This window comes from Wolffia australiana, chromosome 8, assembly GCF_029677425.1.
Source record: "Wolffia australiana isolate 7733 chromosome 8, ASM2967742v1".
In the NCBI taxonomy this organism is placed as follows: domain Eukaryota; kingdom Viridiplantae; phylum Streptophyta; class Magnoliopsida; order Alismatales; family Araceae; genus Wolffia; species Wolffia australiana.
Genome location: NC_135842.1, coordinates 11565745 through 11636188, shown reverse-complemented (window position 1 = coordinate 11636188; position 70444 = coordinate 11565745). Strand labels below are relative to the sequence as shown.

The following is a 70444-nucleotide window of genomic DNA, read 5'->3' as shown; positions in this document are numbered from 1 at the left end:
AAAACACGAGAGAGAGAGAGAGAGAGATGAAAAAAAACAGAAATTATAACTCAAGCGTCTTCCCCGGTGTTCAACGTCGATGGCGTGCAGCGCAGGTGATGTTGTTGACAATCCTTGATGGTGTGCGCCATCGCTCTCTCTCTCCATCTCTCTCTCTCTCTCCCTCTCTCTCCATATCTCCCTCTCACTCTCTCTCCCTCTCTCTCAATATATATATCTCTCTCCCTCTCTATCTCTTTCAATAACTCTCTCTCTCCCTCTCTCTCAATCTCTCTGTATCTCACACTCTCTCCCTCTCTCTTTCTCTCTCACTCTATCCCTCTCTTTCTCTCCCTCCCTCCCTCTCTCTCTCTTTCAATAACCCTCCCTCTGACTCTCCTCTCTGACTTTCACTCTCTCCCTCTCTCTCCCTCTCTCTCTCCATCTCTCTTTCTCTCTCACTCTCTCTCCCTCCCTCTCTCTCTCTCTCATTCAATAACTCTCTCTCTCTCCCTCTCTCTCTCTCATTCAATAACTTTCTCTCTCTCCCTCTCTCTCTGCCTCTCTCCCTCCCTCCCTACCTCTCTCTCTCTCTCTATATATATATATATCTCTTAATCGTCTCGTCCAGAGTTTGTCCCACCCCTACTATTATCGCCCACATCCTATCCCACCTCCAGGACATAGCAGTGTGTATGTCGATCGTGCGTCAGTACAAGGCCACCTAATGTGGAGCTCTGAGGGGGATACTTGATTCCGGCTGGATGCAGAAACTGTTCTGTCCAAGGTCCCAGACAGGACGGTGATTTTGTCCATGGATGAAAAAATCATCATGTTCAAAGTCCCCCTGACAATTCTTCACCCTGTCATTTGTCCGAACTCTGAGACTGGACTATTTTTCCAATCCCATCCAAGATATTCTCATCCAATCCCACCTTCAGGACGTAGTAGTGTGTATGTCGATTGTGCGTCAGTACTGGGCCACCTAATATGGAGCTATCTGGGGGATACTTGACTCCGACAGGATGCAGAAACTGTTCTGTCCAATGCCCCAAACAGGACGGTTATTTTGTCCATGAATGAAAAAAATCATCATGTTCGAAGTCCCCCTCACAATTCTTCACCTTGTCATTTGTCCGAAATCTGAGAGTGGACTATTTTTCTCATCCACAAACAAAATTACTGTCCTGTCTACTGCATGCACGTAAACTCATCTGCTCACTATCGTAAACTCATGCCTTCAATAACTCATTTACTTCATAATTTGTTACATAGTGTAGTATGTCTATGCACCCTACATGATGTAGTATCACTGTATTAATGGGAGGAGAAAGAAGAAGAAAAAGGAAATAAAAAAGTGATCTTCCATGTGATTTGGCCATCACATTATTTTAATTCAATGAGAGAGCATTCTTCCATAATACCTCATCATACGAGCATATCATGGGGAAACATATCTATTCATCCGTATGAGCATCTCTAGCTGTTGAGTATCTCTCTTTTGTATTCAACTTGCATGAGCAGCTGGTAGGACATAATATCCCGTATGTGCTTGTGTCATCTAGCTCAGGCTTTATTTATAAATGTATTTTTTTTTATAGATATGAGTTCATGTGAATTTGTAATTTGAACTTCTTCAGATTCATGTAGTCTAAGACTCTCCACAGACGGGGCACTCAAAAACCTTGAAAAGTGCCTCAAATTCATCCTTCACTGCTAGAATTGTCAAATATATAAATGCCATGCTCGGACAGCATGGCAGAGTTGTAGGATGGGATTGTTAATGATTCAAGATTCCACACCATTGTGGAAACCCTCATATTGAATTGAGATGCCTCTTGGTAATCTTGTTTAAGTAAATGATGTTTTTCATATGATCATTGGTTGGTGTTTAAGAAATCCTTTTTTTACTCAAATAATTCCCTGACATGGGGTTCTTGACAGACTCTTTAAAACTTACTACGGTCACTCATACTAGTTCTTTTAGCCTGACTGATAAGCCCAAAATTGGTGTGTAAATACGTCGTTATTTGAGCTTTTAGACTTATGCAATAAAATTTATAATATCCCTTAATCATTAAATACTACATATAGAGTAAGCAAGAAGTTGAACCACTGGGAGGCACTAAACAAGAATTTTTATCCAAATTTCTACTTAATTCAAAATGAATTCATTTTGTATTTAATAGACTTTAATTATGTTTATAATTAATCAAAATTAAGTAGAAACTTAATTTTAATTTTAAATTTTTTGGTCAAGACACTTTGGATAGGATAATATTGATTAGTTTATCAGACCAGTTTGGATTTCCAATCTTCAAATCAAGGTGATTTATCAAAAAAAAATTTATGCATTAAAATTTAGAATTAATAAGCACAAAAGGAATTTCACAAATTGAACTTGAAGATGAACGATTATTTTATCAAATTTTAGATTTAGTTATTTTAGATGTTTAATTGAATTTCTAAACAATCATTTCTGAAATTTGGAGAGAGAAAATAGGAGATCTAACCTAGAGAGAGAAAGTGGAAGAATTTGGCAAAAAAGTGAAATTTGACTATAATCTAAAGATCTAAAGATGCAGAATGGATCCAAATCAATGAAGAATTAAAGATTTAAAATCAGATCTTGAATTAAATCAAAATGCAATGCTAATTTCATTTAAAATCAACTTCATGGGCATGTACATTTCGCGCATGCCATGGCGTCTTAGAATCTTTCAAGAGGTTCAAAATAAAAATTAGAATAATTTTTATTTTGAATCAGGATCTGTCATCTTCCAAAGCAACTCATGTGTACTTCCTGGCCACATCCTTGGGAAGAGCTTCAAAAAGTAAATTTTACGTTTGTTCTGACATCTATTTAAAAATCTAATGTATGGATTGTAGAGGGGGAAAAGATAAACATGCCCTCAAAATTTCAGCTCAAATGGGTGGCCAGATCTCACGATATCGCCATTTTACTGGTGTTTAATCTCAACCATCGGGTCATTTCATTATTTAAAAAAAAACAGAGTTTTCTTATTGGCTGATGCATTTTTCATTGTTTTTGCCATCCTCGGATCTCGTTCTGACACGTCGTTGTGCGCTTCCTCTGGCTGCAATCATTGGAGAATGATGCTTCATTTACGCAGTGGAGAATGCACCACGTCGCCCTCTTTTTTTTTCAAAAAATAAAAGACAAAAGCTACATTTCGTTAGAATTTATAACACGCAGAGTCAATTTCCGTGTGCATTTAATGCATGCAGCAAATTGACTTCAGTGTGTTATAAATACAGCAGAAAACCTTCTTTTTATGATTAATGCACGTGTGTCGGTAGCCGCATGCAATCAATGCATGCGGATAGTCGATTGTACGAGGTATATTCTCGTTTAATAAATGCACATAAAGATCAATTCTCTGCGTGCATTTATTTCACACAAAGTTTAACTCAAAAAAATAAAATAAAAACCAAATCATATCTTTTGCCTTGTCAACCATCACATTCCTTTTGTCATAATCATTTGCTTATTATGACATTGCGCATTGTGCCAATAACGCTCTTTTGATTTTTTCAAAAAGAATCCATCCACTCATTCGCCCGAATTTTGGGCGAATGATGTGGATACCACAAAAATTCATAGAAAAATTACTTAAAATACTAAATAAATTATTTAAAAAATATTATTACAATTTTAAAATTTATTTCCTGGCTAAATAATGGTCAGAAAGTTATAAACAAATATGGAAAATTCCAGAAATTAGTAAAATGCTTACCATTCTTTATCCAAGTATTTTAAGCCTTGTAAAAAATACTAAAATAAAATCATGTAAAAATAGTGAAATTAGAAACAATAATAAAATCAAAGTGTATGTCATTTATCTCCATTTATATATGATAACATGCAAATACGGCAATTAAAACACATAAATGTGATGTAATATACATCCATGTAACATTATAATTTATAAGTAATCACTGACATGAGTAAAGACATAAAATCACATGCCAATGTTTTTACTATACACCAATATTTAAGTCCACCTCTCACCCCTGTCTGACTGCTTGAGCCCTTGCGATTACTTGGGACACTGTACCGGTGATTTCCTACTCTCTACAAATAAAGTCACTTTGTCAAAGTGAGGAACCTCTTATCTGCCAACTAAGTACCCAAGTATTTCACAAAATCAAATCGATATCATGGGACACCCATTTCCATCATGTCATAATTTTGATGAGTCCTTTTGGACACACTACATTCTATACTGGATACCCCTCCACCACAACTTGGTATATCACCCTAGAAAGATGACCAAAACAAATCGATTAAATAAATTGTTTACATTAGCTATTTTTCACGCATCAAACCAAAAATTTGAGGGCCTACACCAAGCTGCATTCTCAGCAAGTTGCATTTGATGGAATATAACATTTTGTTAATTTATATCACCAAAAAGTAAGAAGTGGATTAGACGTGATCTGAGTGTGAAAATGATCAGGAGTTATTGGGTTACATGACCAACCAAAATTTATGCATGCATATAACTATATTATGGCCTTAAATATGTTTTTTAAAAACATCTGACATAGATTTCTAATAAAAAATCATCATTCATGCATGAAACGATTATAATTGTTTTTTTATTAATTGTGACAAAAATAGTTTACTTCTGGACATTGAGGATCTCTTATAAAAAAATCCAACATAAAAAGGAAGACAAAAATAGGAAAGGTTTGAGCCTCCTTCAAAATAGCTCTGGTTCATAAGGCTACAAATTTCATCCCATTTATCTTCAACTAGGGGGGAAGCACTAGGAACTGACCTATCCTTGATGAGGCCCACAAGTACACTCATAGGCATAGCAAAGAAACAACATCAGTGTACGAAAGTTCTTTTGTGCGACCAGTGTGAAAACAGTACGATGCGCAGTCTGGTTTGATTTTTTTACCGCAGATCGAACACCTCAGAAATTCACATCATAAGGCGTTGTGCAGAGAGAATGTGCAATTTTGGCCAAACACTTGGGAAACGGAAATTAAAAAACTGGTTTTGCATTCCATCAATGAACTATCTCTCTCATATATGAACTATCTCTCTTATATATGAACTATCTCTCTTATATATGAACTATCTCTTTCAAAACACACACAAACACATTATATCTTCCTCTCTCACACAAAAACACATAGTATCTCTCTTCTTTCAGGCACACACTTTCTCACTTTCTTACAAATACACATATTATATCTACCTATCTCTTTATATATAGCACACAATGTATCTGTCTGACTCTATCTCTCCCTCATTTAGTTTCGTACAGTTCAGACATCTCGTCAAAATCAGATGTCTGACCTGTAATAAGGTGGTTACATCCCATCAATGTGCCTTGATATCTAGCATTCTTATTAATGGTAATGTTGAACAGGTGATGGACCTATTATCTTTTCCTTTCCCTCTCACCCTTTCTCCCTCTATCTCTCTCTCACACATGTACTATCTCTCAAGCACACACACACACTCTTCCTCTCTCACACAAAAATACAATTAACATATATATGTATATATATATATCTTTATCTCTCTATATATTATATATATTTCACACAGAGTATTTATATTCAACTCTATCTCTCTCATTTATCATGTTGATTCTTCATACTGAAAACCCCAAATGGGATTGCCCAACCTGGAAGATTTGGATGTTAAAATCATGGACGGTAATGTGGATGATATTCATTCCCTCTCAGTCTTTCTCTCATACCATTAGATACAAAGGCTGATGTAAAACCATGTGCATTGAAATTAATTAAATTATATAACTAACTTGTATTTATTCAAATTTGTATTTTATCTATGTGAATTATCATCGTGGAAATGAAGAACTATTTGGATGGATTAAAAATGAGAGATATATAGAAACATTTTGGAATTGGGATATTGGATGAAACATTAAAGAGTTTAAGGTAATACTAAGAACCACATTGAAGTGGTTTGGAATAGCACTCGTGGATTATTTCCATCCATCTGCTAATATTTGAGCGGAGATCAAGACCAAAGAATTATCATGGATAAATGATTTAACCCTCCTCCATGGATAATGAAACCTTGGGAGAAGAGTTTTGGAAATGACATCTTTCCCGGTATTAAATTTTCTTTCTGAATTTATTCTTAAGGGAGAATGTATTTGTAGCCTAGACCATTGATATTTTGTAGCATTAATGATGATATGGAATACACACTTCTGGATTTGGGCTCAGCACAATAGGATTACTGACATGTATACATCCCTACCCATCTCCTAATGCTCTACTCCCATTTGTAAGCCCCTAAAATATGATGCCTCCCTGCACAAAGGCCTGCATGCTAACTGTGGGACATGCCCGTGTGTTGGACTCAAGATTTGGAGACTGAGTCCTTCAAGTGTGATGCCACCACATGAACTATGGACGGTGATGCTCAAACCTGATCTTTTATGGCACCACCCTTATGGTGTGCGTGCCCGTCGGCGCATACGCGTGGCAGACCAAGGGAGGCCTGCACGTGATGGCCGTGCAAACCGTCAAGAGCGTGCATGGGCACCAAGCACCGCGCACGTGCACAGGACGCGCAGGTTGTACGATTGTGCCGCAATACGATATGTAGAGTTGTGCAGGTGAGCCATGCGGGTTCACGAGCGCGCTGCATGCATTGCGTGTGCGGGGTGTAGAGTGGGAGACATTCCACCATGAGACTAAGGCATTGGTGCATAGAGAGCGCCGAGATGATGCCAGCGCGTAGCACCCCCGAGGTAGCAGTGGGCACGTTGCACCTAGGTTGAGGCGCCAAATGCGGCAGTTGTGCATAGCTTGCACGCGATAGGTGTCAGCGTCGTTGCTGGTGGCGTGTGTCATCATCAAGGCTGGGATGGTGTGTGATCGCCATGCCCACGGGTGCGTGGCGCATGACCTCGGGATACACATGTAGCGGCATGACTAGTAGGCACAAACACACGAAGTGACGGGCCTCAAGGCGCCAGAGGCGACACTACCAAGGCCCACGATGCCACAACTTGTTACTTGGTATCTTTGCTCGTTTTCTCCCATGTAATGTTCATGATCATGATGTAACCCCTTGATGATATCAATGCAATTATACTATTCCCCGATGGAGCTGCGTCCCCACCCTCTTCTCTAGTCCCTTTCGTCGCAAGAGATTAAGGATGCTCAGTGTTCTGCTCCAAGCACTGAGGTTGGTACATGCCGGAATCCAGCATTGTTCCAAGTTCAAGATTTGACCATGTGACACTATTCCATAGATGAAAATAGATATATACCACATGTCCGCTTAAAAGTTGTCCTTTTTCTTTTACTAGTACCGCATCCTATTCTTATTAATGGTGATAAATCTGATGGATTGGATTATGATAACAATCTGTTATTTTTTTGATCTTGGGTGAAATAGGGTTAGCCTGGTAACAAATTGGGTCAAATATTTGTGGACTAAAATAAAAACAGGGAAGGTGTACTTCTAAACTTATGGCACTCTTTGTGAATAGTAAGTGCCACTTTCTTTCTATATCATAATGATGTTCCACCGTGCATCTGCACTCATTTCATAATACTTCAAACGGATAGGATGAAACACATGAGTCTTCACGTGGCCAGATTTCTTATTCATGTCCACAAAAGATGAGTCTAATGATATAAGCACATATAAGAAACAGAAACGATCATGCCTTAACACATGTACTGTGTTAAGGTACTACACATCTCTTGTATGACAAAAGTTCAAGTGCAACTTATGTTGTAGTGGTGTCGTAAAGATTGTTGGGTTCTACAGACCAAGATCTGGATGAAGAAATTAAAACGACACATAATAGAAGACTTGTGAATCAAACTTCATCATAATAACTATTAAACAAAGTACCTTTCCACGAACTGCATCTATGATTTCCTGGATCCCATAGTGAGACAAGGCGGTGCTCACATGTGCAGCCTCTATATGTATCCACGTGATCATCGCCGCATCAAATCTCCTCCTTCTCTTTGACGAGCCCCGTTCTACCTCCACCATTGTTGTGACGTTGTTCCAATTGCATCGGGCATGGAGAGGGATTGAGGAGAGAGTGGAGAAGAAGGGGAAGGCCCCGAGAATCTCTGCATATGGCAAATTCTGAGATCAAGAGTTTGCAACTCATAGCTGATTTCCTCGAGAAGCGGAAAAGCAGAAGGATATGAAGATCAACACAGACAGATACAAATCCTGGGCCCCCAGCAATAGCGATGCCCATGTCGAAAGGGGAAGAGCCTTAGGGAACAATCAAATACTTATCAAGTTACTGGACAGAAGGCCATGATGCATCCAAATCCCCCGAGCCCTATTTCAGGCGAGACCCTGAAACAACATCTGTACAAAATAACCCAAATTCCCCCACACCTCCTCCGCCTAGTCTCTGAATCCAGAGCAAATCTACAATGAGATCATCATCTGCTCATGTAATGATGGTCTCTACCCGTCCTGCAGTCTTCTACTCTGCCTTCGTGGTGGTTCTGGCTTTAGGAGAATGCGCCAACAGGGTGAGGATGGCATGCATGCCAAGATCCCACAAAGGGGTAGCTACAGATGATGCTTCGACGCATGGTCTGATATGAGGGGGGAGCTAGGACGACACCCATTGGCCGAGAGCGACTTGAGACAACATTATTGGCCACATGATCATGAGAGCTACATAAGGACCGAGGGATCGCAGAGGCCAGGGTATCAGGTGGGAAGGCACCCAGGCCAGACAATAGTAAAGTTTAGGTGGCGTGGGAGTCACAAGGAGGCCCCAGGCTGGCATGAGTCTCAGGTTGCTCAACCCATGCCCAGTGGCCTGGTGAGGTGCAAAGACCATCAGGAGGCAAACTCCATAATGGTGGGTATAGCCACACGAAGAGAGAGAGAGAGAGAGAGAGAGATCAGTGGTACGAGAGAACAAGGAGGATGCTCTCGAAGACACAATGGAGGATAACGGAGCAACACACTATGCAGGATCTATTCACCACACTCTTGGCAACCTATAGAACAAGTCGAACAGACCTACAAGAGATGATCTACATGGGGGAGTGGGAGAAACAACGTGATGGAGTCGTAGTCTCCCTCGTCAAGAGAAGATGATGCTTAGATAATGCTTTGCGTTACAGGGGAAACTGCTAGAGGTACAAGAAGCGGACGGGTGTGTGAGAGTCGGCCTACGACGACAACGAGCTATCTGTCAGCCACACACGACTCGACTGATAGTGAAAGAGTCCCCTTGGGTGACTATACCCAAGTCGACAATAGCATCCGTAGTCGAATTGACTTGGCAGTGTCCCGAGACTCAAACCGAGTAGCCTTGATCAACCTGGATGCTGCCATCCATACCAGCCCTACACATGATACGGCACTACCTGGACAACCACCGCCGATGACCTGGGCCGCAAAAGTGATGGGCACTACACACACGGCTACCACTCAACCCCTCCCCAAACCCATGTGTCCACCACTTTATGATGACACGACCCCCAAACAGGGTTACATTGACTCGGAGGGGATGCGAGTAGTAGCCATTTCCAAAGAGGAGGTATCGAGGATGGCAATACCGTTTGCCTACACATTGACAGGGAGATTTGCTATGAAACACCCACTTATTGACGATATCATGAGGGTTTACTTAGCACTAGGGAATTTCCTCGGATCGGTGGTTATTGGTGCACGCAACCATCGGAGTGTCTTCATTCGCTTACAATTGGAAGCTGACTTTAGGAAGGATTGGAGTCAAAATACGTGGACGATCAGTGGCTCCACCATGCACACCTATCGCTGGACGGCCGAACAGACGAGTACCACCCGAGAGCACAGTCCTCACTCCGTGTCGGTATGGATAGGTTTCCTAGGGCTGCGGCCACATCTCGTCACACCCACTGCTCTCGAATCTTTAAATGGTGCATTTGGAACATTTATACGTCTTGATAAAGACATACATTTGTTCAATCACCCCGGATATGCACTGGTATGTGGCAAGATAGATCTCCTTGAACCCATTCACCGCATGATACTCATTCGAAATGAAGACGAGTTGATATGCCAGCCCGTCGTGTATGAGAACCTTCCACATTTCTGTACACATTGTACCCTCCTTGGCCATACCCTTCATACGTGCTGCCAAAAGGCGTCATCAACCATCTCAACCCCCATGGAGGAGTACCTTCCCCCTTTGCCGTACAACGATTATATACTAGCGGCAAAACCCACTACCCATGACCGTCACCATACCCTGGGGTCCCACCTCCGTATCGCAAGGTGTACCTAGTGTCCCGCCCCCGCGAGATTCTATGTCGGCTAAGCGGGCCAGGCCAAGCCTGGCCCGCTCGTCTCAAAGTGGGTGAAGAAAGGCGCTAATAAGTGCCCTCCAAACCTAACTCCAGGGGCCCCTACTATTAGTACTCGATCGGGCAAAGGTAAGGAGATAAGTCCCCCACTTATCTCAAATACCTTTGCCTTATTAGATGGGCTTGGGAGAGATGATGGAGATTGCACAGAAGTCGAACATATCCATTCTAATGTACCATCCCCCCATCCTTCTACGCGTCCCTCCCCAGTCCCCCAACCTACATCGCCTTCTCGTAGTCTCCTCCCATCATTCCACCCCCCTTCCACACCCCCCCTAGCACCTTCCCCACCATCCCCACCTACCCTCTCTCCTCCACGTTTCCCCACCATGCCCGCCTTCCCCACCATCCCCGCCCACTCGCTCCCCTCCACCTACCTCCTCTACCCCTACTCTACCATCCCCTTGCCCTCCTCCCTTGGAACCACCCCTCCCCTACCTTGCTCTTCACCCATTCCTAGCCTAACGGCCCACCCTAGCCGCACTCACCCACCACCTGATATACACACCTGCTTGCTCGACCTCCACACATCACATATTCCTTTAGAGCATGACCGCTTGACTAACTGTCAAGCACCATTCCCTAGTTCGAAGGATACTTGTGAGGTTACTAGCCACCACGCTTCCACAAGAGGGGAGGAAGATGATGCCTCCATTTCCGAGGAATCAGACATCGACACCCCATTAGAGTATCACTCGGATGCTCCTTACACGCATCGCATCTATAACACTAGATCGAGGGTACGTCATGCGAGCCGATAGCTTTATGCTTCCAAGTCTTGTTTGTAATTGTAGAGGGATCGACAACCCTCTAACCCAATCACATCTCCTCTCCCTAATCAAGAAGTATAACTTAGGAATAGTTGGACTTATTGAGCCGATAGCTATATCGAATAACTCCCACTCCATTGCGAGGAAACTCGAAATGGATCATGTTTATTGTCACTCTTCGAATAAGCTCTGACTTTTTTGGAAGAGGAATTATTCATTGGAACTACTGGTTGAAGGGACCCAGTACGCCACTTTTGACGTATCGTACTCCCCAAAGCTCTACATACTTATCATAGTCTATGCCTTATATAGACACCTACTACGGGAGGCCTTCTAGGAGGAACTCGCCTCACATATCCATTCCCACTCTAGGCTTGTTGATCTCCCTTGGTTTCTAGCTGGGGATTTCAATTGCATGCGAGCAGTTAGAGAATGCCAGCGAGGCCACCCACCTAGGTCACGGGCTATGCAAGCATTGCACCATCACTTGTGGAGCCTCCTACCATGGGGGTCAAAGTGGACTTGGTGTAATGGGCGTCAAGCAGATGTGTGCATGTATGAACAGATTGACTGTCATTTTACGAAGAGCACTGCACTGATGCATTGCACCATCACGATTGAGATCCTACCGAGATGTTACTCGGACCATTCACCAATCCTCATTTTCCAAGACTCGAGTACCTGAGTCTGTCGTCCCCCATTTTGCTTCCAAACCATGTGTTTAGAGCATAACGACTTTTATCATTTTGTACACAACCATTGGCATTGAACGATCTCAACATCACCTATGGAGAACTTCAGTTATCGACTAAGGAATCTCAAGTTCCACCTAAAATGGTGGAATCAAAATGTCTTCGGTGTCCACGCAACGGTAGAAACACTTAAGAAGGAACTAGCTGTTGCCGATCGATAGTTGCAAGATGTTTGGACAGACAACGTGGGAGAGCACCAGCTTCAACTTCAAGAGCAACTTGAGGACGCTATGCATTGTCAGGAGATCTTCTATCTCAAGAAATCGCATGTCCAATGGTTGCGAGAAGGTGATAGAAACACACGTTTTTTTCACGCCTTGATCCGTCAAAGAGCCCGTGCTAATTATACGACCCTCTATGAGATGTATGATCAAGACCCCACCTAGCTAGCAGGACCAAGAGTGGAGTTTTATCGTTCGCTTCGATCCTCACAACGAACTGTTGTGAGTGGGGGCCTTCTCGCCTCTATCCCTCGCTAATGTCCGACCAAGAAAATGCCCTCCTAATAGCTCTTCCAACTCAAGCAGAGATCAAGGAGGTCGTCTTTTCTTTGGCTAGGAACAAGCCTCGAGGACCGGATGGATTCTCAGCGGAATTCTATACCGCATGCTGGGAATATCACTTTGGGTTCACCATGACATTCATTGATTGTGTCGATGCTTGTATTAGAGAGAACCACTTCTCTCTCCTGATGGATGGAAACTCCACTGGCTTCTTCACAGCCACGAGAGGTCTACGGCAAGGTGATCTTATCTCACCTGCCCTTTTTATATTGATGGAAGAGGTCTTCAGCTGATCGCTCAAATATGTGATTGACCAGGGCCTCATCAAACCATATTTTTTAAAAAGGGGCTGCCCGATCCTCTCGCACTCTTTATTTGCATATGATGCCATCCTCTTCCTCAATGGATCTAAAAAATCAATTAAGGAATTTATGAGTGTCCTCACAACATACGAGCAAGCTTCGGGCCAGCTCGTCAATGCATCAAAATCTCCCTACTGGAGCATTCAAACTAGATATCAAACAATCAGATTGTTGTAGAAGTGGTAAGAAAGGGGTGGACCCATGGAGAGCACATGAATTTTACTATTTGACATTGATTCTGATATGCTCCTGGTCGAGATTCTCATATAACATTATGAGGTGAAGAAATAAATTCACCAGTGAGAAATATTTAGAAAGTCTCATGACTTCAAACCTAATCTTGCTCATAAGGAAGCATTCTAAGATGGGTCTAGTCCCAGAAAGGACACCCAAATAAAACTTCTAAGAGGATTATATTGAGACACCAAATCTTGAAGGGGTGCCAACTTATTCTTACCTTCTTATGTCAAAATCTGCAATCTTCCTTTCATTTATGCATCTATTTTCCTTCTTTAGCAAGGCAGCAAACTTTTAAGTCAATGATTCATTCTCCATTTTTAACTTTTCTAACCTTTCATGCATCTCATTATTTTGATCATTTAATTTTTTCCTATTATTTCTCAAGTGGAGATTAACTATTTTTAAAGCAAAAAATCCCACTTGAGATGATATGCACGATGGTTTACAGAAATTTTGAGGTGGACTAATGGATGATGATGATGAATCAACCGTTTTAGGAAAAGATCTAGGTTGAGAAGATAAATCATCTACCACTGTTTCTTCCTTAGGAATATAATCCTCAAAGTGTACACTTTTGCTATTAGAAATATCTAAACTAAGGGACACAATATTATCTTCTTTTCTAAGGATTACCTCTCCCTCCTCAATATCAATCATAGCTCTAGCTGTTTTCAAGAAAGATCTACCAAGAACTAAGGGGGTTTTGTTTTATTTTCCTTCAAGGATCACAAAATCAGATCTGAAACGAAACCCCTCTATATCAATGCAAATATTGGAGATTTTTTCTTTAGAAGCTATCTGAACTCCATCATCAAAACAAACAACATCAGAAGAGGGAATGACCTTTCCTATAGGGTGTCTCACAAACATAGAAGAAGGTATGATATTCAGATTGGAACCAAGATCTATAACGACATTTTTGAATTTTGTTCCTCCAATTTCACATGTAATTTTGTACTCTCTTTGTTCCAACGACTTCTTATATAAGTTCCTTCTCCTAGAAGTTTTTCCTAAAGGTTTTTCTAATGTGATTTGAGGGTTTTGGAGTGTTGGCTCTCCTACTTTATCTCCTAATTGGACTAATCCTCCACTATTGTCTTTTCTTACTATGTCTCCTATAGGTCCTTGACATTTGTCATTTTTTATTTTTGTAATTCTTTCATTGAACTCCATCATATGATCTTTTATTTGAGACATCATGGATATCATAATTTGGACAACCGGAGCTAGTTGAGAATGATCAGGGATGGAGCACTAATAGGTGAGTCATTGATTTTTGGAGAGCTTGACCTAGTAGGGATATTAGTAGTTGCGGTATTAATTTGGGAGCTACTACTCACATCCGTAATATTGGTAGAAGAACTTATATCTGGACTTATGGCTATAGGAGATTGTGGCTTCTGATATCTAGGAAAATTTAGAGGATCCTGAAATTCAAAATTAGGTTTTTCAAAAGATTCACTTTTCCTTTCCTCAAGACCCTTCAAGCTTTCCCTAGGATCATCTCTATGATTCCTATAAGAATTTTCCTCAAGTGCAAGGTATTCTTCAAAACTTGGTGGCTCATAAAATTCTCTAAGGAAACAGAAACGATATTCTTGACAAGGTGAAAAGCATTAAATCAAGAAACGATACTCTTATTCAAAGCGGACGATATACCTAGAACCAAAGAGGACGGCACCCATATTCCTGACAAGGTGAAATCCAAATTGTCGAGGAGAGTTTCGTTTGAGCATGTTATTGATAATTCTAACACTTCATGCAGATGAATGAGGATTGATGGATGAAGAAGTCATCTAAAGAAATAATGGTACATTGCTAAGGGACTAGCAATGATTTAAGTAGGGGGGTATGATAACTTGCAAATTAACCTGATTAATTAGTGAATTTTACATTATATTTATGTGTTTTAATGACTATATTTGCATGTTATCATATAAAAATAAAGATAAATCACTTACACTTTGATTTTACTATTATTACTGATTTTTTATCATTTTCATATGGAATTTAACCTCATTTCAGTGAAGAAATATTTTTTTCAGGGCCTTAAATATTTGGCTAAAGGTTGGTAAGGGTTTTCCTAATTTTTCTGGAATTTTTCTATATTTTTTATATAATTTTTTGATCATTATATAGCCAAGAAGTGATTTTTCCATATTTAAATAATACATATTTAATTTATTTGGCATTTATAATATATTTAAATATTTACCAAGGGGCATCCACGTCATTCGCCCAAAATTCGGGCGAATAATGGATGTATTTATTTTAATAAGAATAGAGAGAGAGAGAGAGAGCATTATTGGCTCATTATGGCATCGCAAATCGCGATGCCATAACGACCCGATCATAGCTCATAATTAACCTATGTGGTGCGCAAGGCGACGAATAGTTTTTATATATATTTATAGTCTTTAGCGCGTGCAATGCACGCGCTAACCGACATTTCTTTTAGGAATCGACACTTTACGGTGTCGATTTCCGCGTGAACGCGGAAAATCGACGCCGTAAAATAATAAAAAAATTAAAACGGTAAGCTCACCGCTTTTTTATTGTAAGACTGGTCAAACATTGCTGCTCGACGAGAAATATATATGTTATATATATATTCGTTTACTTTTTTTATTGTGACAAGGCGGCGTGGCATTCTCTCAACCATCCAAAAAAGGGCATTATGCACCAATGATTGCGCGCTGATGACGCGGACAATCACGTGTCAGGACGCAATCCGAGACAGCGAAAAACGAGAAAGAATAATGCCGGCCAATCAGAAAATGCTTATTTTTGAAGAGAGATAAAAGATCCAACAGTCCAGATTTATCCTCACTAAAACCTTGATATCTTTAGATCTAAACGTCCGATTGGGCTGAAATTTTGAGGGTAGGTTTGTCTTTTCCCCATCTACTATACAGCCGGTTGGATCTTCAAATGGAGGTCTGGAAATGGGTGAAAATCACTTTTGGAGGCTCTCCCCAAGCATTTGGCCAGGAAGGACACAGGAGGGGTTCTTGAAGTCGACAGATCTTGCTTCTGCACCCAAATTTGTAAGTTTCTGATTTGTATTTCAATCATCTTCTTGAACGATTCTAAAACGCCAAGGCATGGGCGAAATGTACATGCCCTTGAAGTTTGTTTTGAATGAAATTAGCACTTCATTTTGATTCGGATTCAAGATCTGATTTTTTTATCCTTAATTCAACATTAATTTAAAACATTTCTGCTTCATTGGATTTTTAATTTAGGGTCAGATTTCATCTTTTCCCCAAATTCTTTACTTTCTCTCTCTAGATCAATTTGTCTAGTTTCTCTCTCTAGATTTTGATTTGTATTGTTTAAGAATTTAATTTAATATATAAAAAACCTAAAAATAAAATTTGATTCAAAAATTCATCCATCTTGAACTCCATTTTAAAAATCCCTTTCTTGATTATTTAATTTTCAATTTTAATTCATAAAAAATATTTTAAAATTTTATAATCATTTGGAAATTAATAATCTGAATTAATCTGATCTTAAAATTAAAATATTCCTATCTTGAATTTTCTGACCGAAATATTTAAAATCAAAATTAAGTCTTACTTAATTTTGATTAATTAAAGAATATTATTAAGCATAATTAAGATTTATTAATTGCAAAATTAATTCATCTTTGAATTAATTCATCGAAATTGAATAAAAAATTTTATTTGTTGCCTCCCTGTGGTTCGACCCCTTGCTTGCTCTATATGCTCTATCTTTATTGATTAAGGGAAATTATAAATTTAATTGTATAAGTCGAAACGTCAAATCAACGACAAAATTACGTGCGTTTTTAGGCTTATCAGTTATACACCAGGATCAATAACATTCTCGACCAGGAACATATCAGAATCAATGTCAAATAGTAAAATTCATGTGCTCTCCATGGGTCCACCCCTTTCTTACCACTTCTACAAAAATCTGATTGTTTGATATCTAGTTTGAATGCTCTAGTAGGGAAATTATTTGATTGCGCAGCGAGAGAGGCATCAGATTCTCATATAACATTATGTGGTGAAGAAATAAATTCACGGGTGAGAAATGTTTAGACAGTCTCAAGACTTCAAACCTAATCTTGCTCATATCGAAGCATTCTCAGATGGGTCTAATCCCAGACAGGACATCCAAATAAAACCTCTAAGAGGATTATATTGAGACACCAAATCTTAAAGGTGTGCCAACTTATTCTTACCTGTTTCCTTGGTGCCCTTTGATCTAATGCTTTGCACTGATTAGGTTCCTGATCACATAGGGAAGAATGCCCCCGTGGTTGAAGTATGCAAGCTCCACCTGCAAAAATAAGAGTCAGTTCATAGATGCGTAAATCGTCGAAAAGGGATAGACAAGTACAAGGCAAGAAGAGCGCTTGCCTCCGTGTCGAATCGCGCGGTACAGACAAAGTTCTTGCCACAGTTGGTTCTCACTGTTACATCCTGGCCGGGGCGTATCATATCAACGGTGTTTGGAAGATCAATCGTATACCGCTCGTTGCCTGTCAGCCCAAAGACCTCTGCGTCCTCCCCAGGCTTAAAGCAAAGGGGGATGATCCCCATCCCCACCAGATTGCTACGGTGAATTCTCTCAAAGCTCTTCGCTATCACTGCCTTTACACCCTGCCATCAGCAAAGTTGGGTTAACAATAGTTCAAAGTATAAATTGAAAAAAATATTTAACTCGGGTGAATTAAATCAGGTACCAACAACATGGGCCCTTTTGCTGCCCAATCACGAGAACTTCCGCTTCCGTACTCGGCGCCAGCAATTATGATTGTATCATGACCTTCGCTCATGTATTTCTGCATAATAAAACTAGGTCAATCCGCAGTTTTGTTGGAAAAGACTGGGCGTCTTTTTTTTGTAAAAAAAACTGGGAGGATTAAAAGCGGGGACGACTCAGCAACTATGTTGCTTTTATGAGCCTTTATGTTCTCGACTTAGGGTTCTCCTTTCTCTATAAATAGCAAATGTTGGGATCAAGAACCAGATTGTGTGGTTCTTCATCTACGCTATGCAGCTCCCAGGGAGAGGGGCCCAGGCAATGCCCTGCCTACATATTTCTTTCTTTCTATTGACTCATATCTATGGTGATCTCCAGCATCTTCGCTAATAGAAAAGGAAAAAACCAATGACCAAACATAAATCCTAAAACTGCTGACAGAAAATAGGGCCAAAGAAACATATTGTTGTGATTTGGATCTGTATTGAAATGCTTGTCCTTTCATAAAACTATATCGGGTTCCTTCTGTCATTTCAGTTGAAAATTATTGTATAGAATATTTTCAGGAAGAAATAAATCATTCTACTTATCATCGGTAAGAAATGTCGGTGGACATACCTTGGCAGCATCAAACACATATAGCTTCTCTCCAGAAGGGATGTGGACCGTCTTGGGTCCGACTTCGCCCTTCATGAGCTTATTGACAATGCGGATATTAGCAAAGGTTCCTCTGGCCATGACCTCGTCATTTCCTCGTCTGCTGCCATAGGAATTGAAGTCCCTTCTGTCCACGCCGCGGTCCATCAAGAACTTAGCCGCTGGGCTGTCCTTGTGGATGCTTCCAGCAGGGGAAATATGGTCTGTAGTGATGCTGTCTCCGAAGTTGAGCAAGCAGTACGCGTCATTCACACAGTGTGGGCCCGGTGGGGACATGGTCATCTCCGTAAAATACGGTGGCTCGTGAATATATGTGGAAGAAGGGTCCCAGGAATAGAGAGAGCTAGCAGGGACAGAGAGATTGTTCCACATGGGATTTCCCTTAGTGATGGATTCATATGTGCCCTTGAACATCTCTGGTACAACACTAGACAGCACCACCTAAAGAAGAAGAAAAAAAATTGAGGTAAATGAAAATTTCCAGAGAGATTTTTCAGAAGGGTTCTGATAATTGGAAGGGCCATCACTTGTGCAATCTCTTCGTTGGAAGGCCAAATTTCATTGAAGAAAACTTTTTTGCCATCCTTGCTGGTGCCAAGAGGCTCCGTCGCAAAGTCGATATCCACCTGCAGGGGCGTTTAATTGTCACATATTTCAGCATATTGTGGTTCAATATTTGGTGTTCAATAGGGGTTCAGAGTCAATTATGATTGTGATTAGTGAACGATGATGATGATGTCTTCGCTATCCATTGTTGATGGTGAATCGCCATCGTCATTACCATTGGTCCAAGCCCAAACATGGATGTTGATGCGGATGACATGATTTTCGGGATGATGACGAATCTGACATCCTCTGTCAACCTAAGTTGAGCATCGATGAGGATGTTACGTGAATGAATGATGATTTATAATCATCATCTGGTTTCCTAGATTTGTCATTGTCATCGTCCTAGTCGATCCAACTATTAATGACAATTACATTGTCATCATTTATCCAAACCCAGACATGGATAATGATGACAGTAATGCACAAGCCATCACCCGCTGACCCGAGCTCTACCTCACTATGAAAACAATGAGTCCACAGAGACGGTACCGTCATCATCATCATCCAATTGTCCATGATGGTTTCATCATCATCATTTCGTCCAAGCCGCCAATGGATGACAATGACTACGACACTTAGGACGATGATAACATGACAACGACAAATGCATCATCGTCTGCCAACCCTACTGTTTCAGTATCTCAGAAGTCAGCCAATAGTTAGCTCATACCGTTCCCGCAATAGCATAAGCCACCACCAATGGCGGTGAAGCGAGGTAGTTAGCCCTCGTCAGAGGATGCACACGACCCTCAAAGTTTCGGTTGCCTGACAATACTGCAGCAGCAACTATATCTGCCAAAAGCAGCATTTGTCTGAGTTGAACATCCTAACTTTGTACGTGTTGCATTAAAAGTAAGGTTACCATTTTCAGAGATTGCAGCTGCAACCGATTCATGAATATCCCCCGAGTTCCCTATGCATGTTGTGCAGCCATAACCCACAACGTGGAATCCAAGCTGATTCAGATACTTCTGCAGGCCACTGCACAGGACAAACTAGAGGCTAAGCAGACTGAGAAAAATGATATCATCGACATAAAGGAGAGGATAAATTGAGGGGGGCTGGGAGGTTTGAAAGAATGACTGATTTGTAACAATGGTATGGCGGTGAGAAAAAAGTTTGAGGAAATAGGGTAAAGGAATTTTTTAACGCCTTAGAGACATTTTAAAAGCTACGAACATGGGAGGGATATTATAAACGTTAATTAAGACAAATAATTCTCAAGTCCTTCACAACCCTGTTTAATAAAACATAGCATCATGATAGTCCTTTTTCCTTCCAACACACCTTCTTTCCAGGTATTGTGTCACCACCCCAGAACCAGGCGCCAGACTGGTCTTTATCCACGGTTTTACCTGCAAATAAAAAATGGACGCATAGACTTAAATAGATGACATAGTTGATTGAATATGTAAGCACAAGTATGCTTTGGTTGTGTTCTTGCCTCTAGACCCAATTCACAAGCCTTTTTGGCAACTAAGGCAGCTCCCAGCATCACATTGGGATTCGACGTGTTTGTGCAACTAGTGATTGCAGCTATGACAACATCACCGTGTTTAATCTGCACAGAGGTCCCATTGAATGAAAAATCTACCACCTTGTTTTGAGACTCCTTTGGCACTGCAAACCCCTGCAGGTAAAAATGGCAGCGATTCAGTAACATAACTTTCTTTCCACCACCCCTAGAAGATTTTTTTTTTAAGTCTTTAAAATATTTACGAGCATAGTTCTCCAAAAATTACTCAAAGTGGATCATCCCAGAAGCCTCATATAGCATAAGGTATACATAGGTCCAGTAGTCGTGCAATAAAAGCATAGGCAGTGTACTAATATGGCCAACTAGAAGGAGAAACTATGCACAATCTTGTCTAATGATGTGGCTTTTGAGAAAATTGAAAAAAAACTTTGAAACCTACAGAAAAGTTCTGTGTCAGCAGAGAAACGTCAATTTATTAAAATACAGAAGATTATATTTTTTTTTCCAATTTATATCATACTTAATATTTATGAAAGTAACAATAACCCGAAAATTTCATAAGTGATGAATCACCCTGTGAATATTACAAATGCACTACCTTGAAACCAACTCTGTTGTCCAGGCAGGAACGCCAATCCTTCTTCATTTCCTTCAGCGGGACCCGGTCATGAGGCCTGGTGAAAACTTTGACTTAAGAAAGCATGTTACTTTACCTATTTAGCAAGAGGCTTATTTTACCTTTTGGGCCCTGAAATACAGGGCTCGACTTCCTCAAGATTTAGCTCGAGATAAGATGAATAGACTCTGTCGATTTGCGGCTGAGGAAGAATTACTTCATGGGTTAGACCAAGTCCATGAACATGGAAATACTCGTGTATAATGAGGAAACTACCCTGAATGCAGATGACCGCAGTACCCCTGACAGGGAATGGGGATCTTATAAAAATGCGTGAATGCTTAGTTTGAAGGCAAGGCTATATCCCTACCTGGCTGTAGTCGACAAATAAATTGTTGGCTCTCAGGTAAGCCTCAATCATTGAAACCTGAATTGTGCGCCAACAATCAACGATTATAGTTTCCATAATGTGAGAAACAAAGACCAGGAAATCATTCTTCTTACTGTCTCATCACTTCTGCCCGTTAGTTTCAAGTACTGAAGAGTCACATGGTCAACAGGAAAGAACCCCATTGTGGCCCCATACTCGGGGGACATGTTAGCAATGGTTGCGCGGTCCGCAAGTGAGAGCTCTTTCATTCCATCACCTATTTATTGAAAAAGTGAAATAAGACTGATCATTTTCAAGTACTCCACAACCTTGTTTAACAAAACATAACAATATTATAGTTTTCACGTACCATAAAATTCCACAAATTTTCCAACGACCCCATGCTTACGAAGAATCTGGGTCACTGTCAAGACCAGATCGGTCGCTGTCACCCCATCCTTCAATTTCCCAAATAGTTTAAACCCAACAACTCCGGGCAAGACCATGCTCATCGGCTATATAGAGACAAAAGAAACCTAATGTTCAGTTAAAACCAAAGTATAAGATACTAAATATTTAAATGTACTTTTTGGAACGTACTGAATTCCAACAAGTGTAGTGGTTTTAGAGGACTAAACATATTCGACTTTATGTTACTTTGATGTCAGTTTTATAACATTTACCGATTAAGCTAATTAAATAAATCGCCAACCTGACCAAGCATTGCAGCTTCGGCTTCTATGCCACCAACTCCCCAGCCAGCGACACCCAACCCGTCGATCATAGTTGTGTGAGAATCAGTGCCCACCACGCTATCTGGGTAAAGCAGCCCACCATTGCAAAAAACAACACGGCCAAGATATTCTAAATTCACCTGAAAAAAAAGAAAAATAAATTACCATGGCATAGATAAACAAGAAATTGTGCAAAAAAAGGAAATCCAGTACCTGATGAACAATTCCTGATCCAGGTGGCACCACGAGCATATTCTGAAATGCGTTGGACCCCCACTTGAGAAAAGCGAATCTCTCTTTGTTGCGATGGAATTCAAGCTCCATGTTAGCCTGCAACGCGTTCTCCGATCGAGCCACATCAACCTGCACTGAGTGATCGATCACGAGATCCACCGGAACCTGCATCCAACGGCAGAGTTTAGAGGTTTTCATTTAAACACAAATCACAAACTCAAGATGTATGCTCAGTTCAATGAATACGCTCAATCTAGGCGCACACTTCTCTAAGAATTCCTAATTAAGTGCAAAAAAAATAAAATAAGAAGCACATAAATAGAAGATAAAATTAAATGTTCATTTGGTTGGTTTCTCCGCAAATTTCAAGATAACAGTCTCCACATGTCACACTGACAGTTCAAGGAAACTTCAGACACTGATCAAAATAAAAAGAGATAATTCGGTTTACCAGCGGGTTTATCTTTGCGGGATCACTCCCAAGCTTATTCATGGCGTCCCTCATGGATGCGAGATCAACCACTGCTGGCACGCCAGTGAAGTCCTGAGAATGATATTGATAGAGAGAGGGGTAGAGAGAAAAAATGAGAGAATTGTTCAGAAAACCTTATTATTTTGTGACAAATGATGTAGAACCTGAAGGAGGACGCGCGCTGGCTTGAAAGGAATCTCCACAAATTTGGGAGACGTGTTCTCCCAATCGATAATCTTCTCCACGTCCTGGCTGGTCACCTGGAATTCGTCGCAGTTCCTGATCGCCGATTCCAGCAGTATCCTAATCGAGTACGGGAGCCTGTCTGCATCACGATCAGCTCCATCGTTAAGAAGTTCCCAGATCTACGACATAACAAACAATTTTTGAAAAACAAAAACCGCGCCGGGGCCGTAACAGACCAATCCTGGAATCATCGAGAGCCGGAAGGCTGTAATACTTCCCGTACTCGCCTCCTCCGGGCTTGGGAAGAGAAGTCAGGATCCTCCGGAACGACGATTTCTCCATCGCTGTTACAGAGCGAATCGAAAGGATTCCAAATTATGAACAAGTTCAAACCAGATCCCATGCAAACGACCGGATTTCGGAGGACTCGAGAAGCTAACACATGGTTGGAGATATTTAGCGGCCGCGGAAAAACGATCGCGATCGGAGAATTCGAAGATCTTGACACCGGATCTTGCAGGATTTGTAGATTTTATACCAACTTCGCGGTGATTAGAGACAAAATAGAGTAGGTAGAAAACTCCATGGCCCCCACCCTGTCCTTATCTTCCTCGGGAAACTAAGGATAACGATATAGCTAGAGAATATACTAAACAATCTAGAAAATCTCTAATCTGGTTGAGGATGAGAGATTAGATTATATATCTACTAACACTGGTAAGTTTGGACAATTAGGAGCGAAGACTGACCTAACTGGGAATATAGTTCCGGATCGTCCGGGACGTGGACGATGAACGAGACGGAACGAAGATTGTCCTGTCCGACGTCTGGAATCAGTGCAGGGACGCGGACAGGACATTTTTTTCGTCCCAGGATGAAAAAGTCATCACGTCCGGATCCCGACTTTGCCAGTTTCGTCCTGGGAGGAGAAAAACCGTCCTGTTCCTCGTGCCGGATGAGACATCCAATATAAATAGTCTCAAGGTCAGATTGAATTAATATGGATTTTTCTGAGTTTTTTTGGAAATATGGAGGAGAGAGAAAGTGGAGGGACATCTATATACTACTATCATAGGAATACATGTGTGCTTCTGGCCTCAGAATGGCTGACAAAAGAGTGAGTGAGAAGAGAGAGAGGGAGAGAGCCCCCTCCCCACTGCCGCCCCGCCCTCCTCGCTGGCCTCCCATGGCCCCTCCCTGCCGCCGCCCCGCCCCTCCCCCTGCCGCCCGTTTCCTTCCCGCCGCCACCCCCTTCCCCTCCCCCCTCGCCCCCTCCCCGTCGCCGCTTGAGCCAGGCGGAGGTCGAGCCGGTGGGGCCGCGCCCAGGGAAGCGGAGAGGGGGGCAGTCGTCAGCGAGAGAGGGCGGCAAGGCGGCGCGGCGGCCGGGAGGGGGTGCGGGCGGCCGGGGAGGGGGCGCGGGCGGTCAGGGGAGGGCCGGGCCGGCGGCTGGGAGGGGGCATGGGCGGCCCGGGGAGGGCGGGGCTGCGGCGTGCGCACATAACCGCACCGCACAGACCCGTGTGCAGTGCGCAGTGCTGTGTGCGAATATTCTGTGCAGTGTGATGTGTGAAATTTGTGTACCCTTATGGAAACTGATTGGCTGACAAGAGAGTGAGAGAGAAGAGAGAGAAAGAGAGAGAGATCCGCCTCCCTGCCGCCGTCCCCCCCTCCTCCCCCAGCCTCCCGCGCCCTGCACAAAGGCACAAAAAATTATCTAATGTGAGCATTGCGAGCGGGGCCCTACTAGTATGTATTTTTGGAGGCGTCCGTTTGGGCGCGCGAAAAAAGTGGGACTTTGATGCAAAATGTCAAGGAATTGATTTAGCGATGCCATGTGGCAAGATCTCAACCGTCGGAAGAAAAAGGGATGGATTTTCGTCCATCCCTTACCGTCAATCGACCGAGGCCTCCGGATGGAATGGTTTTTTTGTCCAACGATATGAAAACCATCCTGTCCGTTCGTCGTGGGACAAATTTCCATCCCGGTTCTCATCCAACCTTGCAGACGGAATATTTTTTCATCCTGGGACGATAAAACCGTCCTGTCCACGTCTTTGCACTATAACTGGAAACGTAGGTCCCCCAGTTGAGGGTGGACCAGTTAGGCAAGTTTAGTTCCAAAGATCATACCGAAAGTAAATTGTTCGATATTCATTTAATATTTTTTGTAAAATTCTAAAGATATTAGCTCAACATAGATGTGGCGTCTTTGACCGTCTTGGGCAACCCTCTTAATGAAGATGATTTCTTCTTTGAAATCGTGCTACAAGAACTCATCAAAATCTCTTCCCCAATTAAACCATTATTCCCTCTCTATTCACCCCAATAGTTCTCCACGAAGAAATGGAGGTGTGGAGGGAGAAAGACCACGGGTATTGCATAGGCACGTACATATGGTTTTTTTCATTGTGGGATGAAAAACCATCCCATCCAAGGCCTCGGACCTTGGCCAAGACAAAAATTCGTTTTCGGGATGGAAGTTGGGATGGTTTTTCATTTTGGGATGAAAAAACTATCTAGTCCGTTGGCGTTGGACAAGAGGCAAGATGAATGTAATAAAATTTTATTTTATGATTTTTTATCAAATTTTGAAATTTCTATGGATTGAAATCTATATTTTTTCCATTCCGAATGTCATACAAAATCAAGTCTTCAGGGGTGTGTTTCTCAACTAGATAGTTCTGACGTAGCCTTAGTACATGAACAGTGTATGAACATGACTGGAGTATACAAGCCTTGCCTTACTTGAAGCAACCAACGCCTGAATAGACAGAATTAATTTCTCTAACCCTTGAGTCCACAAGGGATTGTGATTGAATCCACAAACACTAAAGCACTCTCTAGTAAAGAGAACACTCAAAGGGGAGAAACAAGACTTTCAACATAATAATAGCCTTCAATAATATCCTTCATGGGTACATTGGGAGCCTTATATAATAATAGCCACAAAAGTCCAGGGTCGACCATAAATATAGTACCTATGAAAGGACAACTCAAAATATTGAGAAAAACAAATCTGACAAGTTAAAACAGAGGACAAGTAGCCTAACATGCCTGAGCAGAGTTATTCTGCAGATTCTGGAGCCTGTAGAAGTTGTCACGATAATTGTGTGGCTCAAGAAGATCTTGATGGGACAAAATAGAAGATCTACAACTTTGACAAGTTAAAACAGAGATATTCTGCAGATCTTGGCACAAAAAAGCATGTGTTTAAGGCTTTTGTTAGAGATAAATCTGTGAGTGGATCATGTCCGAGAAAATTTGTAAGAAAAAATCTGTTAGAGAATTTTGAGAGGCTAGAAGTACTTTTTTGTATATCCTATCACCTCTACAAGAATCTCCTTGTTAGACCACTAGTTGCCAATGGGCCTAAAAAAATGGGCTTCTGGGCTATTTAAATTCCTAGATGGACTGTTCTAGGATTGGACAGTTTGGGAGGACCTCGAAAAAATGGGACATGGGATGGGACGACAATCGTCCATGTCACTGAAGATTGTGCACTGTAACCAGGGGGACCCAAATAACACAATTTAAATTATAGGGTCGTCGAAAGGTGTCATCTTTTTCAATGTAACCCTTCTGTTCGATAGACCCTGAAAAATTATATATTATACATATTTGATATCATTTTATCTTTCTCTCTTCATGACATTTTTTACTAGTGTTTATCTCATTCCTCTCTTTTTCTTCCACAACACCTCAATGACATAGCACAAAAAATTAGAAGCTTTTGAGCAAATTCAAATCTTTTTCAATTTTGGAGTATGATCCACCATCACTTTTGTACTTGTTCTTTCTCTATGGTGATGCCATCTTATTTGAGGATTTAATTACAAACTTTTATAATTGAAATAAACTGTCCAAAATAGATGATCAAGTAGGCGTCAATCGATGGAGAATCACATCAATCTGCATTCTGGAGTAGGGTTCTGCATAAACAATCATGAGTCGATGAGAAGACAAATTTTCAGCAGTACTGCCATTGTTGTCCTTTGGTTGTTTATTAAACCATCAATAGAATCAGGTTCTAAGAGATGTCATCTTCATCGCCATACATATTAAGTTAAGATAGGGTATTTTATCACCACAGTCATCCACTTGTTGAATCTGCAATCATCGTTGTCACTCATCCAAGCCATCTACGGATGATGCTGACGAATCGTCTGAGAACCCTACAGTAGAGTTCCCAAGATTCTCCATGTAGATTCCCTCGCAGTTGCAGGAGCAAGAACATGAACTAGAGAGCAGGAACCCAAGACTTTATGGAGGAAGTATTGATTGGCAATTGAATGCATAATATCACCTGGTAGACGATAAATCTCTTGAAGTTTTACATTTTGCCATCCCCTCAAGCCACTAGTAGTTCAACTAATCAGCCAGAACCTTTCAACATGTGTTGTGCTTCAGCCAAAAATCTTTATAATTACAAAAAGAATGACCTCTTTATCAATAATTACAAAAGAAAAGTGACCAGAACATTGGAGCAAAACTCCATAAAGACGGCATAGATTACCAGTATCCGCCGCAAGAACAAGAGCCCTCTTTAAAGTGATGATAGATTCTTGAATCTCCCACTATAATGTGCCGCTGGCATACTTTAGACATCCTCTGTAACGCCACATGACAGTCACTACAGATCCTCACATTCTTCTTAACCAGGACTGTTGTTCCAGGTGGTGAGGAAATTAAACTAAAGCAGACAGCCAGTCTCACGCTGTGTTGACAAGGGCTGGTCTTCTTCCTCTGCAAAGCTTCTTTCAAACTAAACGAAGCCATGGATGTGACAGCAACCTCTCCACCTTCTCCTTCTTCGATCTTCTTGGAAAGGAGGTCAGATACTTCATGGGTCAAGCGTGCCATGAAATTAGACCTATCACCATTAATGAAGCTGTAAGCTTTGCTGCCGAGCTCGACCACACTCCTTGGCATCGTCCTTGCTAAGCCCTGCTTTTCCATCAATGATCTTATCTCAGCCGCCCGATCAAATTTTCCAAGATCAAGATAAAGACTGTGGAGAATAACATAACAGCCAGTGTTGTCATGATTCAAGAGGAAAATTTTCTCTGCAGCAGCTTCTGCAACATCTACTCTCTTGTTTTCCCTGGCTGCAGACAAAACAGATCCCCAAATTCTGCCTGTGGGAGCCAATGGCATCTTCTCTATGAAGCTTAACACATGATCCAAGTCCCCACTTCTTCCAATGAGGTCAACCATGCATCCATAGTGCTCTACCTGAGGAACTAGCAAGAACTGTTCTTGCATCACGTTGAAGAAGTTCCAGCCATCACGGGTCAAGCCAGAGATGCTGCAAGCCGACAGTAATGAAACAAATGTGCTTCCATTTGGAATCTGCCCCTTTCTCTGCATCCTGGAGAAAAGCTGAATTGCTGAGGCACCATCCCCGTGGATTGCACAGGCCATGATGATCGAATTCCACGAGACAATGTCTTTGTCCTTCATCTCTTCGAAGATCAATTGCGAGGTCCGAAGATCTCCACACTTGGCATACAGAGAGATTAAGGCGTTCAAGCTGTACCCAGATTTCATGGTGTAGGCATGGATTTGCTTTGCTTGCCACAGCAACCCAAGTGAAGAGAAGGCAGAAACAATGCTCGATAACGTGTATGAATCTGGCTTCAACCCAGTTTTCATAAGATCTCGGAAAAGTTCTATGACTTCCTGTATCTTCTCATTGTGCACATAGGAATTTATCATGGCGTTCCAGGAAACTAAGTTCTTCTCACCCATGGATGTAAACACCTTCTTTGCAGATTTCAAGTCTCTACATCTTCCATACATGTCCACCAATGATGTTTCCAGAACAAGATGAGGCAGAAACCATCTTCTTAAAGCTGCTCCGTGAATGCTCTTCCCGTTCACCAAGATACCATGCAAAGAGCATGCAACCAGAAGACTCACCATAGTAACTGCATCAGGCTTCATCTTATCCTCAATTTGCATGCGAACCACACAAGAGAGCGCATCATGCGGTTGATCGTTTGATGTATAACCATCGATTAGAACATTCCAGGTAACCACAGTCTTAGGAAACTTAGATTTAAACAGTATTTCTGCAGAGTTCATGCTCCCAGACTTGCAGTACAAGTCCATCAACGACGTGCAGACCCTGCAGTCTGAACCAAACCCATGTCTAAGGGCGTAGCAGTGGATCTCTGCCCCTTGTTTCCAGAGAGATTTCTTGGAGCAGGCTTGGAGAGCGAGTAAGATGCTAATCCTGTCAGGTTTCAGAGAAGAAGACCTCTGGCACAAGGTCTGAAAGCAGGAAAGAGCTTTACCCAATTCATGACAAGTAAGATACCCATCAATCATGGAGTTCCAAGAAACCAAGTCCCTTAGCGGCATTTCATCGAACAGTTTCTCAGCGCAGTCTATCTTCTCCAATTCTGAGTACATGGCAATGAGAGAATTGGAGATGTATACATCAGCTTGCAGTCCAAGTTTAATCAACCTTCCATGAAACATCAACCCTTCCGAGGCAGAGCAGGATTTGATGACAAAAGTGTAAGTGAATTTGTCAGCTTGGACGTTCAATCGCTGCATTGTGCCATAAAGATTCATGGCATCCGTGTAGCGCCCGCACAGCGCGTACCCTCTGATCATGGCATTCCAGAGAAAGGTCTCAGGTTTTGTGACGGTTTCGAACAGATTTAGAGCTTCTTCCATGGAACCCGACTCTGCCAGAGAAGAAATAGCGTGGAAAAAAGAAGACTGTGGAACGGCTCCTGTCACCATGGTTGAACGGGGATAAACTCGAGCTGACTGAGATCGCTGTAATGGCAGAAGAGGCTGCCGTCGGCTCGAAATTAATCGCTGGGGAAGGCCACAAGAGCAGGCTTGACAGTGGCTGGTTGCCCCCGCCATTGAAGAATCCTCAAGATCGGTGAGAACGAAGTTTGGAAAGAATCATGGAGCGAAGATTGAGACATTCTTCGATAAAATCGAACCTCGAGCTTCGTCTTTGCGCTGGCATTCTTCTTGTGGTATGAACGCGCTCGCGGTAGACTCGTCTAAATTGGAAGAACGATTTGTTTAATACGAATTTAAGAGTATTTAATGATGTTTAATTAAGAACTGGAATGACGAAAAAGGTTTAATTAAGTGTATTATGCGTCAGAAAAATACTAAAAGAAAAAGGGGAGTTTACTATTTAATGAAATAAGTAAATAATGATTATTGTTTTAACATTACGTGGGATACTAATTATGGATATTGATTTCATTAGTGAAGACTGGTATTTATAGGGCTGTAAATCAATGAAATTTAAGATTGCATGATTGAGAACTATGGAATTGAGAGCTATGGAATCACGAGTTTAAGTATTGCATTCTGGAAACAATGAGAATTATTCTAGAAAAACTACTGTTAATAACATAACGGTATAAGTATTACTTCGATTAAAGAAGAAGTTATAAATTGACTCAAAGCTACAACAGTTTTAAGCGTTTCAAAGTTCAACCAAAATAATCGACGGATATGGATTCATGATACGTCTATAAACAATTTGAGAAAAGTATGAGCATTTGGAATGCACTTGGGTTTTCTTAGTTTAATAAACTTACCTGCTATGTGTATAAAGTATTGTTATTGTAATGTTACAATTGCATGGATATTAAAGTATATTATGTTAGATCATATTGACCAATAGATGATCGACTTGATCGTGAGAAAAAAAATTATCATCCACAAGAGAGAAGTCGACAGCTGCTGTCATGGATGAAAACTAGTGATTAATTACAAAACATTCATGTAAAAATTTAAGATATGTCTCAAATTCACATTCATTATCACTTATAATTATATGTTCTCAACTAAAGTTCAGTCCAAATGTTCTTCGACACTTTTTTTAAAACTTCAAATGCACTACTTGAAGGATTGACCAGTCGAATTACAAGAAATACATTCATTATATAAGAAATAAAAACAGAATGTTGATAGTTATTACACTTTGAGTACACATATACTAAGTTCATGTAACAGTTCGACGTTAAATATACATATTTTATGACTAGTGGGGCCCACTCGCAATGCTCGCTTGGCGTTTTTGATACCTCTGAACGCTTGGGGAAGAGAGAGAAAGCATGGCCATTTTTTTATTTTTTTCAAAGCGGGTTTTGGGCATCAGTTATTCTTCAAATCATAAATCAGTATCTCGAATTGTTTAAATCACAATTGTTAACAATAAATCATAGCCAGATTTTGGAAAACTTAAAAAATCAACAATAAGGATAAACCTCTATAGAGAGAGAAGAGAGAAAGCAGGGTCGTTCTCATCCTGGGAGAGAAGAAAAAAATCCCATCTTCAGTCAGTTTGACAAACCAAAGAGAACTAAAGCTTGTGGATTTTCCTTGGCTGTCGGTGGAGGAAGGCGGGGCGAGAGAGGATCTGGATACTTAAATGTCAAGATGTATGCAGTGTCTTGGCGGCGATGCGGTTGCACCCCCGCTTGTCTCTGGCGGCCCCGCCGTACGACAGATGGCAGCGGACGAAGTAGGAGATCTTTTTATGAAGGAAGAAGCAAACAGAGATGGCGCCCTGGTAGGGAAATATGAGATTTTATAGAGAGAGAGAGAGAGGAGGGGCGGGAATTCATGAGGAGGAGTTGATTACCACCATCTGTCGGCTTGTCATCTCTGAAGAATTCCTCGGACCGGTCCTCTTTCACGGGGTGGAACTTTTGCCCCGACGACAGCCATGATGATGATGTTGATTTTTTGGATCTTTGCCCTAAAGAATTAATGAAGACTTAGAAATCTATGGAAATCTGCACTCGAAAATCAGAAATCGATTGTGTATTGGATTAAAGATATTTGATTTCCTTAGATTTCCGTAGATTTCAAGTTATTGTATCGCAGTATTTAGAAAGGCTCCATACCTGCTTTTTGGTATTGAGTGGGCTCAAACGGAAAAAGAGAGGCGGACTATTCCATGTACAAAGTTTTTTGGGTACGGTGTTGGCCTTTTTGTAATCCTAAGCAGATAAAGCTACATCAAAATGAGAACCATTTTTTGAATTGTAGTCTTTTTCTTTGTCCTTCTCCTTTCCCAAGCACTTGTGTTAGACAGTTCGCTCAATGCACCAATTTCTTCAGCATCTACCGTTGATCCATTTTCAGCAGAAAATACATTGTTTTTCAAAAATAGATTCAAAATTTGAAATTCATCTGCCGTTGATTCATTTTCAGCAGAAAATAGATTCAAAATTCATTAATTTCATTAAAATAAATTCAAAATTTCACTGAAATACATTTTCAGCAGAAAATATATTCAACAGACATTAATTTCAGTAAATAGATTCAAAAGTCAACAGAAATTAAATTCAAAAATAGATTCATTTTTAGAAAATAGATTCAAAAGGAAGTCACAAAAATTAGACAACGTATGCTGGATCAGTACCCAACATTTCTTAAACCAAGAGTTCGATAGAATCCTCTGATCCAAGAGTTCGCTGATCCAATTTCTATTCGAAATTGTCCTTAATAATATCTGTATTGATTTCTCCGAAATTCGCCTCTACAGCGTCCAGATATTATATGGACAGAGTTCTCAAAAGCTTTCTGTCTTAATGAGGTTGTTCACAGTACCTTCTCCATTTTAATGGGGTCTTGAAATCAATGGATACCGCTATAGAGTTTTGAACTTTACGGCGATGTGTGAAGTGTGGCAGTCCAGCACCAGCGCGTACCCATTGCCAAACTGCCCTGGGTGGTTCATGATGATAACCTGCAAGGTGAAGCTCGCCGCCTCCTTTGCCGGGTTGTCCTTTGAGTTCGACGCCACGAACCCACGCTTCAGGTCCTTCACCGCGATGTTGTCGCCGGGGAGTGAGCATTTGTAAACATATGCACCCCCTCCCCTCCCACCACGACCTTCACCTCCGCAAACAACCACTCAATATACATGGGTTTCGCGAATTAAACTATCTCATCTTCCATTTTGCTTATGATTCATGTTAGCCTGATACTTATTTGAGCAGAAATGATCCAAGTTCAAAGTTCGAGGGTAAAATGACAAAGAAGATTGCAAGAAATATGCAAATGTTATGCAAAAAAATTGTGTGATTTCTTTTATTAAGGGTGGAGAAATCTTCTTCCCTACAGAACCCAATAATCAAAAGCGCGCTGTTCCATTTTGGCTAACAATAGCACCTTCAGGTTTATTCCTTCCATAAAAATACATAATTTTTCAATCCCCACAACTGCGGACAATTCCAATAAGAATCTCATGACATGAACTTCATGCCTAACTTTGATCTCTTCCGTTGGAAAATGAACTGGTAAGCTGCTGTCAAAGGCTCCACAAACCGGTCAATATCAACCCTAACCGTCTGGTAAATTATTTGGGGACAGTAGATAACCCTCAGCGAATTTGGATCAAATTAGATACATCAGCTAATTTGGATCAAAGTAGATAAATTGCAGCGAATTTTGATCAAAATAGATAAATATCAGCGAACATTGATCAAAATAGGTAAATCTCAGTGAATTTAGACCAAAGAAGATAAATCCCAGCAAATTTTTTGGGGACAGTCGATAAATCTCAGCGATTTTGTATCCGAGTATATAAATCAGCCAATTTGGATCAAAGTAGATAAATGGCAGCGAATTTTGGTCAAAGTAGATAAATATTAGCAAATTTCGATCAAAATAGATAAATCTCAGCGAATTTAGACCAAAGTAGATAAATCTCAACTAATTTTGATCAAAGTAGATAAATCCCAGTGAATTTTTTGGGGACAGTAGATAAGTCTCAGCGAATTCAGATCAAAGTAGATAAATCAGCTAATTTGGATCAAAGCAGATAAATCGCAGCGAATTTGGATCAAAGTAAATAAATATCAGCGAATTTTGATCAAAATAGATAAATCTCAGCGAATTTAGACCAAGGTAGATAAATCTCAGCGAATTTTGGTGAAAGTAGATGAATCCCAGCGAGTTTAGATCAAAGTAGATACGTCTCAGGGAATTTAGATCAAAGTAGATAAATCTCAGCGAATTTAGATCAAAGTAGAAAAATGTCAGCGAATTTTGATCAAAGCAGATAAATATCAGCAAATTTGATCATACCTGTAAGAGCCATCGAGCGCCAGGGCCCTCTTCGCGGCTGCTTTCATCTGCGCTCAAACCATGTGAAAATCTCAGTCTACGGAGATGAATTCATAAACTATGAAATGGAGAGAAGGCAGACCTTGAAGGAAACAATGGCGATTCCTCTGAATTTGCCGCTCCCAGGGAAGATCATGCCGTCGAGCTCGGTCACAGTCCCGCAGCCCTGGAAGAAGCTCCGTCTATCGTCTTCCGTCGAGTAGTACGGAATTCCCCAGACGTATACCTTCTTGCCCGCGTCTTCGTCTGTGCAGATTTCAAGCGGATCAAACCACGGAAGAGAAGATTCATCCCTCTTCTCGCTCGGTTCTCACCTCTCCTCGATCGTAGAAATCTCTTCCTCTGCTTCGCTCTTCGCGTTCGTCTTCTTCCTGTTCTTCCTGTTCTTCTTCTCCGCGTCGTCGCCTTTCTTCCTCTTCTTGGAGATGTCGGGAGAGGCGGAAGCTTCTCCGTTGTCGTTCTTCGTCTTCTTATTCTTTGCGGCTCTTCTAGACGGCCGATTTTCTCGGCGATTCTTCAAGATCAGAAGCTCTTCAGATTCCGCAACTGCTGATCAACGCCATGATCGCCAGAATCAGATCGAGCGGACTGATTTTGCGATTCCGTGGCCTCCACGGAGATCATCAGCAGAGATCTGAGCTGCTGCTTCTGCTTCTTCTTCGCCAGCACCATCCATTCGCCGATTTGTCAGCCAATCAGCGTCCAGAAACGTCCAGAAGGGCTCGACCCCCGCCCGGGGGCGGGGGCGAGAAGGAAGAGGGGGCGCGGGCTGCGGGGAAGGGGGTGGCGGCGAGGAGGAAGCGGGCGGCCGGGGGAGGGGCGGGGCGGCGGCAGAGAGGGGGCGCAGGAGGCCGGGGGAGGAGGGCGGCCCGACGGCGGGGAGGGGGGCAAGGGAGGCCGAGGGAGGAGGGCGGGGTAGCGGGGAGGAGGCACTCTCACTCTCTCTCTTCTCTCTCACTCTCTCTCCTCTCTCCCTCTCTCTCTCCTCTCTCCCTCTCTCCCTCTCCCTCTTCTCTCTCACTCTCTCTCCTCTCTCCCTCTCTCTCATTCTCTCTCCTCTCTCCCTCTCTCTCTTCTCTCTCATTCTCTCTCCTCTCTCCCTCTATCTCTTCTCTCATTCTATTTTGTCAGCCAATCAGAGGCCAGAAGCGCAAATGTATTCCAATTATAGTTGTATAGATGAGTATCAGATAGTATTGAAATTATAAAATTTATATGTAGTGATCCAAATTTCTTATATTTTCGGAGGTATCCAAATTCAATTTCTTATATTTTCACAAAATATCGAATAGTTTTCATATCATTTTTCTTATGTTCCCTTGAAAACCAAAGCAAGGACTTTTTGTAAAATATTTTTAAAAATAGTTGCCATATAATAAATATATTATTGTCTATATAGGCCTTTTACTAGAGGATCTTAAAACTCAAATTAATGGAGATGGATAGAGAGAGTAAGATAAAGAGATATATAGATAAATATTAAAATAAGACTAGATTAAGATATTAGCCAAGTATTGTGGGTGGGCTCCTAGGGAGTCTGATATAAAAGGCCCCAAATGGTGGTGTACTTGTCAACACCACTAGCTAGAGATATCCACAGAGACCCAATGGCTTGTAGACCATGGCACAATTAGTGTTTGGTACTATACTTTGCTTATGGATAAAGCCGTAGTTCACCACCCTACTTTTCCACACAACCGACTCCAGTTGATAATGGCCCAGCTGCTAATGGGAAACACGAGATTCCTATGGGAGCAACCTGGACTTTCCTTAGATTTCTTACCAATGGCTATGGCCACTCATATAGGGACCTCCCCTTTCCATCCTATCTGGACACCCATGCATGCATGAGAGTTTCTCTTGTTGTTCCTCTTGGAATAACTTCCAATAGAGATTTCCTATGCAGGCTTGGGGTTGACGCATTTGGCACCCAGCAATTATCACCCGCATCTCGTTCTTCCTTTGGAGATTCATACACCATGGCCTACCTACTGATGATCGGATGACCCATAATGGTCCCTCCATTAGTTAGAAAATACTAAAAGAAAATGGGGAGTTTGTTAATTAGTGAAATAAGTAAATAATGATTATTGTTTCAACATAATGTGGGACATTAATTATGGATATTGATTTCATTAGTGAAATTAAAGATTATGTGATTGAGAACTATGGAATTATGAGTTTAAATATTGATTTATAGAAACAATGAGAACAGTTCTAGTGGAATTACTATTGATAACATAACTGCATGAGTATTACTTTGATGTAAAGATGACGCTATGAGTTGACTTAAATATTATAAATAGTTTTAAGTGTTACAAGTTCAACCAAATTAGTTTACGTCTAAGGATTCATGATGCATCTATAAAAATATGATAACATTATGAGCAGTAGGAATGTACTTGGGCATTTAATGAGTTTCATTGACTTACCTGCCATGCGTAAATAAAATTTTTATTTTAAATGTTACAATTGCATGAATATATGGAAAAAGACTTACATTATCATTTACTAATGTTAAAGTGTGTTATGTTAAATCATATTGATCAATGGATGATCAACTTCGTCGTGAGAACAAAAATTTTCATCCACACGAAGGAAGTTGATAGCTGTCATCATGGATATGAACTACTGATTATTACATAAACATTCATGTAAAAAGTCTCATATTCACCTTCATAATCACTTCTAATTATTCGTTCTCAACTAAAGTTCAGCCTGAATTTATCGACTTCAAATGTGTTACTAGAGGGATTGACCAGTTGAATTCCAAGAGATATGTTCAGAAAATAAAATATTGAAGTCACTTAGAGTACACATATATTAAGTTTATGCAATGGTGTGACATTAGATAATCCTTATTTCATAATGAGTATAGGAGATTATTAAAATTATTTTATATTTAATGATCGATAAAAATAAGTATCTAAATTCAATTTCCTGTACTTTCACAATATATCTATTGGTTTTCTGATCATTTTCTTTTGTACCCCTAAGAACCAAAACAGGGTTTATTACAAAATATATAAGTAAAAAATAGTAATATGATATTTTATTGTTAATAGAGGCCTCACACAAAAGGAGTTAAAATATATGAATGGAGATGGATAGCGAGAGTTAAATAAAGATACAGATATTAAAATAAGAAAATATTAAGATAAATTAAAACAAAAGAAATATAGAGAAGATATGGGCATAGTCAGAGATCACAAAGAGAAAAGATAGAGAGAGACCCGCACAACAAAATGTAGAGCAATATATATATATATATATGACAAAGATGAAGTAACTGGAGGAAAGAGAGGTGCAAGCTTATTACAAGTGATGGAAATATATGTGGCTGGCACAACAATCACACATTCCCTATCTCGTTCTATGTTCATCAGTTGAACATATTCTTTTTTTTTTTGGCAAAAATCATGGTGCCAGGTACATCCAACCCTAGGGTTGTGCTCGTAGTCCAATCCAACCGTGCCCTGGATGCCACCCAGGGGGTTTTTATTTATAAAGTGTAGTGTTTTTCAATGTTTGTGGGCGTGGATTGAGTATATATATCCCAATTACACTTGGATCCCACTCGTCCACGCCCATAGTTAGGGAAAAGAAAAGATACATGAGTGATACCTCGCGGACGCTCGAGGAAGTGTGTTCGTCGTCGTTTCTTTGGAGCGGTTCCACGAGGTCATTGTAGCGCTTGGTGGTGCTGTAGTCGGGGTGGTTCTTCGTCGTCGTCGTCATGTGTGCTCGGAGTGGGCAGAGTGACGCTCTAGTCGAGGCGGGCGCGGTCCACGCCTCGTACGCTAGCGCTCTAGGCGATCCTCCAATCTCGCAGGCCTGGCGTCGCGAGGAGGCGGCGTGTGCGGAGGGAGGGCAAGCCAAGACGATCGAGCCGATGACATCCTCGGGCCATGGGCGGAAGCTCCTGCCAAGAATAGAAAAGAGTGGAGTGGGTGCGAGCGTGTACCGCATGGTTGATGAGGGCATCATCTGTCTGGTTTCCCTCTCTCAGCTGATGACGAAAGAACGCGATACGCGAGCGGCACCGCATGATGTCATTCCACGCTCGACTTAGTCACCACTAGGAGCATGTGCCTGTACGAAACATATCAACTAATATCTGTGAGTCCGATTCCACGACGATATTATGAAGGTTCCGCTCCTCACATAGGAGGAGACCATCACGTATCGCCATAGCCTAAGCTACTGTATTAGTTTGTACGTCATAAAAAGAAGAGAAGGCAAGAAAGAGGCTCCCTGTGTGATCGCGGAGGACGCCTCCGCCCCCTGCTGGCCCTGGGTTCCCTTTCGCCGCACCATCCACATTCAGTTTGAGAAAGCCTACTGGCGGTGGGAGCCAATAAACTACTCGATACTAGATGCGGGTGGCGAGGGGGGTCACCGGGATGCCAATAGAGCGGAGGAGGTCGCATGCAAGTGGTGATCGGCTGTCTCGCGGTGTGAGGAGAGGCTGAATGCTTCGAAGCCACAGCTGAACTCGACGCCTGATGTCCACAGCTCGCATAGGTGTACCTACAAAACGAGGCGTATTTCGCCCTTTCCAAATCTCCCGTAGAAGATAAGCTATGGTGATGGGGAGGATGGGGCTCCGTGTAGAGCAAGTCGGCGAGAGGATAAACTTGCTGAAACACTCAGAAGGTGTCAAAGGACGAAGACAGTCGGTGATGAGACGCCAGCAATCCACTGCCGTCTCGCTATGGAAGAAAAGATGATCTATCGTCTCTGTGTGCGGGAGAGTGGGGCAGTAGTGGCAGCGCGAACTAAGAGAACAGCCTATCCGAGCCACTCGGTCGTCAGTCGGGAGGCCTCGGTGAAGGAGTCTCCAAAGGAAAAAGGAGACACGTGTATGGATCGCCGGATGCCAAATGCGTGAACCCTAGTGCTGTGGGGGAGATTTCACACGGAAATGCTCCCACGAGGATCGGCACGTGTATGCTCCATGGGGTGTGAGTGTCCAAATGGCACAATCAGGACTAAGGTCAAGAGGGGTAGTCTGGACCTCGGATAAAGTGGCCAAGGGAAGGCCGTGCTGCTCCCATAGGTGTGGTGTGTTGCTTCCAAGCAACTGGGCCACTGTGAGGCGCACACTGTGTGGTACGAACTGAGGATGAGAAGCGAGCGTCGCATCAGCATGCCAAGTGTCGTACCAAGCGCTAATGTCGCCTCGACCAATGTGCCAATGGGTCATGTGACTCATCTCAAGCCAGTGGCGCTGCCATGTCCGCCATCGCTTGGTGCCCCGAATATCAAGCTCGCGTCGGGCCCATTCTTTGTATTTAGCTAAGATGAAATTCCCCAAAGGGGAGTGGGTGGTACGCATATGCCATACTAGTTTCTTTTGAAGCATGTCTTGGACATCCCAGAGGCCTCTGATCCCTAGACCCCCTTCGAACGTCGGCCGACACACTTTCTCCCAAGAAACCCAATGGTGACGTCTCTCCCCCTCGAAATGACCAAACCATAGGAAGCGTGCACATAGGCGTTCAATAGAGCGGTGCAATAAAGCTGCTCTTCGAAGCGTTGATGAGTTGGCCGGAGGCTTGCTCGTACGTTGTAAGGACACTCATAAGTTCCTTGATGGATTTTTTAGATCCATTAAGGAACAGGATGGCATCATCAGCAAATAAGGAGTGAGAGATGATCGGGCAACCCCTCTTTGTAAAGTACGGTTGGATGAGGCCTTGAGTGATCGCCCGTGTGAGCGATCGGCTAAAGACCTCCTCCATCAATATAAAGAGGATGGGTGAGATAGGGTCACCCTGCCTGAGTCCCCGCGTAGCCATGAAAAAGCCGGTGGAATTTCCATCCATCAAGAGGGAGAAGTGATTCTCCATGATGCAAGCATCAACCAGTGCGATGAACGCATCCATGAATCCAAAGCGGCGCAACACTTCGAGGAGGAAGTTCCACTAAACTCGATCAAAGGCTTTCTCCATATCAAGCTTGATGATGACGTTAGAGCCCGGAATATGAGTGTCTATCGACTGGGCTAGCTCGTGTACTAGTGTGATGCTGTCATGGATTTGTCGACCCTTGACAAAGCCACACTATTCTGGCGAGATAAGTCTATCAAGGAAGCGACCAAGTCGGTTTGTAATGATCTTTGATGCAACTTTATAGCATACATTACAAAGACTGATCAGACCAAAGTCACGGAAGGTAGTGGGGGTATCCACTTTCGGAATAAGCGCAAAAAAAGTAGATTTCCAACTCTTTGCAAAGACTTTACGTTGGAATGCTTCCTTGATAGCTAGGACCAAGTCGGTCCTACCACATCCCAGCACGCCGTATAGAATTTGGCAGTGAAGCCATCGGGTCCTGGGGCTTTGTTACGGCCCAAGGAGAACACTACCTCTTTGATCTCCGCGCGCATCGGGGTAGCTAGCAAAAGTGCATTTTCCTGGTCGGTCACTAAGGGGGGGATGGAGGTGAGAATATCCTCGGTCATAACAGTGGGCTGCGAGGAGAGAAGGGAGTGATAGTACTCTACGAATGCACCTGCTAGCTGGATAGGGTCCTGTCCATGTGTCTCGAGGAGGGTCGTATAGTTTGGGTGGGCTCTGTGACGGATCGAGGTGTGAAAGAAACGTGTGTTCCTATCACCCTCTCGCAGCCATTGGATACGCGATTTTTGGAGATAAAAAACCTCCTGTCGTCGCATAGCATCCTCCAACTGCTCTCTAAGTCGTAGCTGTCGCTCCCCCATGTCATCTGTCCAACACTCTTGTAGGTGACGGTCGACATCGACCAATTTTTTTGCTATTTGTTTATTCTCTTAATTTCTCCAACTTCCTCTTCTTCTCTGCAATAGCATATATACTAAATAGAGCATTAGAAAATTAGAAAGGTCTTAAATATATTTTTTACTAACAAATCTTTGAAGTTCTAAAACATGCATAAAAATGACCTTAAAATGCAATTTTTTATCATTTCATAAAATTAGGTAAAATACACATGAAATGATTCCAAAATGTCCTTAAAATATGAATAATTACATCACATATTTTGGGTCTATCGATGGGTCTTCGAAGCTGGATGGTCTCTCGTCAAATGGTCTTCTAAAACATTCCTCTGCTGCTTTTTTGCTTCTATCTTCTCCTCCTCTTCCTGCTTTTCAATTCTCCTTTTTTTCCTCTTCCTGTCTGCGCTTCTCTTCTCTCAAATTTCTTTTTCTTCCCCTCTTCTACTCTTCTTCTTCTTCTCCAGGCCACTTTTTTTTACACTTCTCGTCCATTCTTCTTCTTCCTTCTTCTCATCTTTTCTTAAATTTTCTTCTTCAATGGTCCTTTAAAACTTTCCTCTGCTGCCTTTTTTTCTTCTATCTTCTTCTTCCCCTCTTCCTGTTTTTCAATTCTCTTTTTTTTCCTCCTCGTGTCTGCTCTTCTGTTCTCTCAAATTTCTTTTTCTTCCCCTCTTCTATTATTCTTCCTCTTCTTTACGCCTCTTTATTAACATTTCTCTTCCCTTCTTCTTCTTCCTTCTTTTTATCTTTTCTTAAGTTTATTCTTCAATGGTCTTCAAAAACTTTCATCTGCTGCTTTTTTTTCTTCTATCTTCTTTTTCCCCTCTTCCTGTTTTTCAATTCTCCTTTTTTCCTCTTCATGTCTGCTCATCTCTTCTCTGAAATAAAATTTTCTGCCCCTCTTGTACTCTTCTGCCCTCTTGACCATGCCTCTTTTTTTTACACTTCTCTTCCCTTCTACTTTTTCCTTCTCAGCTTTTCTTAAATTTTCTTCGTCAATTATCTTCCAAAACTTTCCTCTACTGCTGTTTTTGTTTCTTCTATCTTATCCTCCACTTAATTTTTTCAATTCTCTTTTTTTCCTCTTCTTGTCTGCTCATCTCTTCTCTGAAATAAAATTTTCTTCCCCTCTTGTACTCTTCTGCCCTCTTGACCACGCCTCTTTTTTTACATTTCTCTTGCTTTCTTTTTTCCCTTCTTTTCATCTTTTCTTAAATTTTTCTGCTTCAGTGGTCTTCCAAAACTTTACTGTCCAGCTGTTTTTGTTTCTTTTATCTTCCCCTCTTCCTGTTTTTTAATTCTCTTTTTTTCCCTCTTCTTGTCTGCTCATCTCTTCTTTTAAAATAATTTTTCTTTCCCTCTTTTACTCTTCTGCCCTCTTGTCCACGCCTCCTTTTTTACTCTTTTCTTCCCTTCTTCTTCTTCCGTGCTCTTATCTTTTCTTAAATTTTCTTCTTCAATGGTCTTTCCAAACCTTCCTTTGGTGCTTTTTTCCCTATCTTCTCCTCCTATAACTGTTTTTCAATTCTCTTTTTTTATCTTCCTATCTGCTCTTCTCTTCTCCCAAATAAAATTTTCTTCCCTTGTTGTACTTTTCTGTCCTCTTGTCCCCGCCTTTTTTTTAAACTTCTCTTCCCTTCTTCTTTTTCCTTCTTTTAATCTTTTCTTAAGTTTTCTTCTTAAATGGTCTTCCAAAACTTTCTTCTTTGCCTTTTTTTCTTCTATCTTCTCCTCCTCTTCCTGTTTTCCAATTATCTTTTTTTCATCTTTCTGTCTGCTCTTCTCTTCTCTCAAATTTTTTTCTTCTCCTCCTGTACACTTCTTCCTCTTTTCCCCACCTCTTTTTTTTTACACTTCTCTTCCCTTCTTCTTCCTTCTTTTCATCTTTTCTTAAATTTTCTTCTTCAATGGTCTTCCAAAACTTTTCTTTGGTGCTTTTTTTCTTCTATTTTCTACTTCTCTTTCTGTTTTTTAATTCTGTTTTTTTCATCTTTCTTTCCGCTCGTCTTTTGTCAAATTTCTTTTTCTTCTCCTCTTGTACTTTTCTTCCTCTGATGAAGCGCACCCAAACGACATCGACAAATCATCATCAGAGCCATCTTCACCGTCATCAGCATCACCGCCGGTCTATGTCCAGCCCGGCTGGCATGCCAAAGCGTCCGTGAAGACGCCTGGGTTTAACTACCCCGGTAGAGCACGCCCGCATCTGTATCATCGTGTTTTAATTATCTGTTTTAGTTGTTTTCATTTATGTCTTGTGTTCATCATGACGAGTGCACCCTACTCGTTGTGACGTGTTTGTATCACCGTATTTTTATATCTGTTTGTTTCATTTTAATTTCACGTCATTTTATCTGTTATTTTCTTATTTGTGTTGTAAATTGGAGGGGAGACTCTTATTGGACTTCCCCTTGATGGACTCCATGTAATGGGCACATCATGGCCCTATATAAGGCCATGATGGGACCATGTTTTCCCCATATCTGGATTTCCATATAGTGGCAGTTATTTTGTGTTCACATCACGCGCTAGAGGAAGAGAGGAGGAAGAAGAGAAGAAAAGAAGAGGGAGAGGAAGAGGAAGAGAGAAGTGAAAGGAAAGGAAGCAAAGTGGAACTACGCCTGCATCACCCTATCCGAAAACAACTTTTAGAGTTACACCACGTCGGAACGTTGCTTGCGTGGTCCCGTTTCTTAATCCCTCTCTGTCGCCGCCGTCAAATGATGCTTCAGTACCCAATATTGCCAAAGCCGTTTTGCTCCATGCAAGTACTCGTCTCACTATCGACATGCCCACAATCGATCGGCCAGCCTGACCACTGACTCGCTCGCTCAAGTTCTGCGTTGACCATGTGCGGCCACGCAAATGCACCCAGTCCGCCGAACAAGTCTGCAGAATCCAGTGTGACTCACGACGTGCCTCTACACCGCAGCAGGGATATTCCTACGCGCTGTGCAGTCCAGTAAATATTGTGCGACCAAGCCACCATCGCGCCTCTGTTCCATGGTTGTGACCAGTCGACCTGGTCGCTTGTTCTTTTTTTTTGTGTGAGTCAAGGTTTTGGTCTACTCGATTGCATTAGTGCCTCTACTGCAACACAACATAGTTGTTCGACACGAAGCAAACACCCTATTTCCACCACATTGGGTAATTTGGTGTCATAATCATCGGCTTCACTCATGGCTGAAAAAGTTGCCGTTTGGATCATGTGTCTTGCCTCCATAACGGCACCCCAAGTGTCGCCATAACGGTGTTTGATCATCATCGCCACTGCCCCACCGCTCTTGTCACTCGTACTTTGCACCATGTCATCTATTGATGTCATAACTGTGAACTGCTATGGTCGCCTCCTGCCTCCCACCACAGCGGTCGCCTTTGCCAGTGCCGATCTACCTTCAGGTCCTGCCTATAGAGTTCATCCTATGCTTGAACCACCTCACCATTGAGCTTCTCCTTCGCTCCTACTTCGATCTCCATCTTCCTGCTCCTATGTCGCGCCACCGCAGATCACCAAGCTACTTGTGCCCCTCCTCCAGCACGCCTCCACTTACTTGTCCGCAGTGCCTGTGCATCGACAAAGATGACGACGATGAACACCGCCACCGATGAGGTACGCCGTTCCCCTTGCTCGTCAAGTTATATTACATCTTTCAGTATATTTTCGACTGCACTCCATCGCACTCGGGTTAAATTAGGTGAGAGAAAATTATCAAGAAAGCTACAAAATTTAGCATCTTCCCAAGTACGGCCCGAGCCCGTCCGTACAAGCGAGCCCCTCCGGAATTATTCCGTTCGGCGTCATAGTCGCCATCGTTGCTCCGACGAGGGTTAGAAGGTCACCATCATCGTCATTGATCGCCCGCTCCGGAGCTCAGAACTTGGCGAATTCCCACTCATCGGCCCTGCACGTACACTCCACCTAGGTCATTCGCATCCACGCAGTTACATTCACTTAGTACTTTACCCCTCAGATGACGCCATCGACGACGTCTGACATCATCCTCTTTTCCATGCTTTTTTTTACACTTCTCTTCCCTTCTTCTTCTTCCTTCTATTCATCTTTTCTTAAATTTTCTTCTTCATTGGTCTTCCAAAACTTCCGTTTGGTGCTTTTTTTGTCTTCTATCTTCCACTCCTCTTCCTGTTTTTCAATTCTCTTTTTTTTCCTCTTCTTCTGTGCTCTTCTTTTCTCTCAAATTTCTTTTTCTTCTCCTCTTTTACTCTTTTGTCCTCTTGTCCCCCTCTTTCTATCTATATGGTTGGATCATTTAGATCAAGCCTACATTGATAGATAAAAATTAATTTCTAAATGGGGGTAATATGGTAATTTTCACCATGTAACCTAAGTATAAAAGCTGAATTTTGAGAGGGGGATCTCATTCTTGATGGTGCTCTATCACAGCTGCAAGATTGAGAGGAGCTCCAGCTTGGTCAACCTATCTGGTACCCTTTTTCTTCATTGTATTTGAATTTTTGGTGTATTTTGGACGTTGTTAGTTGAATCTCTTAATCGTTCTTATTAATTTTTGTTTGAACTTCTAAATCCGTTGGCTTGAGCGGCATGTACAAGCCCTGACTAGAATTGAGAGGAGAAATTGAGAGATTTACCTAGCTATTCCAAGTAAATTTTAAGAAAACTATAAAAAAAAACTTATAAAAAAAGGGGTTAACTTTCTAGGAGATTAAATTTCCCATTTTACTATCTAATAGTGTAGTTATTTCTTAATTATCAAACCTACAAAACCAACCAAAACACAATCAAATTTCCTTTTGAATCCCTCTAATTGACTACTTTGATCCTTCAAATTAATCAAATAATTCAATTTATAGCCCACATTTCTTCTATTCCTCTCATCTCTCCTACCTCCCTTTCTAAATTCCTCATTTAGTTAAGGTGATTTGATCTTCATTGAAGATCAAATTAACTTTAATTAGTGTCAAATTATTCAAGTGGATCATCAATTGAATTAACTTACTAGCTTCCCTTGGACGATACCCTTTACTTATCACTATACATCTTAAGTAAAGGTTTTATAATTTTTATTGTATAAGCTGAAATTGACAACGACAAGGGATTAAATTTGGTAAAATTCACCCCTATTTTTGACTTATCAAATCTATTCCTTCTTCTCATCGTCTGTTAAATTTTCTTCTTCGCTGCTCATGCAAATTTTTCATCCTTTGCCTTTTTCTCTCTTTCTATCTTCTTCTCTTTTCCTCTTTTTGTCTCTGGTTATCTTCTCTCCTATAGCTTTGCTTCCCCTCTTTGAATCTTCTTACCTCTTTTCCACTCGTAATTTATTTTGATCATATCTTCCCTTCTTCCTCTTTCTTCCTTTCATCTCTAACTAATTTTACTTCTTTTAGTGTTTGTTTTCCTTATTGTTTTATCTTATTTGTTTTAATATTACCTGCGTACGAAGTTGCAAATTGCTGTACCTTCTTAAGAGTTTTAAGTATAGTGCGTCAACATGTATTGATGTAAGAACCAATCGTTAATAACTAAATTATGATTCTTAGAACCATGAACTCACCTAGAGGTAGTGCCCCGCCCAAGACTGCTCTAGGCCAGTAGCAAACTGTCTTGAAGGTACCAACGCGGGAACATCTAGTGCCGTACAAAGTCACCCTCGTTCTAATCGTTCAGTCATCATTGACTATTTCGAACACATTGGTGATGGGTACTACGCATGCTTATTGCGAAGTGAGAAGAACCCGCACATTAAGAGAAAAGCGATCAAGCGGTAAGCGATCAATGCTCGTCATGTAGAGCTAAAGGGCCTAGTGGTGGTCGACAAGGATCAGCCGCATATAATGGGGGCAATGCACGACCAACAACAATGAAAGCCAAGCCGACGAGGACCTATAAGAGGGCACACACATGATGAGATGAATAATGTCATTGCACGATTCATATGTTTGATGGATTCACCATGGAGTATCGTTCAGAATGTTGCATTCAAAGAGTTGTGGCACTATGTGACACAACTGGAATTGGATCCCCCCAGTACAAAGGTCATGAAGCATTATACGATCTAAACACATGGACACATGAAGGAAGAGGCGAAGAAGCTATGGAAAAACGTGGACCGAGTGTCCCTCACCGTAGATGTGCGGACTTCTAGGCATCACCATTCATTGGGTGGACGAGAAATGGGTGTACCGAGAGAGAGTACTTGCCATCCGAGAGATCGTTAGCAAGCATGATGGGGACACCATGGCGTCCATCATTCTCTAGGTCCTGGAAGAATTCTGCCTACGACCAAAGGTCATCATTCAACATCGAACTTATCTTTGTAATTAAACATGTAATTTTATATGTGACCCGTGTTTATGCAGGTTTATGCTGTGACTACTAATAACGCCTATGTGAATAAGAGGATGATATCAGTGATTGTGAAGAGGATAAAGAGCGTCAACCCGACATTTAGCGCTAGAAGGCACGTCCCATGTATTACACATATTCTAAACATTGTCGTCCAAGCTGCAATTAAAAGATTCGACATTCCTTCGACCCAAGTAGTAGAGCCCGATGAGAACAATGTAAGCAGGACATCAGAACAATATGACAGCGACGAGGACAACAGGCATGGCGATATATACTCAGTGTTTGAAGACAATGATGAAGCACATCGTCTATTATATTTGTGTGATGTAGTTGTCTAAGTGCGAACACCTGTGCGTAGTATTCAGAGCTTTGCTCAGTGGAGAGATGAGTATGCGAAGGCATGTGAAGATGACCTCGAAGTTGAAGATTCTAACATGGTCGTGTTGGAATGTCCGACCCGTAGGAACAACACTTATGCTATGTTATCGATATTCGTGAATAAACGTGATGTGATTGATGAAGTCAAAGAATTTTGGCCAAAAGGGAAAGTCGACGAAGATGTCGAAGGATGAGTGGGAGTTGTTGAAAGAATTCTATTGTATCCTAGGGTGGTACGCTGTATCCACCGATCATGTGTGCAGGATAGTGACGCCGGCCATATGTGATGTATTATTTATCATAGATGGTCTCATACGCCACATAGAGGAGGTGGTCCAGAAAATTGAAGAGGACACTTTCTTCACATGCGTACGGCAATTGCATGAAGGAGATCATTGTAACATGGTGCAAGAGTGTCAGGCGATGCAACGCAAGCTAGCGCAGTATGCAGAAATCTTGTGGGTGAATGATACAATCACTAGCGCGGTATTGATGGACCCATTCCACAAAGGGTCAATGCTTCGTGAGGGTGTTAGAGAGACAACCATTACATATGTACTATCTTTGCTACCATGCAATGGGTGGGCACTTTGAATCTGAGCATCCAAAAGGCAGAGAGTTAGACTCTTGACTGCAGAGAACTATGTGAAAAGTCCAACCTGCACCTGTGCCAACGAGATCGGCATAGGGCGAGTTCAACCAATACCTAACAAAGGTTGTGCCTAATAAGGGATTGTTCACCCACTATCTTGGTGGGTCAGCACAGGGGCAAATTGCTTCCCCTTACTTGCCTCCATTACAAGGGAGCTATTGTTTGTATGTGCAACAAGCGCTTCTGCTAAGCGCATGCTCTCTGCAAGCAATGCTATTGTCAGGTACAAAAGAGCACATTTGCCACCGATAAGCATTGAAATACTCATCACACTGAAGTGTTGGCTGCGTGCGAACAACAAGCGACGGTACAATGATGTGGAGCTAGATTCGGATGGCGAGGATGGCCAAGATGGGGTAGTTGCATCTGTTCGAGGTCCACATCCATTGCATTGGTTATCATATAATATATATTTAACATAAGCATCATGTTTTATTTGTTCTCTTTCGCTATGCAAGTGATGACCAAGTACAAACTGTTGATGGAGCCGTGGAGAAATTCTAGAATTCTTCCATAGTGGATTACAACGGTTTCGGAAAAAAATATTCGGACATCGGATCTCGATATCTGGATATTAATAACTGATTTCCAGTATCCGAGATCCGTCTCTTCCTTAGCCAACCGATATCTGTCACCAAAACCCGTCCACATCTTAAAGACGCATGTCGACCGATATCTGATTTTTTTGCCAATGTCGGATATGGGTGGACATGGTTGTTCTGTTCTTCATTTGAAACGAACAAAAAATTCGCACAAAAGAACCGCACAGGGCCTTGTTCTTTGTTCTGTTCTTTTATTTTTTCAAAAACGTACAAAATTTGCACATTCGCACGAATTAGCACAAAACTAGAACAAGATTCGCACAAAACGAACAAAAGAACCACACACGGGTGTGTGCGATGCTCTGCTCGACATCTAGATATGGGTTGTCCCATATCAGTTGGACAAACACTACTGTAGTTATTATTAGCATCTAACAATGTGGATGTAGTTATTATTGGAGGAGTTAGGTATCCAGTACTGCCTGTGTGGGAAGAAGAGAGGACCCACTCTATAAAACGTTTATTCTTAGCTGCTCATGGCCATTCTGGAGGTGAAGGTGGGAAGTGCTCGATGGCTATGGCGGATGAGGTGGGATCGGCGGTGAAGGGGGCGGCGGGGGACGCGGTTCTGACCTTCTTCTGGGTCGTCTGCGCGTCGACGCTCGGCGCTTCTACGCACGCCATTAGCACCGCCCTCGACCTCCACAAGTTCCCCATGGCGCCGATCGCCATCACCACAACCCTAATCGCCTTCCTCGTCATCGCTGCAACCCTAGCCGGGAGCGTCCTCGGCGGAGCGGCCTTCAACCCTACCGCCCATGCCGCCTTCTACGCCGCCGGGCTCGCCGACCATAGCCTCCTCTCCATGGCTCTCCGCTTTCCTGCCCAGGTTTCCCCCTTTTTCTCTCGCCCTGAAGCCCCCAAAACCCTAGAATTCTCTACAATTGGGCCGAATTTCAGGCTTTGGGAGCTGTGGGAGGAGCTCTGGCGATCATGGAGCTGATGCCTGCGCAGTACAAGCACATGCTCGGCGGGCCCTCGGTTAAGGTGGATATGCACACGGGCGCCATTGCCGAAGGCGTGCTCACCTTCGTCATCACCTTTGCTGTTCTATGGATTGTGGTGAAGGGCCCCCGCAGCTTGATTCTCAAGGCATGGCTGATCGCCACCGCCACCATTTCAATGGTTATCTTCGGAAGCGGATACACTGGTCCATCCATGAATCCTGCGAACGTAAGCCTGCGGAGAAACTCCTCGAATTTTTCAAATTTCTGCACCTGAATTCGTTCTGGATAGGCTTTCCTGTTAGCTTGCTGTTCTTCAAATGGGTTTTTTTCTAGGGAGCTTGCATGTTTGCCTTCATTAATTTAAAACCAAGACAGTACTTCTATGAGGTTTATTTAAAAGGGATGAACATTCAGAAAAAAAAAATTAATAATTTTTTTCTAGATTTTTTATTTGGATTCTCCCACTGTCATCTTATATATATCTTTCTTTCATACTGCACATTTTAATTTCTAGCTTTCGTTTAAATACCGATTTCTTTATTTTTTGAAAGATCTTCATGATACTTAAAAAAAAAGGATCTTCGTAATATCAAACTGCTGGGTTATTGTGATCCCATTTTTTCATGGCAAATATTCTTGAATGTTTATGCTTTTTCCCCCTTTTACTTGTTTGGTGCAGTCAGTCATTGTTCAACTTTCTTTATCATCTTCATATCTGGATTTAGGGTAACTATTTTGTGTGACTCGTTTGTTTCCTCAGTGTTTCTACTTCTATGACCGTGTTCTTGAGTCACTATCCGGGATCTCGTGCTCAGTTTTAATTTTCCTATCATGACTGATCATCTCTCCCTCTCTAATTTATCCTAATTTACTTTTCGCTTGTCGTTGTTGCTACTTTACCATTTTGAAATTATTTTAATTCCACCGACGCCTAGTATTTTGACTCGCTTCTTGTTCATGTTTCTTTTTGTTTCTTGTCCCTCCATGTTGAAGGCTCTTCGTGCACTTCTTTCTGGTTCATCTTCCTCCGTTTTGCCTCTTACTCTTGCATCATGCTCTTTGCTATCGCTTCATCCCAAATTTTCTTCTTATTTTTTCTCCATCCTCGTTTATTGTCCATGTGTTCTTCATTTTGTTTCTCCTTTCGTATTCTTATTTCTGGGTTTCACTTCTTTTCTCGCCCGATCTCCTTCCAATTCATTTTATTTGATCATGCATCTTCTTTTTGATGCTTATTTTTTGCGCTTGCATCTATTTGCGTTTTGTTCGAGCTTCACCTTGTTTCTTGGGGCTTGTTCTAACTTCTTCTTGCTTTCTGTTCTTGTGCCTTCTTCTTCTTCTTCCGTCATGCTTCTTGGTCGCTCTTCCTCTTCTTATTCTTCATGCTTCGTATTTCTTCTTAGCAAGTGTTCTCTTCAAAGTCTTCATCCAAATAGCCCAGAAACTTACCAGGCAAAGATGGGTTATCTTTGTTTGCTTTTCTGGCAGTAGGTGGAAATCTCTGCTGAAATTATTCATCAATACAGTCTTTCTGTTGTATTTTTTTACATGGTAGATTGTAAAAGTGATGAGGGTTTGTGTCAAGGCAGGCATTTGGCTGGGCTTATGTGAACAACCGCCACAACACATGGGAACAGTTCTACGTTTACTGGATTTCTCCATTCCTTGGAGCGATTCTGGCAGCCTGGATCTTCCGCCTGTTCCTCTCTCCACCGGCAAAGAAGGTCAAGAAAGCGTAAAATGACATGAGGTTTGGGATACTGCTTATGTTTTCCTTTATTTAACTACGTGTCATTCCTATCATTTAGGAATATTCTATTGATCTTGCGTAGCTTATGGCCTTGTTCCTTATATCTTAAATCTCGAAAGCCCAGAAATTTCCATTAAAGTAATATCATTGTGACATGAGGACCACCTGAGTATGATCCATTTAGTTGGATTTGGACACGTTCAAGTATTGCAAGAGAAGTGATACTTAATTTCGCATCCATGCGAAGGGTCAAACGCTGAATCATACCCATATTTTGATATTCAAATGAGAATTGATGGGGACATGAATATGCCGAAGTTACAAGAAGGCAAATTCTGGCAATATGATCCAAAGTATAATCTGCGGTGCATGCCATGTCCACAAGGAACAAGACTTAACTCTTCGGAAAATTTTGCCAGAAGGGAGGTGATCGATTTCGCATCCTTATATGAAGAGTAAAACATTTTAAACATTGGTACTTTGATGTGCAAATGACGAGTTTAAGCTCCTCGCCCCTCACATCCTCGAGTACGGTGTCTTGTCCTCGTACTGCTCCATGAAATCATCATTGAATTTCTTGAAGCTAGCCATGATGGCTGGCATGTCCTCCTCAGCAGGCAATATGGTTGTCCTCAGATGGAAGACCCTAGACAGAAAAAATGGGTCAGCGGGAAATGGATGACAAATCTACAGCCAGTAAGTCAGGGCAAGAAGAAAATGGACTTATGGATGGAACAAATCTCCAGTATTTTGATAAAGAAAGCTTGCGATGGAGCTAAATATGATCACTTAATGAGGTTGTTGGCGCTAAATAAGCGCTAAAATCTATAGCTGATAAGTAAGGCAGCTACTTTTCATCTTTAAGCAGGATGATGTCCTTTAACAGAGCTCAGCATGGATTTCTATTCATCAATCAGGATCCCCATGATTGATTCGTCAAAGTATTAATTTTTGGCTATGAACAAGAATAATCGTCATGGTCTGAGAGTGAACCAAAGTTGTGAAATCAGCGTCATTACCCCTCCTTTTGTCCGAAGCCAGAGCCAGGAACGGTTGAGATGCCAGTCGCTTCCAAGAGCTTGAGACAGTAAAACACGTCGGCAACCTTGCCAGCCTTCTTCGCAGCTTCAATTGCCTTTGGCGGCAATTGAATTTGAGGGAATGAGTACATCGCTCCTGCAGACAGAAAAATTGTGATGAGCAATAAATAAGTAAATAAGGATGCATATGGAAGGAAGAGACAGGTTAGCTACCTTCTGTAAAGTTGCAAACCACATTTTTGCAGCTGTTGAACCCATCAGTCATTATATGGGCCCTCCTTCTCAGTGACTCAAGGATAGCTTTGCTGCCACATCCAAACAACGTAATCTTTATCAAATCTATTTCAAACTAAAACAAAGCAAGTGTTCAGATAGTGCATAAAATACGACTGCTAGAGAAAGAAAAACAGTTTCTGGGGTTGAACTTCCAACCTCTCTGCCTCAAACTTTGCGTACGATATATCCCCCGGTTTTGGAGGATTCACCATCAGTCCCAACTGGTAAACAGAAAGATTTCAAGTGGTGAGATAAATGCCGTTGTTGACATTTTTTGTCATTTGAGAAATCTCATGGAAGTTACTTACAAATATTTGCCCGGGAACATTAGGACTGAGTGAAATCGACGCAACTTTGTAAATCTCATCTACCGTCTGCATCAGATGAAACATCGATTAATAAACGTCAAGGAGATTTTGAGAAACTGCATGTTAAATCGAATCGAAATCAATACCTTGGGAGGAATGTTAGTCATCTCGAAGTAACCACCACGCTGTCCACATTCACCCCAGTAACCCTTGGAAACGGTGTGGAAGGAAACAAGCTGTACCTCTTTGCTTAAGGGTAGGCCCATGTCCAGCAAAGTCTGATAGATCAATTAAAAAATGTTGATTTGGTTGGGTTGAAGGCTTTTTTATTTCAAGGTGTTTTTTCAATGAAAAAGGGAAGATCACCCCGAATCGGTGATCAAGCCAATGAATGTTGTACCTTTCTACAGCTAATGAATGGACGCTCATCTTGATATATATTCTGCTGATAAACTTCGTCGGCAAGCAGAACCACACCCTGCTGGTAACAGAACTTCAGAATTTCACGAATATTTGCTGCGCTGAGGCACTGGCCCGTCGGGTTTCCAGGGTTTATGATAACCATTGCGCGGATCTGAAAGTGACAGGACATTCTTTCATCATTCAAACTCAAGTCTCATAACCAAATTAAACGAATCAAAGGGGATAAGCAAAGAGACTGTCATCAATTTTATATGATCCCCAACCCTTTACCGGGTTAGTTTTTCCCTTCTATGATTCTATCTTGAGTGAAATAGCAAAAAATGCGGACGACATTCCTAAGAATGGAAGATCCTCCTGAATTGTTTCATGCACTGATACGGGCTTGTGACAGGTGTTACTTCTATGCTTCTATCTTTCTCTCTCTACCCGAGGTCTCTATCAGAATTTGAGCTTTCCTGGATTTGAGCTTTCTTAAACAATCACTGAAATTTTAAAGTGACACATGAGGTGACAATCACGTTTTGAGGTTTCCATTTTTTTTCAAAAAATAAAAAGGGGCAAAACATTGTTTTCATTATGCACACTTAAGTCTCATCGCAAAATCAAATCATCAACCTTACGAAACTATCTAATTTAACTGACGGATAAGTAAAGAAAAACAAAATTATAGTCAAGATGGAGACCCATCCAAGGTTTTTAACTTTCTTAAACAATCACTGCAACGATTTTATGCACAAGAAAAGGTGCTTACAGTTATTCCGTTCCTTCGAGCCTCATTCACGGATTGGAGCAGGTTATTGATGTCAAGGCCCCAGTTGGAGGACTCGTCAAGGAAGTACGGCACAAGAGACCCGCCAAACAGTGATATGGCTGCTGAATACAGAGGGTACTGCGGCACTGGGACCAGAATCTGCAGCATACATGAGATCAGATTCCAGGAAAAAAAAATGAAAATCAGGGTGAGAAAGGAAATATAACCCTTATTTCCCCTTGATATTTCAATTCTTTTCTTTTTTTTTGCGACAATATTACGTACCCCATCCTTGTTGTTGCGTATAACTGTGTTCAGTATTTGCATGACACCTTTGCTTGCACCGTCAGTGAGATATATAAGCTCGGGATCACTGTTTTCAAGGATAAAAATCAGTAACAATGACAGAAATACTGCAGCTTCTAGAGGAAGAAATCTTAGAATTGAAGAGAGAGCAATAGAAGGAAATAACAAAAAGACAGGAATGGTTATTCATCCGTTCTCTGGAGGATCTCCCATGCCCCTAAAAAGACATTTTTTTTACTAGATTGCCCTACAAGTAGACATGGTTGTTCTGTTCTGTTCGTTTGAAACAAACAAAAAATTCGCACATAAGTACCGTACATGGCCTTGTTCTTTGTTTTTGTTCCTTTTTTTTTAACAAACAAAATTTGCACATTCGCACAAAATTAGAACAAAATTTGCACAAAGCAAACAAAAGAGCCGCACACGGGTCTGTGCAACGTTCTGTTCGAATTATTTTTTGTTCTACCTACAAGTATTTTAAAAAATCACCCAGAGCAAAAAAATCATCCATATTCATCCTTGAACCATAATGGAGGGATTCTATCATACACATGATGACTCCCACAAGAACAACAATGAAAAAAACGAATGTTCCATTCAAAAACGCCAAGTATTTTAGGTTATTTTGAAGAGAAGCGTCACCTTGGATACCCATCACGCCTTTCGATGAACTCGGCGACTTCCTTTCTAATTCCAGGAAGTCCACGGGAGTCACTGTATGCACCTGATGAATGGGAGAGAAAAGATTCAGCTTTTTCATCACTTCAAGCATAATCAAGGTAAGAGTTTTGGTGGTTGGGTCGGATCTCGATTGAAAATTTTGATCCAATGGGTCAGCCCTGATCATCATATGATCAGCCGACTGATAATTGGGGTTGCAAAAATACAGGAGCCAGGTTATGATGCTAGAGAAGCGGGTCGGATAAGATCATTTGAACCTTCATGACTAGTGTGAATGATAGGTTTTAAAGAGACCTCTAGGTTTTACAGTTTTTGGCCCTGAGGTTTCCATTAATACCCAAAAGGAATCCCAGAATGACATAATAATTTTTCAAACGATGGTTATGAAACTGAGAAAAAGCAAGAAAACGAAGAAACTCAATACATTTCTAAATAATGTTTTAGGGTTCACAGTTTTCGGCCCTGAGGTTTCCATTAATCTCAAAAGGAATCCCAGAATGACATACTAATTTTTCAAAAAGGGGCGAAAACGATGGTTATGAAGCTGAGAAAAAGCAAGAAAACGAAGAAACTCCATACATTTCTAAGTAATGTTTTAGGGTTCACAGTTTTCGGCCCAGAGGTTTCCATTAATCTAAAAAGAATCCCAGAATGACATACTAATTTTTCAAAAAGGGGCGAAAACGATGGTTCTGAAGCTGAGAAAAAGCAGGGAAACGAAGAAACTCCATACATTTCTAAATAATGTTTAGGGTTCACAGTTTTCGCCCTGAGGTTTCCATCAATCCTAAAAGGAATTTTTCAAAAAGGGGCGAGAACGATGGTTATGAAGCTGAGAAGAGCAAGGAAACGAAGAAACTCCATACATTTTTATATAATGTTTAGGGTTCACAGTTTTCGGCCCTGAGGTTTCCATCAATCCTAAAAGTTGATGATGAATCAGAGAACATAACAAGGAAATCAAGAAGAAATAGCATATTTACCCAGCCCGCCAGAAGTCAAGGAAAGATAGTGTCTGGCTCTCTCGATCGCATCCGCAGGGAACACCATCCCGACATGAGGATCATCCAGCAAGAATGGCGCCTGGCACAAAGCCACGACCTAGAACACAATTCAATACAGAGGAAGATTCAGTACAAGTCGCTAAAAAACCGCAGATTCAGACGCAAGAACCCTACCTGCCGCGGGAATGTCAGCGGTTTCTGCCCCAGAGCATGAGGATTACCAACATTTGTGAAAATGATCTGCGAACACAACCGGGTTTCAGAACAATCGATGATCTTGCGAAGATCTGGATTGAATGCTCAAAATTTCAAACCTTCTTCCCCTCTTTCTGGAGCTCCGAGGCGCGCAGATAGAGCTCCCCCCGAACCGCGTAGGCGACGTTCTTCACATTCTCGTTGATGATCTCGTAGTCCAACCCCCGAGACATGATCACAAGCCCAAATCTCCGTCCAGAACCTTCTCCGGATCAAGGAGAAGGAAGTCGAGAGACGGGAAAAGACTGGATCTTTCGGACTTCAGCTAACCTACCACTGTTTATCCCTGCCAAAGACGACATGAAAAAAAAAAAAAATAGTAGAGAAAACAGGATTCGTGGCGCAGAAATGCAGGCCGATCTCCTCCCATAACATACCTTTCAGTTCATCCGCGGGTCTGCAGATGAAGCCAAGATTGAAATTTGTGTGTGGTGGGTCTTCATTTATCCGCCTCTGGACCATTTATTTAATCTTACCATGGCCGATTACGGAGACGCTCCTCCTCAATTTTTTTGGGGGGTCCCCCCAAGAACGTGAACGTCGCCATCGCCGGGCTTGTCCCCATCTGTCCTCGCCTCTGCAAATCTGCCCATCGATCTGTGGAGGAAAATAAGAGCGAATTTGGCATCCCTGAAAGATGCCCCTTTAAGGAAAAAAATCTACCAATTTGCAGGTTTTCTTCTGTACCTGTGACAGGTTAAGTAAACGGATGAGAATCGGATCAACGGGAGATGTCTTTTTTGCTGAAAAGTAATCGTAAATGAGAAGAGAAACTCGGAAAAGACACAGATTAGGATCCGCTGAAACTGCCCGTTTTCGAAATTAATTAATTCGAAGAGGGATGTCGTTGTTTGGAGGATTGAATAATTCGGTTTTTCACTCTTGCTGTCTGCTAGTGGAGAACTGGATCAAAACAATTGAAGGATGAGAGGAAGATTATCTTCATCTTTTTCTCCAATAATTTAAAGGGACGTTTCCATTTTTTGCGGACAAACTGGATCGAAGGAAATTTAAAGGAAAGTTCTCGTTTTATCCCGTGGGCAGCCTTCATGAGGAATTCGGCCTTATATTTAAAGGATAAGAGGAAAGTTATGCGCTTTTTTCGGTTTTTCTCCTTTTTTACAGAGGAAAATAATAGAATACCCCAACTGGAAAGGATGAGCGGAACAATTTTCTGTTTCTTCGCCTTGTTCAATTTGTTGGGGATGAAAATAATAAAAAGACTATGCAGAGCATACTAAGAAGAACCGGATCAAAGGAAAATGCATCACCTTAAGAAGAAGAAAAAAAGATCATAATCTTTCGGATAAAATGCTTGGAGAACACCGGTTATTTGAGGACTACAAGAGCAATGGAAGATCCATTTTTTCATAAACAAATCGTAAGTTGAGGGGATACATTGGTGGCCTTGTTCAACTACCCAGTTCTTTTGGCGGACGATAAGAACAGATAACCAAGAAGATGAACAGGTTGGTCATCAACGGATTCCGCCCATAAACGTCCTGGGGTCGGGGCAGCTCCCCGTGAACTGCGCCTGGGAGAAGTCAAACCCCGGATTCTGCAGGAAACCCAATAAATTGATGTGATTATGAGACAAAGAATTAGGGGAAAAAGCCAACAGTTCGTCCGAATAAAACTCTCCATTGCCCATATAATGTAAAATAAGATACAGAGGATATTTCTGATGTAAAGGAGGATATCATTCTGCTGTAAATTAAGATACAGAGGATTGATAACAAATGAACTTATACCTGTATTTCTGGAAGACAAATTCAAGGAGTAATCTCATGAAACGAAGCAATAAGTCACAAATATCAGCCGGTAAAACATTTGGAGGCTTGAAATCAAAAATATCAGGTGATAGGCGTATTTTTGTCCCAATTTTAAGAGTAAGGAACCTGAGACATTGGTTGGAGTTAGGTTCTATCTCCATCTTCCTCTATCATTTCTTGCTTCCTTAATATTATGTCCATCCTAATGGAGTTCAAGTAAATCTTTAGAAAACAACCCCATCTAGAGGCAAGACAGTAGCAGCAGAGCAAAGCAAATTAAGTGATTGCGAGACCTTTTTCTACAATTATCTACAGTTTCCAGTGAATAATTTTCCAGGGTTCTGTCCTCTAAAAGATTATAAATTCGACTTGAGTTTTATTTTCCTACTCAGACGAGGGATCCACTCCTCTCCGGGCTTCAGTTTTCCCTGGAAGACAATGCAAACGGCAGAATAGAGGTTTTGATGAAAAACCAATGGACTGGATCAAATGAACTTCTCATCAAGAATAATATAAATGGAAAATGGATTATCAAGGACGGTGATATCGATCTGATGGAAGCTTGTATGAACAAGATCAAATATCTATTCGATAGAATACGAGATCATGCGGTATCAAGCTATCAAGGTTGATAATAGGTTCATCTGCAAATCAGAAAGGAGAGTGTAGTGGAAAAGAAGGATCAAACGAAGATGAACCAGGCTAGAGACGATGGAGATCTCTACAATCTCTCCCCTTTTGATGTAGCCCAAAAACCCATTTTCTGAGGCCTATTAGCAACTAGTGGCCCGAGAAGGAGATCATTCTAGAAGCTGACATCATCTGCAGAAAAGTATCTAGAGCCCAGCTTGTCAGACCTGCAGATCTTCTGTTGTGTCCTATCAGGATCTTCTTGTGCCACACAAATATCTTCTGACAGATTCTCTAGGCCCCGGAATTTGCAGAATATCTCTGCTCAGACAGTCAGGCAGCTGATCCTCTGTTTTAGCTTGTCAAAGTTATTTTTCTCAATGTTTTGAGTTGTCCTTTCGTGGGTACTATCATTATGGACGACCCTGCACGTGTTGTGGCCTATATAAGGCCCCCATGTACCCTTGAAGGATCAATTTTATTGAAGTGTATTGTTTTGTTGAAACTCCTGCTTCTCCCCTTGTGGACTCAAGGGTTGGAGCAGCTAGTTCTGTGGATTCAGGACTTGACTGCTTCACGTAGAGCAAGGCTTGTGGATTCAAGTCCTGTCCCTACACTATTCGTGTACGAAGGTTACATCACCTTCCGGTTCGTTCTCCCCAGTCCTCAGTCTGCTCTCAGCAACTGAACTCTTGAAAAATGAGTCATGCCTGCTCTTTTCCCTTTTCTCTTTCTATACCCATTCCCCCACGTGATCAATCAGCATGGGTCTTCTCACACGTGTCTTCTCTTCTTCCTCTGGTAATGCTTGGAGAAGAAATGGTGTGTATCAGACAGCCAGGTTTTACATTAATTTTTTGGGTTAACGGGAAAAATAGCATTACAAATATTTCTTCTTTTCACGACTTGTTCCACTGGCGTCTACATTACGATGTTTGCCATCACCGATGATACTGCCTATCAGGCGATGATGATTCCATGAGGACAGGACTTGGCTGCTTTAAGTCTTGCTTGGATGATGATGACTGTGTGATACAACCCCGGTCATAACAAATGGTGTCTTAGCTGTCTCGTCCAATAGGGGTATTTAAGTCTTTCTCCCTTGCATATGTATTTCCCTTTAAAAGCAGGCAGCATTCCTTTAGGAGGGCAGCAAAGAAGTTATACCAAGTTTTTTTCTCTCTTCTCTTTTGTCTCCCCGCATGATTTTCATTTTGCCGCTGTTTCTTCCCTGAGCAATATGTATTCTGTCAGGTCCCCCTCCTCTTACCATCCTCTCCCTCTTTTCCTGTCCTCTTCCTGCTAAGAACTTCAGGTTCTCATCATGATGACAAAATCATCATTGTCACTCGTGCCGTGGATTGATGAAAATGACACCACCAATGGCTGGTTTTGGATGGCGATGACAATTTTCGTCATCATTAGCAAACACAATCACATTCCCCTGACTCTTTAAACCCTAAGCTCTAGAAAATCGTCCTCCGTCACTGATATCACGAAGGATATCAGAGGAGACTTGATACCTTTCCACCGATGGCAATCAAGGGGTATGTCCTTCTCAGTTCTGTATTTCCTTCTACACTCTTTTACCTTGTTCTATCATTCCCAATCCAAGACATCACCGGATTGGATGTCAGAGGAATATTGTACTTGCAAATATGTGTTACTGACTTTATGTTGAACAAATGCTTTGGGAAGTATGTTCAAGAAAAGCTATTGCAGGATTTCCTACCAGATATCTCGACGGTATCACACTGTCAGGGGTATTTTCATCGTAGGTGCCTTTTGAGTATTTTCCTTTAAATACTTGTAACCCTCCATTAAAGACGGCTGACAAGAAGCTGCACTAAGCCAATTTGGGCTGGTTCCCGTTCTCTTTCTTTCTTTCTTTCTAGTCTTCCCAAGTCGTTCCTTCAAAGATCCTTCCTCAATCTCAATTTTATAACTTAAGTTACAGCAATTTTCTTCAAAAAATATATATTCAGTTACCGAGATACCAGTAGAATAAGAGAGTGACCAAGATGCCAAACATAAACTCAAACCACAGCCAAAGAGGATCATCACAGAGATCTAAACAATGGTATGTAATAACTGCCCCAATAAATTACTAGCAGCAGATGCAAATTTTAGAATCAAATTATTCCAATAAGACATCTTAATTGAATAAAAGTGCAAAGATGTGGGCGTTCTTTATTCCCTCCAAAGCTTGATCTCATAAAATGAAAATGATCTTAATTCCTCCGAGTCAAAAACTTAAATATGAGTAGAAATGAATAAGAAATATACCTCCTCCTGGAATCTTTGCAGCATCAGGCGTTTCTGCTCTAGATCTGCAGCGTACGGGTCTAGGAGCCCTTGACCTTCGAACGGGGATGACCATGTCTGCCCCTTGTCTCTCTTCTGCAACAAAACGTGCATCGTTCCATCTTCTGCATAAAAAAATAATCCATAAAAAAAATCATTCAGAGGTGATGGTCACCTTGCCTTTTTCATCTTTAAAGTGCGAGGTGGCAAGATAAGTTAGTCATGAACCAACGGTTAATACATACCCAATGTCCAGAATGAGGAGTCGGTCTTTACTGAAGCAGCCAGAGGGTGCTGCAGATCATATAAGATAAGTAATATGAGTGTGCTAAATTAATTTCATAACTAAATTTATGTATTAAGCGCAAAGAAAAGGAACTAGAAATATCAACAAGCAAGATCACACACATCAAGGAATGTACGATCACTGCCACGGATCCCCACGACGATGTGCTGGGGTTGGATTTTACAGTAGAACAGTTTAGTAGGCACGTTTCCAGGAGGGAGGGGAATGTATAGATTCACTTCTTCTAGAGTTTGATCCCACTCGAACACCTTTTTCCCTGACGGCATGATCCAAAGTTTCAATTTCAGATCGACACAAGATTGAACGCTAAGATTGAAAAAATGTGCATTCGATCGTACCATCATGCATGAAGCTATGGCGCTTCTCAGGCGCCAATCTCTCGGCCATGGATTATGATCTGTCAAAGTAATTCTAAACAAAATTCGAGAGTAATTAAACTGAGGGAAAACCGGATCGCGAGAGATTAAGAGAAGAAGAAATAGGAACTAATTTTTGTGCAATAACGAGGAAAAAGTAGATAATTTTCTACTCATCGAATTGGTAGAGCAATAAAGAAGGGAGCGAATCGAAAGAAGAGAACAAAAGCACACCAAATAAGAACAAGAATCCTAGATGTACAAAGCGTAACATTCTAGTGTGGATACTGGTCACATAGAAATCTAGCGGAATCTAACCTTTGAATGCCGAGACTTCAATCATTCAAAGCTGGAGTCAGAATTACGTCGTCGAATGTATAATCAGTTGAATATATAATTCCTAAAGCTAAATATAGTAAATAAAGTGAGGAACAGATTAGCTAAAACTCGGAATTAGGAGGTTCAAAAAACACCAGGGCAGAATATAGAACTGATATTCACCGTCTCCGTCTTCAGCCGCGACAGTTTTTGCAATATTAAAGGCAGAAAAAGAACGGGGAAATGGATGGAGATCTTCAAAGCCGAATTGGAAATTGCCGAGGAATGAAGATCAAACGCATCAATCAAGCTGCTGTTCAGATCCTCGGGCACAAATCAGAAACAAATATTGCGAGATTTGTATAGGCTCTTCGCGTGCCTGCAACGTCATCGTCTTCGTCAACTGAAGATGACGAATAATTGGGCTCCAACGTCGGGGACGTAAGATGACGCATCTGTTGATGGCGTCAACAGCTGCCACTAGTGTTCGCCGTCCCAATATCCGGTATCGGACAACCGATATCCGTCTATCAGGGGTTAGACAGATATCGGCACCGGATATGGGGGGTGAGGACGAAGCGGTATCAGATACCGGATATCGGTTTTCCGATATCCGGATGTCGGAGACGGATACCGGATGCCGGATACCGGTTTTCGATATCCGGATATCGGAAAACCGATATCCGATACCGACCGATAAAAATCATCCTTCAGACATAATATTAGTTAGTTTAAATCACAATAGTAGATTTTGATATGTATTCAATGCCCGTTATTGTATAGTGTGCATTTTTTTTTCATCCATATGGGATAACAGGATTCAAAGTTAGCGTAAACTCTGGATCCAGTTATCCCACATGGGAGATTTTAGAAACTTTTATTAGTATATATTAAATTTGGTCGATATATATTAAATATTAAAATAATAGCTATGCCTATTATCGTTATTTTAAGAGCGTTGTATGTGTATAATAAATTTGATTATTACTGTACGCATTCAAATAAATATTAACAAATTTGTTTTTATCTTTCCATATGGGATAAAGGGAACAAATAAAAAAAAGTATCCTGTATATAATAACTTAGTTGTATGACTAAATAATAATTTCTTATGGTGGCCCCTCGCCAACGTTACCTCTGCGAAATATGAAACGTCAGCCGACCATAATTTTAGGAGAGAGAAACATGGTTTCATGTGCTTCTCATATTTTTAGAGAGCGAGGCATGAAAAGCTAGAGAGAGAGAGGGAGAGAGGGAGGGGGAGAGGGATAGAGAGAGAACGAGAGAGAGAGAGAGAGAGAGAGCGAGAACGAGTGAAAGAGAGAGAGGTAAATAATTCGATGCGGATATCAAAAACAGATATCCGCATCCGATATCTGATACCGTCATCTGTCCCCTGAAACGGAGACGGATGTTGGTATCGGACTGATACCGGTATCGGATATCGGCACTGTAGCAACCGATATCCGATACCGATATCCGGTATACGGATATCGGAAAATTCATTTCCGGTATACGGATATCGGAAAATTCATTTCCGGTATCCGGTTCAGCATCCGTCCCGATACCGGCATCGGGACGAGCGAACACTAGCTTCCACCTAGGAGTATTTGTGCAACTAAATTTATTTATAACCTTATTTGTACTTCAAGATCTATCAATGAATGATTTATAACCTTATTCCATAAAGAGCAAGAATAAAAAGTTGATTATTTTATTATGAATTTAATTCCGATTTAATTCCAATAAAATTAACTCAGATCTATTTATTTATTACATAAAGAGCAACTAAACCAAATTTGAGCGGATTTAAGCTAAAAACGGGCGTGTAAGAATTTTATTTATGAATCATATTCAATTTTACTGTAATTAAATAGTGTAAACAACCATGAATTATGGATTTATTCATTTAAATGATTTGTAATGAGTGTAAAAAACTCATGTACAAATATATAAAATATTTTTATCTGATTTAATTTATTGGAATTAAATCGAAATTAAATTCATAATAAAATAATCGACTTGTTATTCTTGAACAAATCTTGGTCGAAAAAGAATTTCGACCAAGGATTGCAATTTTCTGTGGTCTGAAAATTTTCAACTAATTAGTACATTTGGAGGGGCAGTTTGGGTTTAGTCTGATTTGATTAAAACCTAAAAAAGACATTTATAAAACATGACTTGTTTTAAAAAACTAAAAAACACCATTATAATCTAATGTTGGAAACTCATGTTAAGATTGAAATCTTGATCAAACATTTAAACCTCATGCAAATCTTGATTAAATTTAAGGGCACAACATAACAAACTTGGGAAATCATGATATCTCTTTAACATAAAATTGATGTGTTTTGAGTTTCATAACTAAAATGTAAAATCTTGTCTAGAATGATTTTTTATAAAATTTGTAAGTCTTTAATTGATATTACCTTCAACCATGATGCTCATCGACCCTTCAAAAATTGAAATGTGTTTGAGGCAACATCAAAATTATCAACCAAAGAAAACTAGGTTAATAAGATGCGTTAAACGGAAAAATTAAGAGATAATGTATATATATACATATATTTCAAATGTATATTTAGGACAAATTAAGACATAGGGAAAAAATTAAAAGATATATATTTATTTCAAATGTATATATATATTTATTTCAAATGGATATTTAGGATTAAAGGATCACATAATATGATTTGCTACTTAAAAATTTAAGTAGCAAATCATTTTGCAGCAAAAATTGTGGATCAAAATTTTGGATCCAAATTTGTAACACAATTTGCACATTTGTGATAAAATCAGACGCAGAGGGTCCAAGGTAAAATTTTAGTTGCTACTTATAAATCAAATTAAGGCTCGTAAAAAACATTAATATGATTTAGAAAATATTTATATTCAATGAGCAATTTGTAACAAAATTTTTAAATGTTTTAAAAGAATAAAAAATATCAATAAAAAATCAAATATTCAATATGCAAGAGAAAAATTAAAAAATGTATCAAATGTCAAAATCAGATGCTAGAGAATATTCAGAAAAATGTCAAAATCAGGAAGAAATCTTTTACTATTTAATAAATAGATGAAATTGATGATTAAATATCCTAAGAGTCAAATTAGAACATTTGAAAGACTGAACAGATGAATCAGAAAATCACATAATACTTCTTATTTCCAATTCATACATAAGTAAAAAAGACCTAATACCAAATGTATCAAATGTTCATGCTGCAAGAATAAATTTAGCAAAATGTCAAAAGCAGTAAGAGCGCTTTTACTATTTAATAAATATATGAAATTGATGATTAAATATCCTAACAGTCAAATAGAACATTTAAAATACTGAACAGATGAATCAGAAAATCACATAATACTTCTTATTTCCATTCATACATAAGTAAAAAAGACCTAATACCAAATGTATCAAATGTTCATGCTGCAAGAATAAATTTAGCAAAATGTCAAAAGCAGGAAGAGCGCTTTTACTATTTAATAAATATATGAAATTGATGATTAAATATCCTACGAGTCAAATAGAACATTTTAAATACTGAACAGATGAATCAGAAAATCACATAATACTTCTTATTTGAAATGCATAGATAAGTAAAAAAGACCCTAACACCAAATGTATCAAATGTTCAAGACGAATCAGAAAATCACATAAAACTTCTTTTTGAGAAGCATACATAAGTAAAAAAGACCTAATAGCAAAAATGTATCAAATAATCAAGATGCGAGAGAAAATTTAGAAATAAATAGATGAATCAGAAAATCACATAATACTTCTTTTTGCAATGCATACATAAGTAAAAAATACATAATACCAAATGTATCAAATAATCAAGATGTGAGAGAAAATTTAGAAAAATGTAATAATTGGGAAGAGCAGCTTTCACTGATGAATCAGAAAATCACATAATACTTCTTATTTGCAATGCATACATCAGTAGAAAAGACCAAATGTAGAAAATGTTCATGATGCAAGAAAAAAATTAAAAAATGTCAAAATCCTGAAGAGCGCTTTTAGTATTTGATAACTAAATAAAATTGATGATTAAATATTCTAACAGGCAAATAGAACATTTGAAATACTGAACAGATGAATCAGAAAATCACATAATACTTCTTATTCTCAATGCCCAGTACTAAATGGCACAAAGCCCTGGGTGAAAAAGAAATAAAGAATTTAGAATATATTTTGCCTCAAAAAATAAACAAATATATTTTAATGTTTAGTGTTAAAATGAACAAAGTTTTATGATTGAGACAGGTTCCACCAGTGATTTTCTGATTCATCTGTTCAGAAAATAATTACTTTACAAAAAAATTGTCAGAAGCTTTTACTTTACAAATAATTACTTTACAAAAAAATTGTAAAATTTAAATATTGAAACAAACAAAACTGAGTCCACATGGATAACAAAAATAAAGACTGTTAACGTTTGAAAGATAAAAATAACATTAAAAGAAGAACTAAATATACCAATAAGTCCCAGAAAAAAACTGAAACATATATTTGAAATACATGTCTTTTTTAAAATAATAAACAGCCAAATAGAACTTAGCATAAAACTTCTTAATATAACAAATAAATAATGTTACATGAGTAAAAATAACCAAATAGAATAATAAATAAATAATAATAAAAGATGAACATAAAATTAAGAGTAAAATTAAATTGATAGAAGTACACGTTAATATGTCAGAAGCTTAAATTTCCACCAGAAAATAAAATTTTAACTAATAAGAAAGAAAGCAAATGATTAATAAAAATATTTGTATCATCATAAAAATATTCAGAAAAATAATTTTTAAATACGCAACATTTCTATTAGTAACATCATATAATGCAATTTAGAAAAAAATATACATTCTAAAAAAAGCAAATACAGCATAAAATGTAAAGTATTTGCTTAAAACAAATGTAATTAAAAATAAAATTTCATTATAACAAATAAATAACGTTAAAAATTAAAAGCAAGAAAATGAAATTTAAACATATTTGTGGTAAAAAGGTGAATGACTTAAAAATGTTTTACATGAGCAAAAGCATCAATGCCTTAGCCAACTACCTTTTCCAACACTAAAATATCAAGACGTCCTTGGCCAAACCATAACATAACATAATCTATAGAAACACGACATCAGGAAGAAAATCATAACATAATCTACGACTCCAAAAGCAGCAGAAAAATAAACCTTACATGTCAAAAGCTCAACATGGTCCCAATAAATAAAGATGTTAACTAGTCATGAAGATTTATTTCTGAACATCATGGTTGGAATGAATAATGATGTTCAGAAATAAATGTTCATTTTTTCCTACTTAATATGAAGAAAAATAAATGATAAGTAGCTGCAGGATAAAGCAAAACATTTCATATAATTTATTGCGAAGAATTGGAAGTTTCCATTAAGCTGATGAATTGAAATGTGTTACACGAGTTAAAGCACCCATCTCTTAGACAACGACCTCTTCTAATACAATTAAAGTATATTTACCAAATCAAGACAAAGATTATAATATTTTACCCAAGCCAACTCAACGGTCATAAATAATCACAAATAAAAAACAAAAACATTTTAATAAATTGAAATAACATTAAAAGTATTAGTAAACACGCCAGAGGAAAACTCAAAACATAACCTATGACTCCAAAAGCAGCAAAAAAAATTATCGATCAAAGCTCCGTCTGGCACCAATAAATAAAAATGTAAAGTACATAACGTTCAGAAATAAATTTCATTTTTTCCTACTTAAACATCAGTAGGACCAACTTGGACGTTTCAAATAGTTTATTTGGATGATGTTACAATCCCCATGGAGATCTAACAAAATAAAGAAACGGGACGAGGGATAGAGAGGAAAAAAGGAGAGATGGAAGAGGTTAGAGAGAAAAAGAGAGAGCGATAGGTGAACAAACTCTCAAGAACTTCCAAAATGGGAGTTCTTGCCCTCGCAAAAGCCAGATACAGCTACTTGTGCCTAGAAACCACAGGGTAATCATTCATCAAAAGTCTCACATATGACAGTACAATTTCAAGAATCGGTTATGTCATCAGGACTCTAACAGATGACTTGGTAGTTCAATCCAAATGTGTTATATGAGTAAAAGCAAACAATCCCTTAGATAGTGAACTCTCCTTGGCCAACCCAATTACATGTAAATCATAAAAAAACGAACAAGGTCCTAAATAAGTTAAATCCACATAGACAAATTTAAATTAATAACGTTCAAATTGTAAAGATAAAATATCATTAAAAGTAAAATAGAATACATAAGAGGAAAATTTATAGAATAAACTAGAACAAAAAAAATAGTAGAAAGTTTTCTCAAAACCTGTTTTGGATCAAAAACTTAAATTAGAACAGAAAAGAATTTAAATCATAATGAATAAAATACTGAATCTCTTGAACAGAAACAATAAAAAACTAGTAAATATATATTAGCATTCAAAAAAAATTATTTAGAATTTCATATTCGAAATATATACAATTTTGAAATAAATTATTTAGAAGAATGAGAAACATAAATAAAATTTCATATTCGAAACCTCTTCCACAAGTGAACAAACAACAGCGGCCTTGATAACGACCTTTCTAATATTACCATCACTTAAGTTACCTTATGAAACACTATGAATTCTTTTTTTTGAAATGTGAAACACTATGAATTCTAACAAAAGAAAATCTAAATATGGAAGAAACTTTCAACAAATTATGTCAAACAATGAATCCACAACAAATAAATATTAAAATTATTTATTAATAATCTTAAGAGTAAAACGGAAGACATAAGAGTAAAAGTTAGAAGATAAACTAAGGCTCATATAAAATATGGACAAAAGAATTGGATACAAATTTTGGAACAAACTAATTAATCAATGGATGTAATTAGTGGTTAATATTTTTATGATCAAACAAAACATCTGAACTATGCTAAAAAAAGCTTCATTCCTTTAGATAGGCATTCAAGATATGTTTATTTTTTAAAAATAAAGACATAAGAGAGTAAATATTAAGTTCCAAGAAGAAAGATGAAATTTATAGAGCATAGATAAATAATAAAGAGGAAACCGTAACACTACATGTTACGAGATAAACCAGCACTGAGAAGAAATAAGATAAAAATAATAATGGAGCATATATTAAGTAAAAAATTTCAAATCTTTTCTAATAAAAAAACTGGTATTTGAAAAACTACTATGATAATAGGAAAAAATATTATCACAACATATAGAGTTTGTATTTATATTGTGATAATAAATAAAATCCGAAATACTAAATACTTACAGCAAAAACACAAAACTTATCACAAACTTTGAAACAAGAAATAATGGGAATAAGTTTTCGACTTTAAACATTTTTTTAATTATTTTACAATAATAGTCCAAAAATTTAACTATTTTACAGCAAAAACACAAAAATTTTAAATTATTCAGATGAAGAAAATTTCACAATCTTTCTCAGAAAAGCAGATAAAAATTTGGATTTATAGGACGTTAAAAATTTAAATTTAAAAATCCATAAAGATTAACTAATTAAATATATTAACGTTTGTTATTTGTGTAAATGAAAATTATGTGACGTGCTGGATATTCTGAAATATAAATATTTCAAAAATAAAAACTTATGGTGCTTCCTGGCCCACAATATATGTAGGCCCGAGAGTGAAACCTGTTCTGATGTCGATAAGCTGCCCTTTGTCCACTTTATCTCTCCTTTCTCCCTTGATCCCTGTCTTCGTCTCTTTCTCTCCCTGACAGACTTATTACTCTTATGTTCTTCATATTTTCTCCTATCATAACTTCTCTATCTTGTTTACCTCCAACTTTTCTTCCTTTTTTCTCCCTCAATTTTTTTGTTCACTTGTTATCACCTTCACCCTTATTTCCAACATCCCCCAAGGTCCCCAGCTGCAGAGGCATATCAACCCAGAAATTTTAGAAACAATTTCAGACACTCACAAGCACAAGACAAGTACAAGCATAAGCATTATAATGAAAGAGACAACATTACCTGGTAGAAGAATATGATGAAGCGACCCACGGATTTGGTGATGAATGTAGGCATGTCCAACCCTTACATTAAACATCTGCTTTTTA

The 70444-nt window shown here is 40.2% G+C and overlaps 6 protein-coding genes across 23 annotated transcripts; 1 reads left to right on the top strand and 5 right to left on the bottom strand.

The window, feature by feature from the left end:
* Nucleotides 1-16983: 16983 nt before the first annotated feature.
* On the bottom strand, nt 16984-23580 carry LOC144707189 (aconitate hydratase, cytoplasmic-like). The gene is made up of 19 exons (XM_078580312.1): nt 23306-23580; nt 23048-23208; nt 22863-22955; nt 22391-22576; nt 22156-22317; nt 21814-21958; nt 21578-21720; nt 21444-21500; nt 21196-21275; nt 21056-21131; nt 20425-20610; nt 20268-20335; nt 19843-19961; nt 19651-19772; nt 18899-18997; nt 18333-18812; nt 17695-17793; nt 17369-17611; nt 16984-17288 (listed from the first exon to the last, which is right to left on the bottom strand). Exons 1-19 carry the CDS (start codon nt 23409-23411, stop codon nt 17214-17216), a joined length of 2700 nt encoding a protein of 899 aa, XP_078436438.1. The 5' UTR covers nt 23412-23580; the 3' UTR covers nt 16984-17213.
* Nucleotides 23581-27429: 3849 nt separating this feature from the next.
* On the bottom strand, nt 27430-30081 carry LOC144707015 (Tetratricopeptide repeat (TPR)-like superfamily protein). The gene is made up of 2 exons (XM_078580126.1): nt 27583-30081; nt 27430-27484 (listed from the first exon to the last, which is right to left on the bottom strand). Coding segments are annotated over exons 1-2 (2370 nt in total). The 5' UTR covers nt 29952-30081; the 3' UTR covers nt 27430-27483.
* Nucleotides 30082-31259: 1178 nt separating this feature from the next.
* LOC144706518 (uncharacterized) lies at nt 31260-35323 on the bottom strand. 14 transcript variants are annotated; one of them, XR_013582270.1, is made up of 6 exons: nt 34508-35321; nt 34276-34439; nt 34155-34201; nt 32774-32957; nt 31699-31815; nt 31260-31587 (listed from the first exon to the last, which is right to left on the bottom strand). XR_013582270.1 is itself a non-coding variant. In XM_078579509.1 (6 exons), exons 2-6 carry the CDS (start codon nt 34327-34329, stop codon nt 31394-31396), a joined length of 636 nt encoding a protein of 211 aa, XP_078435635.1. In that variant the 5' UTR covers nt 34330-34439; nt 34508-35323; the 3' UTR covers nt 31260-31393. The 14 variants fall into 14 exon arrangements, 9 of the variants coding, with proteins under 9 accessions (XP_078435635.1, XP_078435636.1, XP_078435637.1 ...); XM_078579509.1 differs by having other exon boundaries at nt 32734-32957; nt 34508-35323; XM_078579510.1 differs by having other exon boundaries at nt 32812-32957; nt 34508-35323.
* Nucleotides 35324-49385: 14062 nt separating this feature from the next.
* SIP1A (small and basic intrinsic protein 1A) lies at nt 49386-51711 on the top strand. Its single transcript, XM_078579636.1, has 3 exons — nt 49386-49742; nt 49814-50086; nt 51450-51711. The coding sequence occupies exons 1-3, from the start codon at nt 49425-49427 to the stop codon at nt 51597-51599; spliced, it is 741 nt and encodes a 246-aa protein (XP_078435762.1). The 5' UTR covers nt 49386-49424; the 3' UTR covers nt 51600-51711.
* A 151-nt stretch (nt 51712-51862) lies between these two features.
* LOC144706637 (glutamate--glyoxylate aminotransferase 2) lies at nt 51863-57165 on the bottom strand. 2 transcript variants are annotated; one of them, XM_078579634.1, is made up of 14 exons: nt 57032-57165; nt 56714-56940; nt 56574-56639; nt 56379-56496; nt 55357-55438; nt 54694-54781; nt 54409-54567; nt 53635-53808; nt 53381-53512; nt 53235-53300; nt 53083-53147; nt 52864-52955; nt 52630-52786; nt 51863-52256 (listed from the first exon to the last, which is right to left on the bottom strand). In XM_078579634.1, the coding sequence occupies exons 2-14, from the start codon at nt 56825-56827 to the stop codon at nt 52127-52129; spliced, it is 1443 nt and encodes a 480-aa protein (XP_078435760.1). In that variant the 5' UTR covers nt 56828-56940; nt 57032-57165; the 3' UTR covers nt 51863-52126. The 2 variants fall into 2 exon arrangements, with proteins under 2 accessions (XP_078435760.1, XP_078435761.1); XM_078579635.1 differs by lacking the exon at nt 57032-57165 and having other exon boundaries at nt 56714-56963.
* A 741-nt stretch (nt 57166-57906) lies between these two features.
* Nucleotides 57907-62688, bottom strand: LOC144706639 (HSP20-like chaperones superfamily protein). Of its 4 annotated transcripts, XM_078579638.1 has the most exons (7): nt 62525-62686; nt 62342-62429; nt 62006-62078; nt 61769-61923; nt 61606-61654; nt 61343-61485; nt 57907-58212 (listed from the first exon to the last, which is right to left on the bottom strand). In XM_078579638.1, the coding sequence occupies exons 3-7, from the start codon at nt 62052-62054 to the stop codon at nt 58132-58134; spliced, it is 477 nt and encodes a 158-aa protein (XP_078435764.1). In that variant the 5' UTR covers nt 62055-62078; nt 62342-62429; nt 62525-62686; the 3' UTR covers nt 57907-58131. The 4 variants fall into 4 exon arrangements, with proteins under 4 accessions (XP_078435764.1, XP_078435766.1, XP_078435765.1 ...); XM_078579640.1 differs by lacking the exon at nt 62342-62429 and having other exon boundaries at nt 61343-61482; nt 62525-62688; XM_078579639.1 differs by lacking the exon at nt 62342-62429 and having other exon boundaries at nt 62497-62686.
* Nucleotides 62689-70444: the final 7756 nt, after the last annotated feature.

Bases quoted from the DNA above. Each gene is read 5' to 3' on its own strand.
- LOC144706639 (XM_078579639.1), bottom strand. From the start codon at position 62,054: ATGGCCGAGAGATTGGCGCCTGAGAAGCGCCATAGCTTCATGCATGAT. The intron at 61,924-62,005 runs GTACGATCGAAT...TCATGCCGTCAG, and splicing joins CCATAGCTTCATGCATGATG to GGAAAAAGGTGTTCGAGTGG. The intron at 61,486-61,605 runs GTATGTATTAAC...TTTTTTATGCAG, and splicing joins CTCCTCATTCTGGACATTGG to AAGATGGAACGATGCACGTT.
- LOC144707189 (XM_078580312.1), bottom strand. From the start codon at position 23,411: ATGGAGAAATCGTCGTTCCGGAGGATCCTGACTTCTCTTCCCAAGCCC. The intron at 19,962-20,267 runs GTGTGTTGGAAG...TGTCCTGTGCAG, and splicing joins ACACAATACCTGGAAAGAAG to TGGCCTGCAGAAGTATCTGA. The intron at 17,289-17,368 runs GCAAGCGCTCTT...TTATTTTTGCAG, and splicing joins CCGCGCGATTCGACACGGAG to GTGGAGCTTGCATACTTCAA.
- LOC144706637 (XM_078579634.1), bottom strand. From the start codon at position 56,827: ATGTCTCGGGGGTTGGACTACGAGATCATCAACGAGAATGTGAAGAAC. The intron at 56,497-56,573 runs GTAGGGTTCTTG...ATTGTGTTCTAG, and splicing joins CGCTGACATTCCCGCGGCAG to GTCGTGGCTTTGTGCCAGGC. The intron at 53,513-53,634 runs GTACAACATTCA...TTGATCTATCAG, and splicing joins CATTCATTAGCTGTAGAAAG to ACTTTGCTGGACATGGGCCT.
- LOC144706518 (XM_078579509.1), bottom strand. From the start codon at position 34,329: ATGATCTTCCCTGGGAGCGGCAAATTCAGAGGAATCGCCATTGTTTCC. The intron at 31,816-32,733 runs GTAAAGTTCAAA...TTAATTCTTTAG, and splicing joins GCCACACTTCACACATCGCC to GGCAAAGATCCAAAAAATCA. The intron at 31,588-31,698 runs GTAATCAACTCC...CTTCATAAAAAG, and splicing joins TGACAAGCCGACAGATGGTG to ATCTCCTACTTCGTCCGCTG.
- LOC144707015 (XM_078580126.1), bottom strand. From the start codon at position 29,951: ATGGCGGGGGCAACCAGCCACTGTCAAGCCTGCTCTTGTGGCCTTCCC.
- SIP1A (XM_078579636.1), top strand. From the start codon at position 49,425: ATGGCTATGGCGGATGAGGTGGGATCGGCGGTGAAGGGGGCGGCGGGG. The intron at 49,743-49,813 runs GTTTCCCCCTTT...GCCGAATTTCAG, and splicing joins CTCTCCGCTTTCCTGCCCAG to GCTTTGGGAGCTGTGGGAGG. The intron at 50,087-51,449 runs GTAAGCCTGCGG...GTGTCAAGGCAG, and splicing joins CATCCATGAATCCTGCGAAC to GCATTTGGCTGGGCTTATGT.